The 60948-nt window shown below is 40.5% G+C and overlaps 1 protein-coding gene and 1 pseudogene across 2 annotated transcripts; both read left to right on the top strand.

The window, feature by feature from the left end:
* The first annotated feature begins 445 nt into the window (after nt 1-445).
* Nucleotides 446-30020, top strand: LOC120099144 (fibronectin type III domain containing protein 3C1-like). 2 transcript variants are annotated; one of them, XM_087601224.1, is made up of 20 exons: nt 446-534; nt 5497-6199; nt 7391-7446; nt 7742-7881; nt 9445-9504; nt 9932-10070; nt 10265-10318; nt 11043-11164; nt 11251-11425; nt 12420-12506; nt 12664-12802; nt 19977-20048; nt 20705-20823; nt 20947-21049; nt 21447-21553; nt 24640-24914; nt 25221-25433; nt 25781-25947; nt 28408-28529; nt 29231-30020. In XM_087601224.1, exons 2-20 carry the CDS (start codon nt 5794-5796, stop codon nt 29525-29527), a joined length of 2853 nt encoding a protein of 950 aa, XP_087457350.1. In that variant the 5' UTR covers nt 446-534; nt 5497-5793; the 3' UTR covers nt 29528-30020. The 2 variants fall into 2 exon arrangements, with proteins under 2 accessions (XP_087457350.1, XP_087457351.1); XM_087601225.1 differs by having other exon boundaries at nt 507-769.
* A 22427-nt stretch (nt 30021-52447) lies between these two features.
* Nucleotides 52448-53165, top strand: LOC134484191 (igE-binding protein-like; annotated as a pseudogene).
* Nucleotides 53166-60948: the final 7783 nt, after the last annotated feature.

Here is a 60948-nt window from a genome sequence, read left to right as displayed (position 1 = left end):
GTATTTGTATAGACTGCAGAGTGGTTAGGGTTGAATGGATTACAGGGCTCAAGAGAAACTGCACATTGGAGAAGGGAAGTGTTACAAGACTGGGAACAAAAGGAGGAAGTGGAGGAGAAGCAGAGTGGCTGATCATATTGCACAGTGGTGGAGGACAAATCAGGGGTTGAAGGAACTAACCATAAGAGGTGTGAGGATGAGGAGAAATGCAGCTTCTAGAACTTGAAGGTATAAGGGGCCAGCTCTGAAATATAGATTTGTTTGAGAGAAATGGGCAACAGGTCAGAGTGAATCTCCTACTGGTTGGACTAGATGGACTAAGGCCTAGTTACGAGCAACAGAGAGGTACAGGTCAGGAAGGTTCAGGAAGAGCTGGAAAGCCCGAGGGCAGGAGGTCCTGAGGGCCTGTTTCAGGGTTATAAAACCTTGCTGTTTGTCTGGACTGGAAACCAGATGACAATGAGATCATCTTTGGATGCAGCATAAGAAGGTTAGGAGACACTAGCGACTCTAGCGACGCTGGAACCTCCAACTGTAAGTAGCCTCTGTGGCATAAAACTGAAAGGGGGTCCTCTCTGACTTAGGAAAAGGAAATGAGTCTAATACAGGAATAGTATATCTGGAGAAGCAGGTTGTGGGAGGAGGGGGATTTTTGGAAGGAAGCAGAGACAGAGGAAAGGAGAGAAGAGAAGAAATGACCCTGAATACCACTGAAGAACCTTCTAGGAACAATAAGAGCTGCTCTGAATCTCTGCTGACAACCTTCCAGGTAAGTTGCTGGAAGAAGTTATAATCGGGGTCAGGTCAAATGAAGGCAGAAAGAATTCATGATTTGGCTGGAGGAAAATGGTGGACAAGGCAACTTTGAGGTCCAATACAGAAAATGGAGATGAAGTCTGTCTCAGATGGGGGATCTGGGAGAAAATGGTAGACAGTTGAGGGATACATGAGTGCATGGGAAGTAGGAGTGTATCTTACTTTAAAAGATCTAGGAAAAGGTGGTAGGAACATGGGGTTTCCAAATAGTAAGGATTGGCATGTGGTTTCAAACTTGGTGGGCCTGGGAATATTAAGAAAGAGGTGAGAATAACAGGATTGACACATGAAAAGCCAACAAGGAGGGCAGAAGAAATACAAAATGTGGCCTTCCTACCTCTTCCTGATTCTGATACTAAAATGATCAAGGCCCTGAAAATTTGCCAGGTCTCACCTGCCATTCAGACCACAGAGAGATGTTGAATTTATCTTGACACTGGGTCATTAGTAGATTAGATTTCCCTCCTAAGACCCAATTTAGAGACAAAAAACACAGGGTAACTCAAAAGTGATGTTGAAATTATTGGGGGGAAATTTGGAATCGCATTGTGGTTAGGAGAGCCCAGGATGTTCTGAAGATCCGTGATCTGTGTCCCTGTTAGGATGTCAGTTGACTTTGGGACATTACCTGGAGAAGTCAGAAAAGGAAACGGTAGGCATCCCAGTAACAAGTCCTTGGTTTATCAATAAATCAAGTCCCCAAGAGACAGACTTCCTAGACTGCTTGGTATTGAAACGCAGAGAAGAGAATCACTGAATGCTTCCAAGGACAGAACAAGAAGACGTCACAATGCCAGACATACCACAGTGGGGAATATGGGAGGAAGTGATGGAGAGAGGTGAAGGAGAGGAGAAGGAACAGAGGAAATGAGAGGAGAAACACAGAAGAGAGAGACAAAACAAGAGGGAGAGGAAAGGGAGGAGAGAGACGAGAGAGAAAAAGAGAAAGAGGGATCCATCCCAAGGAGTCAACCAGTGCTTAGAGTGTTTGGAGAGGGACTTCATTGTGCAGAGGGTTTGGGGTGTCCTGACCAGGATTCCATACTTCGACAAAGTGTTCAGTCATCTTCATGCAAACACAGAGCAAGGCTGAAAGAAAGAAGGACTGAAAGAAAACAGGGAGAGAGAGCCAATGACTTCTCAGAAAGAGCACAGGATAACCTACCACAGTCAGCAGCTTCCTGGTTGCAAGAAGACCCTGACACTCAGGAAGCAGATCCACAGAGGTGGGGACAGGTTAATTTTGAAGTAAACCTAAGGGGGCCTCTCATCACAGAAGGTGAGAGAACAAATGTCTCTCACAGGCTATGGTTTTATCAAAGATGGGGAAGAGGCTGAGGTCATGTTGGACAAGTAAACATCGTGGTCACACAGAGATGCACAGGAATAATGTTAGTGTTCTAAACTTTGGGAAGTTGACTATGGGAAATTGAAACTGTACTCCACAGGAAGGGGGGACTATTCAAACTGGAGTTTATTGACAGGAGGAGACGGGGTTTAATGAAGGCTGCCACTGAGTCATGTTCTAGTTCTCTCCCAAATCATGGGCAGTTGTCCTAATGCAGGTTTGCTCTGAAGAAGAGTTTGTGTGGAGGTTGCTGTTCCCTCACATGACAGACAGCTACTTTCTTGCATGCAATTGCTCTGTACTTTGTTGATGGACATGTCCCAAGGGACGTGTATAGCTTAGTAACTTTTAGAACTCAGGGTTTAAAAATCCTAGCTAACAACACCAATAACAGGAAAGACTGTTTTGGCCCTTAAATAAGCTGGTTCTTGTGAATAAGCAGAGTGACCACTAGATAGAGCTCTAGGGCTTCCTGAGATGACCAGGAATAGACAATTTGTCATGCATGTACTGACCTTGCTCTGTCTCTCTTTAATCTTCTAATATTCAACCTTAGCTTTAAACATCTCCTTGTGGCTTTAAAGACCCTGAGGGCCTTGTCTAATAAACTGAAGGAAGGCTGTACAATTCCTTTAAGCTTATCTACTATCTTGAAACATTTGACTTGTAAAATGTGCAGCCAAGCTTTCTGATGTGCAGTCACATAGGTGTACTTCTACATGGTTTCAACTGGCCTAGTTTGAAAGTAAGCAGGGTTCTTGAGAGCATGCCTGTATTATCTCACACAAAGGGTTATAGTTATTAACTTTGATAATGACCCTTTTCAAAATTCATAGACAACATAACATAGATAACATAGATAACATAGTCTTGGCATATCCTTCCCCATCAATTTCTACTTCAGTGTCCTGCTGGGGCCAGAGGAGATGCATCACAGAGCAGGCACTACAGTCTAGCCTGGCCTAACTAACCATAGACGAGCAGAGCCTTGGGAACCCACAAATGAAGACTTCTCAAGGGTACCACCTACAACTAAAATTTAGAGGTCATGGAATAGTATAGAAGAATCTATTAAGGCACAAAAGACATCTCTCTCACAACTGAACATCATGTGACCGAGTCATGGAGACTTGGATATAACAGACCTCAAAGCCTTTTCATAAATTACAACTAGATAGATCTAACAGTAAGTAGCAGTTATACCTTAACATGGCATGAAGGGGCAGACATCCACGATCTGAGTGTGTATAAACCCCAAACTTTGTTACAACTGAAAATAAGGATTGTTTTTCTATTACTAGTGACGGTCAAATTTAGACCAGACCCATTTCATGGGTGTGACATGAGCTGCAATGTTCACCCAGAAGGTATTTCTCAAGGCCAGTAGACTTCCGCAGTGCAGTCATAGGTGAGGTTCAGTTTCAGCACGCTGTCCAGTCTGAGGCATGTCTCAGTTAGGGCATCCTCTGAGAACAGAAACACTGCCAGCATTCAGAGGTGAAACGATTTTATGACAGAACCATATGCATCTCTTTAGTCAGGCTAGACAAACCTTGAAAGGAAATAGCACATAGTTGTGAGGCACTATATGGGAGCCAAGAATCGAACCCAGGTCCTCTGGAAGATCAGCCAGTGCTCTCAAACACTGACCCATCTTTCTAGGCACCCGCTTCCCTTTTTAAATTATTTCTCTTATTTTGAGATTACAATAGAATTGTATAATTTCCCCCTTCCCTTTACTCTCTCCAGACTATCCCATATACCGTATCCTAGCTCTCTTGCAAATTCGTGTATGTTTCATGAATAGTTGTTACATACATATACATGTATGTGTTAAACTTTAATAGTATGGGAAGAAGACATAATATGAAATTTCATTTCATTTTATCAGGCAATATAGCTGCAAGAAATGATTTTATGACACAAAGCAAAACTTTAGGCAACATAAGCATGCTAATGAGAGAATACCACCAGAAAGCTGCAGTGAACTTGCCAGTAGCTTTTATAATATACATTTTGCCCAGTACTCATTGGATCCCCTGATTATATTCCATTGCTTGAAATGAATTTTTGGTGATTACATCTACACTTGGGCAATAGGCTTTGTGTATATGCAACAATATTCATTCAAAATGGCTATTTTAAAGCTCAATGATAGGAAACTGGAATTCTGTATTGGACCTTGCTTAAAATTCATTAATTCTCTTAGGACCTGTGCATGTACCTCTGATAGCACCATCTGGTAATCTGCCACCAATATACCTTCCCCCTGGTTACATATCTCAAGTGGACTAATGTCAATTTTCTTTGGTGGTTAGCTCTTTACTATCTTTTAATATTTTTTTACTATGTCACTGTATGATAATAGACTTTCTGAAATATGTATTTACTTACTTTACTGTTATCATTTCTTTAAATTTGGCCTTTAACTAAACCTTTAACTGAAATTATTTCAAATGAATAATTTCAACCAAACGTCCCTTAGATTGCCCCATACATGATTTCTAATTGTTTAGCAAACTTATCTTCCATTGTCTATAGACTCTGTTAATCCACCTTAAGAAATAACATAACACAGACAGCAATGGCTTCTGGTAATGTATAGTCTTGAGTCCTTAAAGTAATTACAATTTTCAACCAAGTAGTATTTTATTATTAAAAGTCTGAGTAAACTTATTTTAAAAATCCTCAAATATTTGTTGTGCTCGTAAAATGGGAAGGCAGATAACCCCCCATTATGATTTAGAAAATATTCAATGGCTGTGGAACTACAATACTTGGGAAGACGTCTTGTTATTCTTCCTCCTAGCCTTTGTGTTCATGGCTTGGGAGTTTTGCATATTGCATAATGCTGCAGTTGCATATCAACATTTAATTCAAAACAGAATGGCTTGCAAGAAAATATCTAGTGCAAGTGAGTGCACACATGCCTGCAATCAGCAATTTCACTTCAAAAATTGGTCAGTCAGATATGTTTACAAATTTTTAATGACATAATAGGATATGCATAATATTCTCTGCAAGGTTGTTTATAAGCACAAAAATATTTGAAATCATATATGATACTACATGTGAGTGACTATATGATATATGGAGATGGTGGAGCATTAGAAAAACACTGCATTTGTTCATTTCTTTTCTGTACTTATCAGTATATTCTAAACACATATACACAAAACATATACATAAATGCCAAATACTGGCACTGAAGCAAAGTAAGAAAAACTTTTAAAGTCAACTGTGATTTATCAGTGTTCTTTGGATGGTTAGGTGAAAGAACGTGAGAGAATGAGGTGACTACTAAACTTTATTGCATTTATTACTTCTCTTAGAGACCTATCCTCACAGAAGACTGAATCATAGCCTGTTTGGTGAAAGGACTGTAACGATTGGAGAATATTCAAGGAAGAAACAAGAGATCACCAATTTGGTGAACACAAGACTAGCTCCACGTTTAGTGACACCCCTTTGATTCTGAACAAAGTCATTGACATATCTGCTCCTTCTGGTACACTCTGTCCTTACACTGTGGATACTGCTCCAAGCACTAACACTGATACCAGTCCTCTGGACACTTACTCTCTGAATACTGTCTTAAAGGCTTGCACTACTGACAGCACTCCAAGAACATGGCTGACAATATTCCAGACACTAACACTACTGACAGAAACACGAGTTCTTCTGGTCGTGCCACAAGTATTCCTACTTTAAATGCTGGTTTTTACACTGACATCAATAACAATATCATAGGCCCTTCCATAAGTACTTACAATGTAGTCACCACTGATGAAACTCACGAACCACCAGATACTAAGAGTATTCCGAGCTATACTTCTGAGAGTGCTTGCAATGCTCTCATCACTGAAAATGCTCAGACCTGCTCCTCAATTAAAGATGGTCTCAGACCATCTGGTGCAGCAACCACTTCTGAAGAAAATCGTGGAAAGACAGAGACTAACATGGGAGCTGGAGTCAATAAGCAGATATCAGGTGAAAAGCAAAAGAAGAGACAGTCATCAAATGCATCACTGAGAGGTAAATCAGGAAGCCCAGTCTGTTGCCAATGAGGATACAAGCCAAAGTATTTGGACTTTCGGCTCATTTTTAAATACATTTCTATTACACATAATTGGTTACTTAGTCAGTGTGTGTAAGTGAATGAGGGAAATCAGAGGGCAACTTCTGGGAGTTTGTTTTCTCCTTTGAAAGATGCAGGCCCCGGGTTCAAACTCAGGTTACAGTGCTTGGTGGGAAGCACATTTACACCCCATGTCACCTTGCCAGCCAACTCAAAATATTAGAGTGACATTCTTTGCTTCTGTTTCCTTTTTAACTCGTTAATGTGTACCTCCATTTTTCTAATTTATTTTTAATTTATTATTAATTGACAAATAATAAGCCTAAACTCATGAAGTGATATGAGACATTTTGACACATACTTATATATGGAATATATAAATATGATGTGGAATTAGTAAATGAAGCTAAAACAATCATCTCAATTATCAATTTGGACTGCTTTTTACGTTGAAACATATGAAATGTCTGTCTCCTGTATTGAAATATACCTTATAATGACTACCTCACCCTGCTGCTCAAGAGCTCCCAGAACCTCTTCCTCCTATATGAAGTTTACTCCCTAGGACCAGCAATTCCTCCCTGCTCCTATGCCCTGATTGTTATGTGTCTTTCAACTTCATTAAATTCTTCATACAAGTGAGATCATGACATATTTGTTTTTCTGAGCTTGGCTCATTTCATTTAGTATAATGTCCTTCAGGTTTTATATGTAGCAAATGACAGGACACTTAGTGCACTCTTGAAGTCCAAATAACATAGGTAAAGTCATACCGAGGCTGCCTTTTAAAACCATGAGGAATGTTAGGATCAATGTCAGTGCTAGAGTGCTTGTATAGTATGCCAAAGGTCATGAACTACATTCCTACCAACACACACACACAACTATACATATTAAATAAAGAAATATGTCCTTGAATCCTTTCTAGTTGTCTTCTAATGAATAATTATAGATTTCAATCCTACACATTTTGCTGATTTTATTTAAATTCAGAAGTTTTGTAAATATCCTATTAGAGTTTATGTTAATATAAATCTTAGTTGGGTCTTACTACTTTTCATAGTAATGATATATTTATAATGTGAACTAACTCTATTCTCTGTTGTCAATGTATTATTTTGTTTGAGGTGTTTTTTTCTTACCTTTAGGACACAATACAAAATATGGAACAAAGCCATGTTTTTTCAACATTGAAAAACCTGTGGTACGTAACAAAAGTGAAAATTTAATGCTCTCCAAACTCTCCTACCTAAACCCTCCAAAATCACTGCTATTGTTCTCTAGAGTATTTACTGCGTTGATATTTTCAAAATCTTCTGGAGTGATACATTAACATCCAATGTGGGATCATTAAAGATAGGAATGGTGGCTAACTATTAATGAGTATTTAAGCACATAATATGGGAATTGAACCTAGTCTCAAACAACTAAAGAAAAGTTTGCATTCAAGAGTACATATTATGATTTTTAAGTATACTTCTTGTATTTCTACATTTTAGGTTTCTAATATTCAAACACGATCAGCTACAGTGTCATGGACTCTGAACAATACTGAAAAATATGATATTAATCTTCCTATGACATTTGAATTGGCACTGTCCAGCAGTGGTAAAAACAGAATCTATAAACACATTTATACGTAAGTCTTTTTAATTGTATCATATTAATTAATTCAAATGTACAATAGAAACATATAGTCATTGTGCCCCAAGTTATACATAGGATGACTTCTTCATATTCTCCTAAATTCTTTTTGAGTGGGGCAAGTTCTTAGTAGTAGGTTACCAAACCAATCCACAAATCACGATAAGGTCAAACTATGTTTTAACAATATCTGCTCACCAGCCAGCCAGTGCTGGTGCTCACCTTTAATGTTAGCACTAAGGAGGTAGAGGCAGGCTGATCCCGGATTTCAAGGCCAGAATGGTCTATAGAGTGAGGACCAGGACAGCCAGGGCTATACTCAAGAGAAACCATAACTTGAAAACCTAGATGGATGGATGGATGGATGAATGGATGGATGGATGGATGGATGGATGGATGGATGGATAAATACAAATTTATTTTGACACTTTTTCTTCTTTAGTCAGAGACTTGATAAGAAAATGTGATTTTATTTGAAAAAGAGAAAAAAAGAAAAATGTGACATTATGTAAAGTTTTATTTCTTTGATAATTAGCACTTAAAGTTGTGCGATTTAATAATCCCAAATTACAATCCGCTGTACTGCATAGCAGAGATGCGGATATGCAAACTTGGCTTGCGTGGAAATCTCTTTCTGGTATGACATGTACTTGACAAGCACCACTATCTTTAAAAGATATAACGTAGCTCTCAGTACTGAGAGAGGAAGGACGGTGAAGAGGAGGAGCTACAGCAGAAGGAGGAGATTGCCTGTTTGCTTCCTCCTTGATTACCGTTAGCTTTTGAGTAGCCTTTGCTTAAAACTATCAATACCTTCCATTTTAGAGGGGGCTTTATGGGATCTGGAGGTAGAACAAATTCCTTGGTGTCTGCTCAGGAAGACAAAGGGAATATAATCCCTCTGTTCATGTGACAGACAGGATCTCACCCAGAAAGTGCCTCATAAAATGAATGAATGAACTGTGCGAGAAGTGTGTTCTTCAAAGCATTTGCTATCTGCACTCTAAATTAACTACTAAAAGCAGATCTGTACTAGTATCGTTAAATATATTCAGTAGTACAATACAAATTGACTGCTTTGAATGAGTAACATCATTGCTGGTTTGTAGTATAAAAATTTAATGAAGGGACAAGACAAACTGAGAACTTGTGGTAGCTGCCTTCCTGATGACTACTTTGTTCAGCTCCTTCAGCTTCCTCTGGGTGCAGGTGTGCACATGGGCAGATGACTGGATTTGCAGATGTGTATCCGCACCAACCGAACTTAAGTAGCTGCCTTAGAGACCCAGAGCAGCTCTGTTGTGTGTCCACTAGATGGTGGAAAAAACCACATACCTCCCAGATCATACCATCCCCCAAAAACTTGATATGCTCCTAAATGGAGGCTACAGCCTACAAACAATACTATATTGCTCAAATATAAAGGGGTTTAAAGTGATAAAAACTTCAGGAATTCTTGTGGTTCTTTATCAGTTATTCAGTTACTATGAGACTAGGACTGGTTACTTTGCTGTTAAACATATGTGAGATCCCATATAAACAAACGTTGTCTTCACAGTGGTGATGGCGTTACTGTGGTCCTACATGATCTACAGCCTTGCACGGTCTACTTCTTAAGGTAGGAACTGTGTCCCACACAACCTACCAGCAGCCTGTAGCCAGCCAAGACTCCTTAATCTATATGAATTAGTACTTAGAATTCCTGAAGGCAGCCTAGCTACTTATTTGCTGGCAAAGTGCCCATAAGTACTCAGATAAGCTACCATAGTTTAAACTCATAAGGCTAGCAAAAAAGGTAAAGAAGAAAAACCAAGAAAGTAGAAAGCAAGTGAGCCGTTAGAAAGAAAAAGGAGATCAGTGAGCATGGGAAGGGACCAAAGAGCTTAAGGGGAGGGAGGAGGATGGTCATATATGAGAATGCCATAATGAAAGCCATTACTATGTATACTCAATAAGTGTCAACAAAAGAACAAAGAATAAGTCTAGAAAAACAAACATACAACTCAGGACCTTACCTCTTACAACAATTTCTGTTCCCCTTTCAGAGTTGCAATCATAAGAGATGGAGAACACAGAAATGTGTCTGAAGTGGTTAGCTTCACAACACCAGGCTGTGAACCAGACCCTCCTCTTGCACCCACACTGATTAGCAGAACCAAGAACAGCCTGAACTTACAATGGAAAGTAAGGATTTTACTGTGAAAAGAATCTCAATGCGTATCTTAAACTTAAATCTAAATTGTTATTAAAACAAATATCCTTATACAAAATTTTGCAGTACAAATTCACTGCATAAACATATACTCAATATATGTGCAGGATATATGAGTGCTGTATAACAATAAATGATCACAAATTAATCGTTCTGACCTTTTCAGGGTTGCAATGATAATGGATCCAAAATAAGCCACTTTCTATTGGAATGGGATGAGGTATGGTCATTTATTATTAAAAAGACATTGTTTTTCATACAATATACTCTGATTACTGTTTCCTTTCTACCAACTCCAGACACCTGCACTCCAACCCACTCGTAGGCAAATCCACACCTTTGATTTCTCTTTAGAAAATAGGCCTCTCACAAGACATGGGAATAAAATAATAGAATAAGATACAGTTAAAAATGAAACCACAACAGAACAAAATAACCAGGTGACCACAAGAAATTAGAGCCAAGAAAAAAACCAAAGGATCACATATAGACCCAAAGACACACACTTGGGCACACACAGAAGTCTCATAAAGACACAAACTCAGAAACCATAATATATACTTAAAAGACCTGTAGGTAATGCTAGGCAATGAATTATATGCCCCCCCTAAAATCTTCCAAATTACCATCGAGTTCATTTTGTGTTGGCCAACTACTGCTGGTCAGAGGACCTGCCCTTATCTCTGGTTTGGACATCCTGTGAGGTTCAATGGGAAGAAACTAACAGTTAACACTGTGGGTTAGGGATGGGGACTTGTGTCCAGTTCCCTCAGTCAAGGGACTTGTGTCCAGTTCCCTCAGTCAATGTTAAGAACCCATGTAGCTTAGACCTGGTACACAGGTATCTTTAAAAAATCACCTGAATTTGAATGGTTAATGCTGTGGTGAACATGTGTTAAGTGTGGTATTTTTAAATTTGGTAATATTTTGTGTGCATTGTCTAGGGCATAGGTGAAGACTTCAAAAGCTGTTACACTGGGCCCAGGAAACAGCACAAGCTCTTTAAACTGAGCCCATCGACAAAATATTCCTTCAGATTGGCTGCCAAAAATCACTTCGGCTGCAGGTACACTGAATTATTTGCACCACTGGAAAGGCTATCCTACCATGAGGTCCTAAGAATAATGCTTTCATTTCAACTTGTTGTTCCAGTAATTTCAGTGAAACAGCAGTCTTCTATACGTCGGAAAACACGCCTTCAGCACCTCTGCCACCTAAGTTGAAAGAGGCAGGAGTCTACAGTTTGTCTCTAGAATGGTGTGCCCCAACAAACCCAAACCCTAATGATACCCTTACTTATGTGCTAGAGATGAAGGAAGCAAAGTCTGTAAGTCTCCTTTTCCTTCTTTTTTACTCTATGATCTTCACCTCACCTTTCAATAACTTTTTAGACTTCTCACTTGGAAAACAAACAAACCTTGAGTCCCTGTGTTCAGAGTGGAATCAATGCAGAGACAGTGTTGTGTAGGTCTGCATAGGCCTCCTTGATCCCACAACGAGCTGAATGCAAGAGGTCCATGCTCTATTCAGTCTCTATACAAAGAAGCCTGTTAGCATCTTCAACTCCAGGCCTGTTCTAGGTGACTCTCTGTGGCCACACTTATCTTTAAGCACCTTCAAATTAATTCTCAAGTCCTGGCCTTTCTTATCTAGTTTCCTCATGTGTGAGTAACTACTTCCGTTAGAAATTCCAAATCTGTGTCAAAGAGCTAGTCAATTAGTACGAGTTACTGTGCACATGTTACCAAAGTTTGAATTAAGCTCATAACATTGAGATGAGTTCCGGATTGTAACTAATAGGCTACCTGCTTTCACATGTTCTACCTCATTACTTCCTGAAAAAGTGACCTTTGGAAAACAAAAATTACCTCCATTTTCTATTGAAAAATAGATCTTTCTCTCACAGAATACAGTACACCCAAAACACAGTTTCTCCTCCTCCATTTGTCCCAGCTTTTCCAACCTGTGTCTTCCCCAGATACACACAATCCCATTCCATCAGAAAATGGTAGCCCTCCAAGGATGTCAACTGAACATGGCATATCAAGTTACCAGAAGACTAGGGGCAAAACCTCATACTAAGGTGGGATGAGGCAACCCAACAAGAGGAGAAAGGGTCCCAGAAGCAGGCAAAAAGTCAGAGACATCCCCTCACTCCCTCTGTTAGGAGTCTCTCAGAACACCAAGCTAACATCATAACATAGAAGCAGAGGACCTGATGCAGACCACGTTGGGGTTCAAAACCTTTCAGGTGGACAGTAAATTCAAGCTAAGCCTTGAATTTAGTCTTTTTTGATAAATTTACTCTCCTGCATTTTTAGGGATTAGGTTTTAAACCTAAATACAATGGAGAGGACCTCTCTTGCACCGTGAAAAATCTTCAGAGAAATACTACATACAAGTTTCGGGTATGTAGCATGACTTATAAGTTGGTTTTTTCTCTTGAAATGAAACTTTATTTGGCAATTAATTCTTGGAGATTCTCATACACCAGGTACTCTATACATTATTAAACCACACAGTAATTTCCATTGATCAATAAAATGATCTCTTTCACTCAAACAGATTTTTGCCTACAATCTGGAAGGAAGGAGCAACCCCAGTGGAGAAGTAAAATATACTACCCGTCCAGCTAGGCCTGGATGCCCTAATAAACCACACGTAGTGGGAACGATCCATGCCCGCCAAGTGACAATTGGATGGGGTAAATAATGCTTCTCTGTGGAAACTTTGTTCTCTCTATACTAGTATTTACTATTGAGAAGATGTCTTCCTTCACTTTCACTAAGCAAATATTCTCATTTGCATGGGAACTACTCTGCCCTACAAGTGAGTTTACTTGTAACCCCTATAATGTCTTTATAATTTAATATAGAATTTCCTATTGATGGCTTAACAATTCACAAGTGAGCAAATGGTTGAAGTTTATATCAGTCTGTGGAAAACCATCATCCAAGTAAGATGTATTTATATCCAAAATAAGGACCATAGATAGAAGTATGTGTAACAGGTGAATGTCAACTTAACCAGAATTTATATTTATACAAATTTATTACCTATAAACTAGGTAAATGTTAATTATTCACTATATGCTTTTTATTTTAGTCCCTTCATCAAAATTTGGAAATGGTTTCTAAATGCTTGATGGTTGATAATGCATGTATATAGATTCTATTATGTTTAGGCATTATTATTATTATAGAGATATTAATATAACAATTTTTGAAAAGTTATAATTTATGAGATGAAATTTTTTAGAGTAACAAGAAGTATTTTAATAAAAGTTCCAAAGTTAAATATAATGCTTTGATATGTTTAAACAAGTTTAATTCCAACTTGTTGCACTTCAGAAATAAAAGACCTAGAAAATTTGAAACGTTTAGACAATATCTTTTTTTTTTTATTAACTTGAGTATTTCTTATATACATTTCAAGTGTTATTCCCTTTCCAGGTTTCCGGGCAAACATCCCCCTCCCCCCTCCCCTTCCTTATGGGTGTTCCCCTCCCAACCCTCCCCCCATTGCCACCCTCCCCCCATAGACTAGTTCACTGGGGGTTCAGTCTTAGCAGGACCCAGGGCTTCCCCTTCCACTGGTGCTCTTACTAGGATATTCATTGCTACCTATGGGGTCAGAGTCCAGGGTCAGTCCATGTATAGTCTTTAGGTAGTGGCTTAGTCCCTGGAAGCTCTGGTTGCTTGACATTGTTGTACTTTTGGGGTCTCGAGCCCCTTCAAGCTCTTCCAGTTCTTTCTCTGATTCCTTCAACGGGGGACCTATTCTCAGTTCAGTGGTTTGCTGCTGGCATTCGCCTCTGTATTTGCTGTATTCTGGCTGTGTCTCTCAGGAGCGATCTACATCCGGCTCCTGTCGGTCTGCACTTCTTTGCTTCATCCATCTTGTCTAATTGGGTGGCTGTATATGTATGGGCCACATGTGGGGCAGGCTCTGAATGGGTGTTCCTTCAGTCTCTGTTTTCATCTTTGCCTCTCCCTTCCCTGCCACGGTATTCTTTTTCCTCATTTAAAGAAGGAGTGAAGCATTCACATTTTGATCATCCGTCTTGAGTTTCGTTTGTTCTAGGGATCTAGGGTAATTCAAGCATTTGGGCTAATAGCCACTTATCAATGAGTGCATGCCATGTATGTCTTTCTGTGATTGGGTTAGCTCACTCAGGATGATATTTTCCAGTTCCAACCATTTGCCTACGAATTTCATAAAGTCGTTGTTTTTGATAGCTGAGTAATATTCCATTGTGTAGATGTACCACATTTTCTGTATCCATTCCTCTGTTGAAGGGCATCTGGGTTCTTTCCACTTTCTGGCTATTATAAATAAGGCTGCGATGAACATAGTAGAGCATGTGTCTCTTTTATATGTTGAGGCATCTTTTGGGTATATGCCCAAGAGAGGTATAGCTGGATCCTCAGGCAGTTCAATGTCCAATTTTCTGAGGAACCTCCAGACTGATTTCCAGAATGGTTTTACCAGTATGCAATCCCACCAACAATGGAGGAGTGTTCCTCTTTCTCCACATCCTCGCCAGCATCTGCTGTCACCTGAGTTTTTGATCTTAGCCAATCGCACTGGTGTGAGGTGAAATCCCAGGGTTGTTTTGATTTGCATTTCCCTTATGACTAAAGATGTTGAACATTTCTTTAGGTGTTTCTCAGCCATTCGGCATTCCTCAGCTGTGAATTCTTTGTTTAGCTCTGAACCCCATTTTTTAATAGGGTTATTTGTTTCCCTGCGGTCTAACTTCTTGAGTTCTTTGTATATTTTGGATATAAGGCCTCTATCTGTTGTAGGATTGGTAAAGATCTTTTCCCAATCTGTTGGTTGCCGTTTTGTCCTAACCACAGTGTCCTTTGCCTTACAGAAGCTTTGCAGTTTTATGAGATCCCATTTGTCGATTCTTGATCTTAGAGCATAAGCCATTGGTGTTTTGTTCAGGAAAATTTTTCCAGTGCCCATGTGTTCCAGATGCTTCCCTAGTTTTTCTTCTATTAGTTTGAGTGTGTCTGGTTTGATGTGGAGGTCCTTGATCCACTTGGACTTAAGCTTTGTACAGGGTGATAAGCATGGATCGATCTGCATTCTTCTACATGTTGCCCTCCAGTTGAACCAGCACCATTTGCTGAAAATGCTATCTTTTTTCCATTGGATGGTTTTGGCTCCTTTGTCAAAAATCAAGTGACCATAGGTGTGTGGGTTCATTTCTGGGTCTTCAATTCTATTCCATTGGTCTATCTGTCTGTCTCTGTACCAATACCATGCAGTTTTTATCACTATTGCTCTGTAATACTGCTTGAGTTCAGGGATAGTGATTCCCCCTGAAGTCCTTTTATTGTTGAGGATAGCTTTAGCTCTCCTGGGTTTTTTGTTATTCCAGATGAATTTGCAAATTGTTCTGTCTAACTCTTTGAAGAATTGGATTGGTATTTTGATGGGGATTGCATTGAATCTGTAGATTGCTTTTGTTAAAATGGCCATTTTTACTATATTAATCCTGCCAATCCATGAGCATGGGAGATCTTTCCATCTTCTGAGGTCTTCTTCAATTTCTTTCCTCAGTGTCTTGAAGTTCTTATTGTACAGATCTTTTACTTGCTTGGTTAAAGTCACACCGAGGTACTTTATATTATTTGGGTCTATTATGAAGGGTGTCGTTTCCCTAATTTCTTTCTCGGCTTGTTTCTCTTTTGTATAGAGGAAGGCAACTGATTTATTTGAGTTAATTTTATACCCAGCCACTTTGCTGAAGTTGTTTATCAGCTTTAGTAGTTCTCTGGTGGAACTTTTGGGATCACTTAAATATACTATCATGTCATCTGCAAATAGTGATATTTGGACCTCTTCTTTTCCGATCTTTATCCCCTTGATCTCCTTTTGTTGTCTGATTGCTCTGGCTAGAACTTCAAGAACTATATTGAATAAGTAGGGAGAGAGTGGGCAGCCTTGTCTAGTCCCTGATTTTAGTGGGATTGCTTCAAGTTTCTCTCCATTTAGTTTAATGTTAGCAACTGGTTTGCTGTATATGGCTTTTACTATGTTTAGGTATGGGCCTTGAATTCCAATTCTTTCCAGGACTTTTATCATGAAGGGGTGTTGAATTTTGTCAAATGCTTTCTCAGCATCTAATGAAATAATCATGTGGTTCTGTTCTTTCAGTTTGTTTATATAATGGATCACGTTGATGGTTTTCCGTATATTAAACCATCCCTGCATGCCTGGGATGAAGCCTACTTGATCATGGTGGATGATTGTTTTGATGTGCTCTTGAATTCGGTTTGCCAGAATTTTATTGAGTATTTTTGCGTCGATATTCATAAGGGAAATTGGTCTGAAGTTCTCTTTCTTTGTTGGGTCTTTGTGTGGTTTAGGTATAAGAGTAATTGTGGCTTCGTAGAAGGAATTCGGTAGGGCTCCATCTGTTTCAATTTTGTGGAGTAGTTTGGATAATATTGGTATGAGGTCTTCTATGAAGGTTTGATAGAATTCTGCACTAAACCCGTCTGGACCTGGGCTCTTTTTGGTTGGGAGACCTTTAATGACTGCTTCTATTTCCTTAGGAGTTATGGGGTTGTTTAACTGGTTTATCTGTTCCTGATTTAACTTCGATACCTGGTATCTGTCTAGGAAATTGTCCATTTCCTGAAGATTTTCAAATTTTGTTGAATATAGGTTTTTATAGTAAGATCTGATGATTTTTTGAATTTCCTCTGAATCTGTAGTTATGTCTCCCTTTTCATTTCTGATTTTGTTAATTTGGACGCACTCTCTGTGTCCTCTCGTTAGTCTGGCTAAGGGTTTATCTATCTTGTTGATTTTCTCAAAGAACCAACTTTTGGTTCTGTTGATTCTTTCTATAGTCCTTTTTGTTTCTACTTGGTTGATTTCAGCTCTGAGTTTGATTATTTCCTGCCTTCTACTCCTCCTGGGTGTATTTGCTTCTTTTTGTTCTAGAGCTTTTAGGTGTGCTGTCAAGCTGCTGACATATGCTCTTTCCTGTTTCTTTCTGCACGCACTCAGTGCTATGAGTTTTCCTCTTAGCACAGCTTTCATTGTGTCCCATAAGTTTGAGTATGTTGTATCTTCATTTTCATTAAATTCTAAAAAGTTTTTAATTTCTTTCTTTATTTCTTCCTTGACCAGGTTATCATTGAGTAGAGCATTGTTCAATTTCCACGTATATGTGGGCATTCTTCCGTTATTGTTATTGAAGACCAGTTTTAGGCCGTGGTGGTCCGATAGCACGCATGGGATTATTTCTATCTTTCTGTACCTGTTGAGGCCCATTTTTTGACCAATTATATGGTCAATTTTGGAGAAAGTACCATGAGGAGCTGAGAAGAAGGTATATCCTTTTGCTTTAGGATAGAATGTTCTATAAATATCCGTTAAGTCCATTTGGCTCATGACTTCTCTTAGTCTGTCGACATCACTGTTTAATTTCTGTTTCCATGATCTGTCCATTGATGAGAGTGGTGTGTTGAAATCTCCCACTATTATTGTGTGAGGTGCAATGTGTGTTTTGAGCTTTAGTAAGGTTTCTTTTACGTATGTAGGTGCCCTTGTATTTGGGGCATAGATATTTAGGTTTGAGAGTTCATCTTGGTTGATTTTTCCTTTGATGAATATGAAGTGTCCTTCCTTATCTTTTTTGAAGACTTTTAGTTGGAAATTGATTTTATTTGATATTAGAATGGCTACTCCAGCTTGCTTCTTCTGACCATTTGCTTGGAAAGTTGTTTTCCAGCCTTTCACTCTGAGGTAGTGTCTGTCTTTGTCTCTGAGGTGTGTTTCCTGTAGGCAGCAGAATGCAGGGTCCTCGTTGCGTATCCAGTTTGTTAATCTATGTCTTTTTATTGGGGAGTGCAGGCCATTGATATTGAGAGATATTAAGGAATAGTGATTATTGCTTCCCGTTATATTCATATTTGGATGTGAGGTTATGTTTGTGTGCTTTCATTCTCTTTGTTTTGTTGCCAAGACGATTATTTTCTTGCTTCTTCTAGGGTATAGCTTGCCTCCTTATGTTGGGCTTTACCATTTATTATCCTTTGTAGTGCTGGATTTGTAGAAAGATATTGTGTAAATTTGGTTTTGTCATGGGATATCTTGGTTTCTCCATCAATGTTAATTGAGAGTTTTGCTGGATACAGTAACCTAGGCTGGCATTTGTGTTCTCTTAGGGTCTGTATGACATCAGTCCAGGATCTTCTGGCCTTCATAGTTTCTGGCGAGAAGTCTGGTGTGATTCTGATAGGTCTGCCTTTATATGTTACTTGACCTTTTTCCCTTACTGCTTTTAATATTCTTTCTTTATTTTGTGCGTTTGGTGTTTTGACAATTATGTGACAGGAGGTGTTTCTTTTCTGGTCCAATCTATTTGGAGTTCTGTAGGCTTCTTGTATGTCTATGGGTATCTCTTTTTTTAGGTTAGGGAAGTTTTCTTCTATGATTTTGTTGAAGATATTTACTGGTCCTTTGAGCTGGGAGTCTTCACTCTCTTCTATACCTATTATCCTTAGGTTTGATCTTCTCATTGAGTCCTGGATTTCCTGTATGTTTTGGACCAGTAGCTTTTTCTGCTTTACATTATCTTTGACAGTTGAGTCAATGATTTCTATGGAATCTTCTGCTCCTGAGATTCTCTCTTCCATCTCTTGTATTCTGTTGGTGAAGCTTGTATCTACAGCTCCTTGTCTCTTCTTTTGGTTTTCTATATCCAGGGTTGTTTCCATGTGTTCTTTCTTGATTGCTTCTATTTCCATTTTTAATTCCTTCAACTGTTTGTGTTTTCCTGGAGTTCTTTCAGGGATTTTTGTGTCTCCTCTCTATGGGCTTCTACTTGTTTATTTATGTTTTCCTGGAATTCTTTCAGGCATTTTTGCAATTCCTCTCTGTAGGCTTCTACTTGTTCTCTAAGGGAGTTCTTCACGTCTTTCTTGAAGTCCTCCAGCATCATGATCAAAAATGATTTTGAAACTAGATCTTGCTTTTCTGGTGTGTTTGGATATTCCATGTTTGTTTTGATGGGAGAATTGGGCTCCGATGGTGCCATGTAGTCTTGGTTTCTGTTGCTTGGGTTCCTGCGCTTGCCTCTCGCCATCAGATTATCTCTAGTGTTACTTTGTTCTGCTATTTCTGACAGTGGCTAGAGTGTCCTATAAGCCTGTGTGTCAGGAGTGCTGTAGACCTGTTTTCCTCTCTTTCAGTCAGTTATGGGGACAGAGTGTTCTGCTTTCGGGCGTGTAGTTTTTCCTCTCTACAGGTCTTCAGCTGTTCCTGTGGGCCTGTGTCTTGAGTTCACCAGGCAGCTCTCTTGCAGCAGAAAATTTGGTCTTACCTGTGGTCCCAAGGCTCAAGTTCGCTCGTGGGGTGCTGCCCACGGGCTCTCTGCAGCGGCAGCAACCAGGAAGACCTGTGCCGCCCCTTCCAGGAGCTTCAGTGCACCAGGGTTCCAGATTGTCTTTGGCTTTTTCCTCTGGCGTCCGAGATGTGTGTGCAGAGAGCAGTCTCTTCTGGTTTCCCAGGCTTGTCTGCCTCTCTGAAGGCTTAGCTCTCCCTCCCATGGGATTTGGGTGCAGAGAACTGTTTATCCGGTCTGTTTCCTTCAGGTTCCGGCGGTGTCTCAGGCAGGGGTCCTGCCGCTCCTGGGCCCTCCCCCACGGGAGCACAGAGGCCTTATACAGTTTCCTCTTGGGCCAGGGATGTGGGCAGGGGTGAGCAGTGTTGGTGGTCTCTTCCCCTCTGCAGCCTCAGGAGTGCCCACCTGACCTGGCGGTTGGGTCTCTCTCTCATGGAGTCTCGAGATAAAATTTTTATGAACATTTATGATTGAAAGTATCACTTAAATTTATTTCTTCTGTTAGATTTACCAAAAGATAATGGTGAAATGAAAATTTCAAGTTACAGTTTAGAAGTTTGTGAAAATTCAGATGCTGGTAAGTCAACACAAATTTTAAAAGATTTTATTTTGAAATAATCTTATAATCATGTAGAATTTTTTCAAAATATAGTTCACAGGTCCAGTACAAATATTTCACTTGGATTCACCAAATAGAGGTGTCTCGTGTGAACATGGGACAATTACCAGTACAAGAAAATCTAGTTTAATCCACACTTATAAACCAAAACCCAGAACATATTTGGATTCCTTTGGATTTTAATAAGAAATTACTATTTACTGGTCACTTACAATTTTTCTTTAACTATTCTGGAATGAAATTATTTAACAATTATAAAAATATTATTGGGTTGGGTCTGGAGAGATGCTCAGTGATTAAGAGTACTGACTGCTAATGCAGAGGTCATGTGTTCAATCCCCAAGTCTCACAACCATCTGTAATGAGGTCTCGTGTGTCTGAAGACAGTGAGTATACTCAGATACATAAAACAAATAAATCTTTAAAAATACTATTGGATCCACTTATTTCCCAAACTGGTTGTTTCTTAGCATACATATGATATACAGATTGCGCATATATATATATGTATATATAAAAAATTTATACCATGCATACATTAACTATTATGGTGACCTACAACATTTATACATGATTGATGAAGGAATTGAACCAAATTTCTCTTCTTCCTTCAGGGAATCTCTGGAAAATAATCTACAGTGGCACACTGCAGGAATTCCTGTACGATGACCTCCAACCAGGCACCACTTATAAACTTAGGGTCTTTTGCACTTCACCTGCAGGCCAAAGCCGTGTAAGAAACCACAAAGCAAAGTTCTCCAATGGAGAATTGAACTAAAGTGTCCTATCAGTAAATGTTTTCTGACGCTGATCTTGAATTTAGTACAGTAGTAACAACACCTTGTGTTTCTCTCAGCCTTCAGATGTATTGACAATTCAGACACCTGCTCTTCCTCCTGAGTCTTGCAGTTCGCAGCCCTTACATAGTAAAACCAAGGGAAGGGATGTCAACCTTCTTGGTGAGTAAGGCTTCCTTATATGACTGACAACTGTCCCTAAACTTCCTATCCTGTGACTTTTGATTGGTGCGCACATGTTAATGTTAGCAAGTGGGGTTTCCTGTTAGAACAGAATTGAATAATTCTGAGCACACCAATCATTGGTAATTGACAACCCATCATTTTAATGTCAAAGTCAAGTTATGAAGTTACTTGACACAGTTTTAAAGAGTTGTCTTAACTCACTGTACAATATGTTTTATTGTTTTAAAGAAACACTGCTAAATCCTAGGGACTCCGTATGTAACCAAATGATGGTATTTGTGTTTAGTATTCACAAAACACTGGGTTACATCACTAGTACCAACCTAGATTTGAGGAGAAAAGGGAAACTGAGTAGATTTTACATATTTTGTAGACAATCGTTCTGTTAATGGGAAGTCTGAAGCACCTGTGCGAGGCAAAAAAGCAAAAGGTACTCATCATGACAAAAAGGAGTGCCCCAGCTCTGAAAAGACATGTGCAGTAAGTAAATTGATTTGTGAATACCAATAGTTTCTGGTTAAAAATATAAAACAGAAGTAGAAAAATATACTATGCAGGGATCAGGAAACGTTGATATATACAGAGAAAGGAGTCAGTGGGGCACATCCAGGCCCTGAACATCTAGGCCAACCCACAGATAGACCATTCTATTCCTCAGGGTGACAAAGTTTTTGTCTCAGAGATACCCTTGGCACTGGATGGTAGCATCCCCTTTGGACAATATGAATGCTTCAAGGAGGAGAGGGGAAAGCCTCTCACTGGTTATGGTGGTGACCATTGGTGTAAGGAAACTGCCGTTATCTAGGAGACAGAGTGAATGATGCTATATGTAAGTAGGTATAGAGACTCAGGGTAAATGAACACTGCAGTAGGACCCTGGCAAGTGCCATCTGCCTGCTTAAGGAGAAGGAAGTTTGCCTCTTCCTCTCAGAGAAGGGAAGCAGTTGAGATTCTCATGACATCCCTCATCAATGGGATTCAAACAGTGGGGTGTCTTTGAGGGAGCTACCCTCAATGAACCAATCCAGGGTCCCAGGAATTGGGGTGGAATTGAGCTGGTGGGAAACCTCAAGGGAGTCATCTACTGTCTCTGAGTAATGGTCAGATGTGTGTTTGTCACAAGAAGGGAGTTGTCTGTAGCTAGGAGCAGAGCGTCAGGGATATGGGAGGGAAGGGCTGTCTAGAGCCTGCAGGGTAGAAAACATATCAGACAAGACTGGAGGCAACAGACGAAATAGAGGAGAGGACAGGAAAAAACAACGTAGTAGGGATAGATTGAAGGCTGTGACGCACGACAGGAACAGGCTTTGCCTGAAGTTAGAAACATAAGGTGCCAGCTCTGATAGTTGCCATGAGTTCCTTTAGACAAAGACTACAGGCAGGAGGTAATCAGAGCAGTTGGGCTAGAATGCCTAAGGCCTGCTTGCAAGCACTGAAGAGGTAAAGGTGAAAGGCACTTAGAAAAGAAAGCACCCTTGAGATCGAACAGAGTGAAGTCAGTTTTTGAGGGGTCTGTGAGGTATGAAGGCAGTCAGAGTAAGAGGCCTGGGTTCATCTCCACTAAGAAGAATGTATAGAAATCACTAATTTCCGGATGAAAACAGCATTATTTTTACAAACAGAGAATAATTTTACATATATAAATGTGTACAAATGAAACTAGTCCTCAAAAGTTAAAAGTTCTAAACCTGAGCCTAGGTGATATAAATAACCCTGAAGTGATAAAGGAAATTAATTCTATATATTAAAAACACTCAGGGAGTTGGGGATTTAGCTCAGCGGTAGAGCGCTTGCCTAGCAAGCGCAAAGCCCTGGGTTCGGTCCCCAGCTCCGGAAAATAGAAAAGGAAAAAAAAAAACACTCAGAAATTCCAGGCCCCAAAAGGATTCACTAGAGAATTCTACAAATCATTTAATGATAAATTAACAGTGAGTTTAACAGTCTTCCTTTCCAGAGAATAGACACTAAAATAAAACCAGAAACCAAGGCAAGCAAAATGGCATGTACACGGAGTCTCGACTACTACTCAAGGTTGAAATTCTAGGATCCCTAACACTCAGAGGATTTGCTCCAACCTGAGGAACAGAGCAAGAAGCTCTGTCTTTAAACTTTTACTTCTCTACCGTCAAAACAGGATGAAAGTGAACTTAAAGGCTGGAGGATTATACTTGTGAAGTACGTGTGTGTGTGTGTGTGTGTGTGTGTGTGTGTGTGTGTGTGTGTCACAAAGGAATAGCACCTAAAAGTATAAACACCTCTCCAAATTCAACAGTGAATTGAAACATCGTTAGGAAATGGGTAAAGATTAGTGAGCAAAGAGAATATACAGATGGCAAATGAGTGCAAGAAAAGAGGGTCAGCAACATTGACTATTAGGGAAATGCACCAGGAAACACCTTTCCATCTCTTTCAGACCGCCTAAGCTAAGGAGTAATTAATGGTCCAACGAGTGCTGCCTGAGACATGAGGAAATCGATGTTACCAATGTGTTACCAATGAAAAGTATAGCCCTTCCCAAAGAGAGCACAGTAGCATCTAACGTTTACTTGTAGGACATAAAACTAAATGTAGCTCATACATCCTTCAACAAATGTGTGGTTAAATAAACTATGATACACCTACACTATGACACACTGTTCAGTAATAAAAGTGAATAAATTATTAGTATACACAATTGCTGAAAGCTCTCCACACCATTGGCATAACTGGAAACTGAGCCTGCATCGAAGTTTATCTGTAGCACTTTTTAATTTATATACTATTCTGAAAATGTCAAAATTGTAGTAATGATGGCTAACAATTAGTGGTTTCCAGAGGTGAGGAGATGGACAGTATAGGAATATTCTGTGGCTATAAGAGAAAGACACAGGAACCTGTAAGGAAAACTTCTTAAAATTGAGGATTGGGGATTTAGTACAGTGGTAGAGCGCTTGCCTAGCAAGCGCAAGGCCCTGGGTTCGGTCCCCAGCTCTGAAAAAAAGAAAAAAAATTGAAGTAGTCCTAGTCACTGGATAAAACTTAAATACTCACACAAGGGAGTGCACACAATTCTGACTAACACGAGTGGGTTTTATCAATGGCGATTTCCTGGTTGTGGTGTTGGTCTATACATATAGAAAACATTGTCTCCAGAAGAAAATAGGTACAGAATATATATATATATATATATATATATATATATATATATATATAAAACTATAATGTCAAACAACATGATAATGAATGCTTTCCCAAGGAAACTGAAATTGATTAACTGGATGGTATCGAAACAGAGATAGAAACTCAAGCATGAAGACTAATAGTGAACAGCTTAGTGTAGTGGTAGGTGACATTTTAGAGGTATAGTTTTCCAAAAATATCCACATCAACACCCTCAACTTTCTTTCCCTGGTGTGCTCACTTCTCATTCCTAAAAATGCAGCTTGCGAGTCTCACCTTTTATTCCTGCAGCATAGAAACAAAAGGTTAGAATATGAGTCTAAGACTCATGGTTTCCCTATGCCACAAAATGGTCCATGCACAGAAAATGGTTGAAGTGAATTGCTAACAAAGCATGTGTTTTTCAGGCTGTAAATATAGTTGGGGTTGGAATGTTTGGAGGAACTGCAAAAGTGACAACACCTGGAACGGTACCAGCAATGGTTCCAATGTTACAAGAAGTTGAAAACAAAGTGCCTGCCAAGCAGTCATCAACTTGCATAGCTATCCGGTGGGAGGAGCCAGACTGCCATGGCTCTCAGATCACTGGATATAACATTGAATATGGAGATAAAAAAATCGTGACTGTCAAAAGGGTAACCGAGTATGTTCTGAAAAATCTACAACCTAATACTACATACCGGTAAGTCACTATATCTTATTTTGGGTACATGAAGAGAGTGTTGAGAATTTTGAACACATACACATTTGTGTATTTCATACACTTCAGATGCCTTTTGAAAAGAGTTCTACTTAATTGGTGAGAGTTGATAGCAACAAGAGCCCATGTCTGCTTGCCATCAATATTCTCAATAGTAATTACTTCTTGGAAATCTGTCTTGTACTCAGTACCATCATCATTCTAATATAAATAGAGTGGGTTGGCGTATATGAAGAAAATAATTTTATTTACTAAATATCAACTCATACGTTTTACTTTTACCACTAGAATCAGAATTCAAGCTATCAATCATTATGGACTAAGCCCTTTTAGCCCATCAATAAGATGCAAAACCAAACCACTGCCACCAGAGCCTCCACAGCTTAATTGTGTGGTCTATGGACACCAGAGTCTCAGACTCAAATGGGGCACAGTCTCCAGCAAAAAGTCACGTGCGATCTTTATCAGCTACAACTTACTAATGGAAGACCGATCTGGCAGGTAAATACACTTCCCAATTAAAATCTACTGCAGTAGAAAGAAGATTAAACTGATTTATCCTGTCGGGCATGCTAGGTCTCTCTTTCCCTGTCTCTGTCTCTGTCTCTGTCTCTCTCTCTCTGTCTCTGTCTCTCTCTCTCTCTCTCTCTGTCTCTCTCTCTCTCTCTCTCTCTCTCTCTCTCTCACACACACACACACACACACACATACACACACACATATGCAACCATATTGATTTCTATTGGCCTTTTTGTTGTTGTTGTACCTTATTGGCTTAATTAGACTTCTCTGGGCTTCAGTGATGACTATAACACTGCCCCCCCCGATCTTTATCTTCTTTCTCTCAGGTTTTCTGTCATTTACCGTGGGACAGATGTGACTCACAAAGTGCAAAAACTGACTGAATATACACAATACAAGTTTAAAATCCAGGCGTGTAATGAAGCTGGGGAAGGACCAGAGTCTGACATCTACACTTTCACTACAACCAAGTCCCCACCAACTGCACTTAAAGGTAAATGGAATACACACAGTAGCCATTTTACTGGTGCTTCTACAGAACATATATTGAATTGAGACGTAATTAGAAAATACGAGATTAAGTCAGAAGACCCGGTTCAGAAAGACACAGGCTACATGTACTGTCTCATGAAAACTCTTCCTTTTGAGTTTTTATATCAATGTGTTTAGGTTACAGTAATTCTTGGTAGAGGCCAGGGCACTGGAAATCAAAAGGTGGAAGATAGGCTCTCAGGAAGGGGTACTGAGGGCATCAAACACATACTATGGAAGGGGGAAGGTTGGAGGTGGAGACGTCCCAGTAGCATGAGAGAGCAGGAAGCTGGATGAACAGCAAATGAGGAAATTAATCAATTCTAAAAGGGCATGAGAAGGCCATGAAGAAACCTGTTGTTTTGTTTGCTGACTAAAAATTAAATCTCATGGCTGGAGGGTTGGATCAGTGGTTAAGAACACTGGGTGCTCTTCCAGAAGACCAGGGTTTGATTCCCAGTGTCTGCCTACTTGGAAGATCACCAGTGTCTTAATTCCAGTTCCAGGGGACCTATTTACCCTTCTGGCCTCCATAGATTCATGGCACAAAGGTGGTGCAGACATTATCTTTCATGTATACAAAACACCCACACATGTGAAATAAACAGTTTAAAATTTTAAAAATTAAATCTTACTATAAAACTAGAAGTAATTTTTAAAAATTCACTACTAGGAAAATTCCACAAAAATATGCTTAACTGGGGATTTAAAGGGCAATGTAAGATTCTTGAAGATTTCAGGCCTGATAGTGGTGGGGCAAGCCGTTAATCCCATCACTCTGGGAGCCAGTCTCATCTACAGAGTGAGTTCAGGACTGCCAGGGCTTCACAGAGAATCCATGCCTTGGAAACCATAAAAATGGTTTAATAAAACTCCCACAATCAGTATTTTTAAATATCTTAGAGATCATCTACTTTCACCACTACACTTTTAAAAGTAAGACATGGAGCTGAAGCAATGTCTCAGACTTTAAAAGCACTTGTTCCTCTTTCAGAGGACCTGGGTTCGATTCCCATACCCACTTGCTGGTTCAAAAATATGCATTCATTATTCCAGTTCCAGGTCATCTCCTGCCCTCTCTGACCTCTAGGAACACCAGCATACACACTGCTACCCATAGATATCTGCAGGCAAACACACATAAAATAGAATTAATGATTCCAATAAAGCTTTAGAAAAAGAGTGAGACATTGAGTCCCACAGATGGGAGACACTCTGAGGAGTAAAGTGCTATATGTATCACACTAACAATGAGTACGAGTCTGCAGTTCTCAGAACCTTGGACTTGAGGATTGCTTTTCCATTTCCCAGTTGGGATGTCTGCTTGATCCTGTCTTTCCTCGTGAGTCGACTCATTGTTTATATTTACTCCTTGTGTATTAATGTTTCCCTTCATGTACAACTGTGACAAATCCCCTGTAACTGGAATTACAGACAGTTCTAAGCTGACATATGGTTCCTGTGAATTAAACCTCAGTTCTCAGAAAGAGGAGCCAGTGCCTTAACTTTGGACTCATCTCTCTAGGCCCCAAGTTCAACGTTGATATGAAATCATTCTTCTTTATTGCCCTGCTAACTGAAATGAATTCAATTTAAATAATCGTGCTTAGATGACAATAATGCCTTCTTCTGTTCTGACTACCGTACCTATATGTTTAGCTTCCATTTTCTTTTTTCTTTTTTCTTTTTAGATTCAATTGATAAGATATAATTGCCCACCTAAACATACAAAACCAAGTACTATCCATCCATTAAGAACATTGATAACAACCTGTAAATACACAGAGTGAGATTTTTATGTCACCCTCCATTGTCCTGCCATGGCTACTCTCCATTTTCTTAAAATATAGAGAATAATATCATGAAATAAATTATCCTCTCCTTTCTGTCTCACATAATTTCTGAACTCCTACAATAATGCTTTTATTAATACAAAAACACTTCTAAATGTACAATGTACTATGTAAATACAATGCAGATTATTCTAGAATTAAAGAGACACTATTAAAGTTTATATAACTTAAACAGAAAAGCACTATTAAGTTATAACTTTGTTAAGGATTTGCTACAATTATGGTACCTCATGGTATAACAAAATTATTTCCAATAATAATTATACTTTGTTGGATGTGGTAGCACATGCCTTTAAAGTCAGCACAAGATGGCCAAAGGCAGGTGAATATCTGTGACTTCAAAGCTGGTCTGGTCGTCACAGCGAGTTCCAAACCATCTACATCTACATAGCGAGACCGTCACTCAAAATACATAAATATCTTTCTAAAGTATGGCTATGTACTTCATATATTAGGTTGATTGTGTGATTGCATGAGTCTTTTTGCAATGCATTTGAAATCATTTTTTAAAAAGTAGAATTCATTTAGGAAAAAAAATAGAGCCTTCTAAAATGCAATTTTTTTCCCAGCACCCAAAGTACATCCACTGAATAACAACTGTTGCGAGATCAAATGGGAGACTTTAGAACCAATTAAAGGTGACCCCATTGTGTACTGTCTTCAAGTCAACACCGGAAAAAAGGCTCATCAGGTATATTGTCTCAAATTTAGTCTTTAACATTTTGCCAGGCATGGCAGTACATTTCTTTATCCTCAGCACTTGTTGGGTATAGGCAGTAGGATACAGACAGCTTTTCTTGACTACCTAGCAAGTTTGAGGTAGAGACCTTGCCTTAATAAAATGCCAGGTTGTGGAGGGACCTGCCTTTGATCCGAAGATTTGGGAAGCAGAGGCAGGTGGACCTTGGATTTGAGGCCAGCCTGGTCTAAGGAGTGAGGAGTTATAGGATAATCAGGATTAAGAAACTGATTTATAGTTCTATGTCCAGTGGAGGGTTGCCCTTTTGGCAGGGAGTAAGTCATTTCTAAAGGTGTTCAACTAAATCTTATCCCAAATTCCATCTCATCCATAAAATGTATGTCTTTATTTGGAGACAACTAACTTACTTATTTCATTGAATTATGCAGTATCTCTTGATTCCTACTAGCCTTAACCCATGGTTCACATACATAATGTATTTAAGCTTTAAAAGTTGTAGGGTTTGCTCTGCTTTATTGAATAAAATTATCTAAGCAATACTGAATCCTCTCAGGACATTAGAAATATTGAGTAAACTTCTTCTTTTGTTACAAACATGTTCATGAAATAATTTTCATTTTGCTTGTTATAAAATTCTATCTACTTTGAATTGAAAAGGAAACCATAATTTTCCTTTGATCCTTTTTCCCTAGATTTACAAAGGACCAAACACTTCCTTTTCCTTTTCGAACTATGATGCAAATTCACGCTACCGCTTCAAGGTCTGTGCAGGACGCCAATATGAAACCTTCAATGGTCTCCAAGAGCTGTGGGGGCCATATAGCCCCAGTGCTCTGTTCTCGACCTATAAGCATCACTCAGGGCATGACAAAGGCAGTGGGGGTAAAGGAAAAGGCAACCACAGTGAGAAAGGGGAAAAGTGCAAGGTAGGGTTTGCACTTATTGCTGTTTTGTGTGCTGTTGCAATTCAGTTCTTCTCGTTCATCTAGTCTATGATTAGGAAAAAAGAAAACAAACTATATCACATTTAGAAATCTTAGAGACATCTTAATGCTCATGTGTATACTTAATGCTTTTAGTTAGAAAGTAGATATATCTCAATGATTAATCATATACTTAATGCTTATTGATGCAAAGTAGTAGCAGAAAACAAACAAAACAGAAACCAAAATATTAAAAAAAAAAAACAAAAATCGCTATCTTCACTTTACAAGCTTTTATGACAGTAGAGAGATTTCTAAGGAAACATGTACCTTCAATTTTACCATTTCCATTGTTCTCTCAACAAACATTGTCTTGTTATATAAAACTCAGTTATTTGTGGAAAACACGTTTTGACTTCATTTTCAAGTTAACATTTTCAAAGAAAATTAGGACTATGAAATGACAACACTATTTTGAAATTATTTTAGAACAAAATAAGAAAGATCACTTCAATCTGTCCTGTTAACACCCACATGAATTAATAAAAATATATCTACCAAACTTCTTGTGTGTGCTTATTTGTACAAAATAATACATTCAGCTATTGCTTTCCACCCTGATCTGATGGTGAGTTTTTTTAGGATTTGCTAAAGAACAGAGCTAAATATATATATATATATATATATATATATATATATATATATATATATATTCACATGCACACACACACATACACACAGAATGCCTAGGAGCATATGTGGTCTGGATAGTCCAACACTGACTATCTCTTGACAAAAAAGTCAAGAATTAGTAGTTCATCCGCAGGGCAGATGTCTCAGCACTCTCAGTCTGGTGCGTGTGTCCCTGAGGATTCCAAGAGAGCTGCTGGATTTCTGATTGCATTGGAATCATGAAGAAGTTGAATTTAATATCAGATAGCAACAGGATAGATAAACTTGCCAGAAAGAGTAAGAGAAGGCAGGCAAAAGAAAACAACACTTCCTTGTCCTGTGTCCTTTGGTGTAATCATCCACCAGAAGGTTTGGGCAAAAGCTAGGATGGGTCTACCTGCTTGAAATAATCTAATTAAGAAAATGTTTCCCGGGAGTACCCAGAACCTTGGGTTTTACTTGACTCAAGATGCAGTCATTGTGACAACTAAGATTAGCCTTCATCCACTGTAGTGGGAAATAGTACTTATAGCACTTTGCTGTAATAGGAAGCAGGCAAAATGGAAAGGACAATGTAGAGAATAATTCTTTACCATTGTAAGCTCTTTAAAACAGCCTGTCCTTCCCATTGCTTGTGTCAAATATTGTAAACTTGCACAATTATATGCATTCATATTGACACGGAGTGTTATCTTTGTTTTCTCTCACCATAGATGGATTCACATCCATTTGTAGTCAGACACAAAGCATCTCACTACTGTTCCACAATTCCCACTGTTCACCCTCCAGGAACTTTGCTCGAAATAGTTCAAGAAACTTACAGCCCTCACTGAAAATGTTTAAGAAGCTGTTTCCTATTTCAGTAGTTTTTAACACTGAATATCTTATATTCAGGATAAAGATATCCACTTCTAAAGGCCAGTGACAATTCTGTTGTATTTTAAGACTAAGTCTTTTATTGGACACTGATAAGTGATATTATACAAGTATCACCACAGTTTGATACATATTGGTTCACTCTTCATTCTCTTATATTTTTGGTTGGAAGCCTTGTCGTTAATGGCTGAGCCATCTCTCCACTCCTCAGTCTTGCTACTCTATAAGCACTGTGTTGTTATCATGTGACAGAGACAATTTGATTCACAGTAAGCCAATACCAGATAGTCCAAAGTGACAATTGCAATAAATCCAGTTCCACATGTATTCCACCTGATCTCTGATATTAGATTGGAACACTTGCAATAAATTAGACATTTTAGGAAGAAACACTACTAAACAGCATTGCAACCCTATCCACAATAAATGCCCATTGATTAAAAAAATGTGACTGAACTGGGCAGCAGACAAGATTGGGACTATTGTCTTTATTTCCTTCACTCAGGACGCAGACTCAGGTGGATCGCTGAGTTTGATACTAGCCTGTTTCAGGAGAGACAGGGCTACACAGAAAAGCTATGTCTAGATTCTGACTCTCCAAAGGAAAAGAAGAGAAAGAAGGAAAGGAAGGAAGGAAGGAAGGAAGGAAGGAAGGAAGGAAGAAAGAAAGAAAGAAAGAAAGAAAGAAAGAAAGAAAGAAAGAAAGAAAGAGTGGTTGGTTTAGGTACACAATTGAGTATTACTCTGCCATAGACACAAAATCCTGTCATTTGTAGCAAAACTGTCAGAATTGAAGGACAGTCTCTTAAGTGACATAAGCCAAACACAGAAAAAGAAATATCACATGACTTTAGCTCATAGACAGAGACCTAAAGTAGTTGGATTGTACAACACAAGGAAGAAAGTGGACAAGAAGGAAAGATAAGATTGGTTAAGGGGTATTAAGAGACAGACAAATGTAATAGCTCATAGTGTTCTACAACATAGTGGGCTAAACGATAGTCAGAACATTTTGAGGAATTACAAAAGAGACCCTCAAATGCTCTAAGCATTCCTCTAAAACTCCAAAAGGAGGCTCAAAATATAAGTGTCAAAGAGATTAGGACAAGGCTTGATCAGTGTGTGCTGCATATATGTGTTAAAATGTCACTGTGTACAATTATTAAATGTTAACATGAAATAGCAGTTGAAAATATTCAAATGTGCAGTGCAGGAAATATAGGGTTGGCAGAAAGATGGCAGCTGAGGAAGATGATCCAGAGACAATGTCCCCCACCGATACACCAATTTAAACAGCTTTCCATGCACCAATGTGTGTGCACAATCTCCCAGGAAGCCAGGGGAAAGCCTCAACATTCCTGGTCTATAGACCAGGAATTCTTCTATAGAAGAATCCCTGAAGGAAGCCAACAGGAAAGAGTTGCCTGTGGTGCTCCATGATCAGCTCCATGCTGTCCACAAGAATCCTTCCACTTGGGAAACAGAATTAAATCCAGACTTGAGGCTTAAAACCCAATGCCAAGCAAGGCCCCACACCCCCTGACCCCAGGATTTATCCTCACACTGTCCATCTGGCCCCTCCCAAGCCTGATGGCTATGGGACCACCTCCATCATCAACCACCCCCTCAACCTCACGTGGCAGAGCAGTGAGAGCATCCAACCCGGTGAGATGCAAAGAAGTAAAGTCACACTAATATTTTTTCCTGGAGCTCAGTGCCAGGGCCACTACATGGAGACTTGATACCTGACAAGGCCCAAAGGTCCCTGTCTCCCAGACCAACATTTTTAGATGGACCCTCAAGACATGCCCAGCACCAAACAGGGACCTACAATTTGATGAGACTGACTTTCAAGCTGTATGACCACAAGCTGGGCACAGAGGAGAAAAAGGACCTGATACTGCTCCCAATCTTCCCCCCTTCCCTCTCCCCCTCAGGTCCCTCTCTCCCTTTGCCTCCCATGACTATTTTGTTCTACCTTCTAAGTGTGATTCTAGCATCCTCTCTTGGGCCTTCCTTCCTGTTTAATTTCTTTTTGTGAGTACATACCATGCATATCCTTTTGGGTCTGTGTTACCTCTCTGAAGCTTGGACAGAGGTCAGAGAGCCTTATAGAAGCCATGAGGGAAGGAGGGAAGGCCTAGAAGGGGAAAGGAACCCAAAAGGAAGACCAACAGTGTCAACTAACTTGGACCCCAGAGAGCTCTCAGAGACTAGCCACAAACCAAAGAGCATACACTGGTTAGAACGAGGCCCCTGCACATATGTAAGAGGGCTGCCTTGTTCTAATTAAGTTGGTCAAGATATTTCTACTCCTGAAGATAACTGACGCACTCTGGGGAAGATACCCAGAGAGAAGAATCCTCTGAGAGGGGAAGGGGACAGGGTGAGGGGTGGGATTCTGTGACAGAAGACCAGTAGTTCACAGTGATGGGATGATAATTAATTACCTACTTAAGTAATAAATATCTGGATGAGCTTCAGTAGAACAGAGATATAATCTAGTAGTAAACAGAATGATCTTAGAAAGCTATTTTCTATTAAAACTTTTTTATTTTTGGATACTTGTGCCCAGGCTAGCAAAATGCTCAAGATCAACTAGTCTCTGTGTCCTGAGAGCTGGGCATATAGATGTGATATGTGCCGCTACACCCAGCCTACAAAAGTTCTTGACCTGAAATATATACTAAGAAAAATTTAAAGCATGATAGAAAGTTTATGTGGGCGATCACATCAAAAATGAAACAAAATGAGGAAGCTTTAAGACAGATTACTTGGAAATACATAATCAGATGACAAAAAATGTTGGAGAAATAAAAAAGCATATGGCACAAGATAGCATTAGAAGACTAATATGTTTCGCAAAATGTTTGCCTTTAAGGAAAGCAAATGAGACAAGAAACCCAAAGTGGTAGAAACCTTATTCATACAGATGATGAGGGCGTGGTAGGGAGATGGATCAATACATGTTGCTGTTCATACAGAGGACCAGAGATGCTTTCAACTGTTCACAACAGTCTGTTAACTCCAGTTCCAAAAATAAGCCAGGGCCCTCTTCTGACCTAGTCAGCATGGCACATAAAGTGGTGGCACAGATACACATGCAGTCAAAACAGGCATACGGATGATATAAAAATAAATCTTTTTTTAAAGACATCCAGATTGGTGGCCTATATCTTTAATCCTGGCACTAAGGAGTCAAAGAGAAGCAGACCTCTGTGAGACCCAAGCTAGACAGAACAGGACAAAGCAAGAAGAGGACGAGGAGAAGGAGACGGGTGAGGGGAGGGGAGGAGAAGGTGAAAGGAGAGGGGGAAGTAGAAGAGGAGGAAGGGTTTCAAGATAAAGATACAACTAACTATACAAAATGATCAAGGCTCACCAGTTAGGTTCAACTTAAATAAATCTATCACAAGACATTTTATAATCTAGGTCCAATGGTGAATGGTTATAAATGAGCTATAAATGAATAAAGAAAAATAACATTTGAAAGTATTTTATTCACAATTGACCTAAAAGTCAAGTTCTTGACAGAAATCAAAGACAAGGAAAAAGTAAATAAAGATTTTCACTGTACCAAAGAAACAAAACAAAATTGCCAATTCCGAATAGTAATATCCAGTGAAGTTCTCTACAAATGAAAGAAAAATAAAAGTTCTCAGATAGTAAGGACCAAGCAAATTTAGGGCTCTCAGACCTATCCCATAAAAAATGCTAGAGGAAAAATATAAAAAAAAAACAAGAAAAAAGAAATGCTAGAGGACAGTATCCTTCCAGTTTCCATCTGTGCCTGGGGGCTAACCTTGTGCCACAGCTCTCCACAGTCCAATCCTCCCAGAGAGATTTGGTCTCCCAGGACTGCTGAAACACCTAAGATCACAGATTACACCACCACTACTACTCCAATACCTGGCCCAAATGGGACCTGCCAAGAGCCCACAGGACACAAGAACCAGGGAACAACCAGGGACAGGAACCTTGCAATTTCCATCTGTGCCCTGGAGCTAACCCTGTGCCACAGCTCTCTGCACAACAATCATCATGGAGAGAGTTTATCTCCCACAAATGACTGACACATGTAAAATAATAGGCTCACAGGCCAACTGGAGGGACAAGCTCCTGTCACAGACTGCAAGATCAGCTAACACAGAGATAACCAGATGGTGAAAAGCAAATACAAGAATGTAAGCAATAGAAACTAAGAATACATGACATCTTTAGAACACAGTTCTTCTACCAAAGCAAGCCCTGGATACCCCCAACACACCAGAAAAACTAGATTCTGATTTAAAATCACATCTCATGATGATTATAGAAAACTTTAAGAAGGACATAAATAACTCCCTTAAATAAATACAGGAGAATACAGATAAACAGGTAAAATACCTTAAAGAGGAAACACAAAATTCCCTTAAAGAATTTCAGGAAAATACAACCAAATTGAACAAAATCATCCAGGATCTAAAAATGGAAATTGAAACAATAAAGAAATCAAAAAGGGAGAAAATCATGGAGACAAAAAAACCTAGGAAAGAGTTCAGGAGTCATAGATGCAATCATCACCAACAGAATACAAGAGATGGAAGAGAGAATCTCGGGGGCAGGAGATACAACAGAAACCATTGACACAACAGTCAATGAAAATGCAAAATAGAAAGCTAGAAACACCCAGGGAATCCAAGACAAAATGAGGAGATCAAACCTGAGGATAATAGGTATAGAATAGAGTGAATACTCCCAACTTAAAAGGCCAGTAAACATCTTCAACAAAATTATAGAATAAAGCTTCAATAACCTGAGGAAGTGAAGAACGAGATGCCCATAACCATACAAGAAGCCTAAAGAAGTCCAAATACATTGGACCAGGAAAGAAATTCATCCTGTCATATAATACTCAAAACAACAAATACATAAAACAAGGAAAGAATATTAAAAGCAGTAAGGGGGAAAGGTCAAGTAACATAAAAAGGCAGACCTATCAGTATTACACCAGCCTTCTCAAAAGAGACTATGAAAGCTAGAAGATCTTAGACAGATGTCATATAGATACTAAGAAAACACAAAGGTCAGCTCGGGCTACTATATCCAGCAAAACTCTCAATAACCAGAGATTGAGAAACCAAGATATTCCATGACAAAAACAAATTTACACAATGTCTTTACACAAATCCAGGTCTTCAAAGGATAATAGATGGAAGACTACAACACAAGGAGGGAAACTACACCCTACAAAAAGCAAGAAAGTAATCTTTCAACTAACCTAAAAGAAGATAGTCACACAAACATAATTACACCTCTAACAACAAAAATAATAAGAAACAACAATAATTGTTCCCTAATATCTCTTAACATCAATGGACTCAATTCACAACCAAAAAATATAGAATAAGAGATTAGATTCATAAATAGGACCCGGCATTTTGCTACACACAGGAAACACAACTCAGTGACAAAGACAGACACTTCTTCAGAGTAAAAGGCTGGGGAAAATATTTCCAAGCAAATGGTTCCAAGAAACAAAGTGGAGTAGCAATTCTAATATTGAATAAAATCGACTTTCAACCAAAGATTATCAAAAAAGAGAACAGACACTTCATACTCAAAGAAAAAATCCACCAAGACAAACTCTTGGTTCTGAATATATATGGTCCAAATGCAAGGGCACCTTCATTCACAAAAGAAACTTTACTAAAGCTTAAAGCACACAGCGCACCTGGAATAATAATAATGGAAGACTTCAACACTATACTCTCAGCAATAGCCAGATCATGGAAACAGAAGTGAAACAGAGGCACACTGAAACTTACAGAAGTTATGAACCAAATGGATTTAATAGATATCTATAGAATATTTCATCCTAAAACCAAAGAATATACCTTCTTCTCAGCACCTCATGGTACCTTCTTCAAAATGACCATATAATCAGTGACAAAACAGACCACAACAGATACAAGAAAATTGAAATAATCCTATGCATCCTATCAGATCACCACAGACTAAGGCTGGTCTTCAATAATGAAAAAACAAAACAAAACAAAAAGCCCACATATACATGGAAGTTGAACAACACTGTACTCAACAATGAATTGATCAAAGAAGAAATAAAAAAGAAATAAAAGACTTTTTAAAGTTTAATGAAAATGAAGGCAAAACATACCCAAACTTATGGAACACAATGAAAGCAGTGCTGAAAGGAATACTCATAGCTCTGAGTGCCTCGAAAAAAGAAAGTGGACAGAACATATACTAGTAGCTTAACAGCACATCTGAAAAGAAAGAAAACAAATGAAAAAATGCACCCAAGAGGATTAGACACCAGGAAATAAACAAACTCAGAGCTGAAATCAACCAAATAGAAACAAAGGGAACTATACAAAGAATCGACAAAACCAGCAGCTGGTTCTTTGAGAAAATCAACTAGAGAGATAAACCTTTAGCCAGACTAACCCTTAGCACAGAGAAAGTATCCAAAATTACAAATTCAGAAATGAAAAGGGAGAGATTACAACAGAAACTGAGGAGATTTTTAAAAAATTATCAGATCCCACTATAAAAGCCTATACTCAAAAAAAAAAAAAAGCCCTGAAAATCTGGATGGAATGGATAATTTTCTACATAGATACCAAAGTTAAACCAGGATCAGAGAAACCATCTAAACAGTCCCATAACTCCAAAAGAAATATAAACAAGTCACTAAAATCTACCAACTAAAAAGAGCCCAGGAGGAGACAGGTTTAGTGCGGAATTCTACTGTAACTTCAAAGAAGACCTAACACCAATACTCTTCAAAATATTCCATGTAAATACAAAGAGAAAGAACACTATATAAAGCGTTCCACGAAGCAACATTTATGCTGATACCTAAGGAAGAACCCAAAAAGAGAACTTCAGACCAATTTCCCTTATGCATATCAATGCAAATATACTCAATAAAATTCTTGCAACCTGAACGCAAGAAAACATCACAATGATAGTTCGCCATGATCATGATGATAGGCTTCATCCCGGAGATACGGGGATGGTTCCATATAAGGAAGATCATGAACATAATCCACTATATGAACAAACTAAAAAAAACACATGATTATCTCATTAGATGTTGAAAATGAATGTGATAAATTTCAACACCCCTACAAGATAAAAGTCTTGAAAAGATCAGGAATTCAAGGTCTGTATCTAAACATGGTGTAAGCAATATACAGCAAACCAGTAGCCATCATCAAACTAAATGGAGAGAAACTTGAGCCAATCCCACTAAAATCAGGGGCTAGACAATGCTGCCCACTTTCTCACTACCTATTCAATATAGTATGTGAAGTTCTAGCTGAGTAATTAGACAAAAAAAAGGTGATCAAAGGGATATGAATTGGAAAGGAAGAAATCAAAATATCATTATTTGTAGATGATATGATAGTGTACTTAAGGGACCCCAAAAATTCCACTGGAGACATCCTAAACCTGATAAACAATTTCAGCAAAGTGACTGAATATAAATTTAACTCAAATGAAACAGTAGCCCTCTTCTACTCAAGGATAAACAGGCTGAAAAAGAAGTTAGAGAAATGACACACTTCATAATACTCAAAATTATAAAAAATACTTGGTGTGACTCTAACCAAGCAAGTGAAATATCTCTATGACAAGAACTTCAAGCCTCTGAAGAAATTGAAGATCTCAGAAGATGATAAGATCTCCCATACTCATGGGTTGGCAAGATTAATATTGTAGAAATGGCCATCTTGACAAAAGCAACTGACAGCTTCAATGCAATCCCCATCAAGATTCCAACTCAATTCGTCATAGAGTTAGAAAATTCTCAAATTCATTTGGAATAACAAAAAAAAACCAGAATAGTGAAAATTATTCCTTCTGGAGAAATCATCACCCTTGATCTCAAGCTGTATTACAAAGGAATAGTAATTTTAAAAACCTCCATAGTATTGGTACAGAGAAAAATGGATCAATGGAATACAATTGAGGACCCAGAAATGAACCCACACATCTATAGCCACTTGATCTTTGGAAAAGACGATAAAGCTACAAGTGCAAAAAAAGACAGCATTTTCTTTTTTAAATAACTGCATTATATTTTAATGCACAGTATGAGAAATGAACTTGTAAGTCAACTGAATTTTATGGAAAATGAAATAGCAAATAAATTAGTCCCATATTGAAAAGAGAAAGTCAGCTAAATGTACAAACTTAAGGCTGTCATGGACACGTCAATTCCACAGTCTTCTTAAAAGTGTGAGGTCTTTCAAATACAACTTTGCTAAGAACTGGTCCAGATTGAACACAATAAAGTACAGTAGTAACTGATCTCCCCCTCTTCCTGGATGAGTGAGGAGATGATTAAATGTTGATGTCAGCATCCTTGAGCATATTCAGATGAGCTTCTGCTTCTGTTGAAAAGGATGCTGTGTTTGATTGTGGTCCGAAGCTTTGAAGCACTACTTGGCATCTCCTTCCTTGGAGGTCTCACTGTTTAAACATAACAGATTTGATAGCTTGTTGGTAAGGTGAGGTCCAGCTTGTCTCCACTAGGTCATCTTCATGTGAATCCGGTGGTTATACGGTTTTGTTCTAGGGATATTTCATTTTTTTAATAACGGTTTTAGCTGACATTCATGGAGAGAATGAATCCTTAGAACGTGCCACTAGTGAAAGGAAATCCTGTCTAGAGTATGTTTCTTTACAAAGCTGTGTCACACCATCCTTTGGGCCCTCTGCTGGAAAAGTAGAATCAAGTCTCAAATAATGCCTTTTAAATTGTATCCTCTAGTATTATAGATGTAGGACAGTACTGTATCATACCTCTGTGGATGTAAAATAGCTTGTACCTGCTTTATGATACGTAGTAGTGACCGTGCTTTATCAGAGCTGTTTTTAATGATGTTGCTCAGAATGTTTTCTTTCCAGATGATGATTGAGAAGCTAATTTTAAAAAAAAATGGTGCCAGGTACCACAAGAGTAACAGAACTGTGCTGTTTTCTCGGGTTTTGTTTTTTTACTTTTTTTTTTTAATGGAGTGTGCTGGATGTCTCTACAGTTTTGTTCAGATGACTGCAGAACCTGGAAAAGCTGTTGCTGCTGTTGATGCATAACACACTGCTATTATTGGTCTTTTTATATAAATATAAATATATATATACAGATATATAATTTGAATTTTTTGAAACTTTACCTGTGCTGTCAACTTTCGAAAAAAGTATCCCCGTTTACTGTGTTGAGTTGGCACTGTACAGAAATTAACAGCCATATTGGTCTAGAAATGTTGAACTTAAGTTTTTTCCATTTGTACAGGGGTAACACACTGTATTAAATATGTAAGGTCTTATCTACGTGGGTTTGATTACAAAAACTAATAAAGTATTCTCTAAATAAGAAAAAAAAAAGAACTGGTCCAGAGTTCAACAGCAAATGGGAATGCTTAACAAGGGTAGGGATCCGGCACACTTCTTCAGTGTTACAACTTCTTTTCCTGGGGTTCCACTGGCAAGCTTTGTCACAACATGAGCCATCAGCAACTCCAAACAACCTCCTCCATAAACTGTTCTAGGATCTTTTACAATCTGAGCAAGAACACAAAGGGCATCATACAAAGTTCTTTCAGCTTCATCCAAAATGTCTTGAGTGGCACCATGAAGCACAATGGTACAAACGTCACCAACAGCAAGCCCAGGAAACTGCATTAGTTTACCTTCTCAGATCAAAACTTCCTAAATGAGTTTGCAAATTCCAAGCTTCACGAGTTCTGCGTGATCAATGTTAGAGGCAATTTCATCACCTGTGACAAGAGCTAGGAACTCCACACCCCCAAAATCTGCATGCTCAATGGCGATGACACCAGCAGTACTGAAGATTTCTTCAGGATAATTATAAATTAACTGTCTGCTAACAAAGCAATTTATTCCATGCTTAAGAATACATTCATGAACACTTTAAACCAGAAACTTTCTCTTCCTTAAATGTTTTTATACAACCCAGCCAGTTTTTTTGCTTTTTGCTGCCACTCTCGTAGTTCTCTCGTTATCCCACCCCTCCCTAGGGAATCAGGTCCTCACAACACAGTCTCAGGCATGCTGCCCTAGACCTGCTCTGCAGGGCTCCACCAACCAAGCTTGCTGCCAGCTAGGCCAGAACAGAATCTGTTTTTTATATGGTGGATTATTTTGATCGGTTTTTGGATATTGAACCATTCCTGCAGCCCTGGGGAAAAGCATACTTGATATTCATGGATGATATGTTTGATGTGTTCCTGGATTTGCTTTAAAATTGTCCAGGCACTCCAGACACCACCTGGACCTGAAGGGACGCAGTCAACACTTCTCTGCACCCAAATCCCATGGGAGGGAGAGCTAAACCTTCAGAGGGGCAGACACGCCTGGGAAGCAAGAAAAGACTACATTCTGCCCACATTTCTGACTTCAGAGGAAAACACCTAACACCATCTGGGACCCCAGTGCACGGGGCCTCCCAGAAAAGGCTGTGCAGGCCCTCCTGGTTGCCACCCTCACAGAGAGCTCAAAAGCAGCCCCCATCGAGCAAACTTGAGCTGCAAGACCACAGGTAAGACGAACTTTCTGCCCCAAGCGACCTGCTTGATGGTCTCAGGACACACAGAGGCAAAATTCCTCTGGGATTGGACACTTCCAGTTTTTACCTGGAGCCCCAACCTCGCTGATTCTGGCCCACAGCTCACTGCTCCCAAACCCCTTGGGAGAGAGAGCTCACCGCCCAGACAGGTGGGCACTCCTGAGACTGCAAAGAAGAAGAGACCACCAACACTGCCCACCCCTGCTCACATCCCTGGCCCGAGAGGAAACTGTATACAGCCTCTGGAAACTAAAAGATAGGGGCACTCGAACAGCAGGTCCCCCACGCTCCAGACACCACGTGGACCTGAAGGGACGCAAACAACAGTTCTCTACACCCAAATCCCATGGGAGGGAGAACTAAACCTTCAGAGGGGCAGACATGCCTGGGAAGCCAGAAGAGACTACACTCTGCCCACATTTCTGACTCCAGAGGAAAACACTTAACGCCATCTGGGACCCCAGTTCATGGGGGCTCCCAGAAAAGGTGGTGCAGGCCCTCAGGGTTGCTGTTCTCACTGAAAGCTCAAAAGCAGCCCCACACGAGCAACTTGAGGAGGTAAGGCCGACTTTTCTACTCCAAGCCACCTGCCTGGTGGACTCAAGACACAGGCCCACAGGAACAGCTGAAGACCTGTAGACAAGAAAGACTACACACCTGAAAGCAGAACACTCTGTTCCCATAACTGGCTGAAAGAAAACAGGAAAACAGGTCTACAGCACTCCTGACACACAGGCCTATAGGACAGTATAGCCACTGTCAGAAATAGCAGAACAAGATTAACACCAGAGACAACCTGATGGCGACAGGCAAGCACAGGAACCCAAGCAACAGAAACCAAGACTACATGGCATCATCGGAGCTCAATTCTCCCACCAAAGCAAACACTGAATATCCAAACACACAGAAAAGCAAGATCTAGATTTAAAATCATATTCGATCATGATGCTGGAGGACTTCAAAAAAGACATGAAGAACTCAGAGAAATGCAGGAAAACACAAATAAACAAGTAGAAGACTACAGAGAGGAATCACAAAAATCCCTGAAAGAATTCCAGGAAAACACAATCAAACAGTTGAAGGAATTAAAAATGGAAATAGAAGCAATAAAGAAAGGACACAGGAAAACAACCCTGCATAAAGAAAACCAAAGGAAGAGACAAGAAGTCATAGATACAACCATCACGAACAGAATACAAGAGATAGAAGAGAGAATCGAAGGAGCAGAAGATTCCATAGAAATCATCGATACAACTAGACTATGGGGGGAGGGTGGCAATGGGGGGAGGGTTGGGAGGGGAACACCCATAAGGAAGGGGAGGGGGGAGGGGGATGTTTGCCCGGAAACCGGGAAAGGGAATAACACTTGAAATGTATATAAGAAATACTCAAGTTAATAAAAAAAAATAAAATAAAAAAAAAGAAATCATCGACACAACTATCAAAGATAATGTAAAACGGAAAAAGCTACTGGTCCAAAACATACAGGAAATCCAGGACTCAATGAGAAGATCAAACCTAAGGATAATGGGTATAGAAGAGAGTGAAAACTCCCAGCTCAAAGGACCAGTAAATATCTTCAACAAAATCATAGAAGAAAACTTTACTAACCTAAAGAAAGAAATGCCCATAAACATACAAGAAGCCCGCAGATCTCCAAATAGATTGAACCAGAAAAGAGACTCCTCCCGTCACATCATACTCAAAACAGCAAAGGCACAAAATAAAGAAAGAATATTAAAAGGAGGAAGGGGAAAAGGTCAAGTAACATATAAAGGCAGACCTATCAGATTCATACCAGACTTCTCACCAGAGACTATGAAAGACAGAAGATCCTGGACAGATGTCATACAGACCCTAAGAGAACTCAAATGCCATCCGACCTTACTATATCCTGCAAAACTCTCAATTAACATAGGTGGAGAAACAAAGATATTCCATGACAAAACCAAATTTACACAATATCTTTCTACAAATCCAGCCCTACAAAGGAGAATAAATGGTAAAGCCCAACATAAGGAGGCAAGCTACACCCTAGAAAAAGCAAGAAACTAATAGTCTTGGCAACAAAACAAAGAGAAGAAAAGCACACAAACATAACCTCACATCCAAATATGAATACAACCAGAAGCAATAATCACTATTCCTTAATATCTCTCAACATCAATGGTCTCAACTCTCCAATAAAAAGACATAGATTAACAAACTGGATACGAAATGAGGACCCTGCATTCTCCTGCCTACAGGAAACACACCTCAGAGACAAAGACAGACACTACCTCAGAGTAAAAGGCTGGAAAACAACTATCCAAGCAAATGGTCTGAACAAGCAAGCCGGAGTAGACATTTTAATATGGAATAAAATTGACTTTCAACTAAAAGTCATCAGAAAAGATAAGGAAGGACACTTCATATTCATCAAAAGAAAAATCCACCAAGATGAACTCTCAATCCTAAATATCTATGCTCCAAATACAAGGACACCTACATACATAAAAGAAACCTTTGTAAAGCTCAAAGCACACATTATACCTGACAAAATAATAGTAGGAGAATTCAACACTCCACTCTCATCAATGGACAGATCATGGAAACAGAAATTAAACAGAGACATAGACAGACTATGAGAAGTCATGAAACAAATGGACGTAACAGATATTTATAGAACATTCTATCCAAAAGCAAAAGGATATACATTCTTCTCACGACCTCACGGTACTTTCTCCAAAATTGACCATATACTTGGTGATAAAACAGGCCTCAACAGATACAGAAAGACAGAAATAAGCCCATGTGTCTTATCAGACCACCACAGGCTAAAGCTGGTCTTCAATAACAGTAAGGGAAGAACGCCACATAGACATGGAAGTTGAACAATGCTCTACTCAATGATAACCTGGTCAAGGAAGAAATAAAGAAAGAAATTTAAGACTTCTCAGAATTTAATGAAAACGAAGGTACAATATACCCAAACTCATGGGACACAATGAAAGCCACGTTAAGAGGAAAACTCATACCTCTGAGTGCCTGCATGAAGAAACAGGAGAGAGCATATGTCAGCAGCTTGACAGCACACCTAAAAGCTCTAGAACAAAAAGAAGCAAATATACCCAGGAGGAGTAGAAGGCAGGAAATAATCAAACTCAGAGCTGAAATCAACCAAGTAGAAACAAAAAGGACCATAAAAAGCATCAACGGAACCAAAAGTTGGTACTTTGAGAAAGTCAATCAGATAGATAAACACTTAACCAGACTAACAAGAAGACACAGAGAATGTGTACAAATTAACAAAATCAGAAATGAAAAGGGAGACTTAACTACAAAATCAGAGGAAATTCAAAAAATCATCAGATCCTACTACAAGGCCCTATATTTAACAAAACTTGAAAATCTGCAGGAAATGGACAATTTTCTAGACAGATACCAGGTACCGAAGTTAAATCAGGAACAGATAAACCAGTTAAACAACCCCATAACTCCTAAGGAAATAGAAGCAGTCATTAAAGGTCTCCCAACCAAAAAGAACCCAGGTCCAGACGGGTTCAGTGCAGAATTCTATCAGACCTTCATAGAAGACCTCATACCAATACTATCCAAACTATTCCACAAAATTGAAACAGATGGAGCCCTACCGAATTCCTTCTATGAGGCCACAATTACTCTTATACCTAAACCACACAAAGATGCAACAAAGAAAGAGAACTTCAGACCAATTTCCCTTATGAATATCGACACAAAAATACTCAATAAAATTCTGGCAAACCAAGAGCACATCAAAACAATCATCCACCATGATCAAGTAGGCTTCATCCCAGGCATGCAGGGATGGTTTAATAAGTGGAAAACCATCAACGTGATCCATTATATAAACAAACTGAAAGAACAAAACCACATGATCATTTCATTAGATGCTGAGAAAGCATTTGACAAAATTCGATACCCCTTCATGATAAAAGTCCTGGAAAGAATAGGAATTCAAGGCCCATACCCAAGCATACTAGACGCCGTATACAGCAAACCAGTAGCCAACATCAAACTAAATGGAGAGAAACTTGAAGCAATCCCATTAAAATCAGGGACTAGACAAGGCTGCCCACTCTCTCCCTACTTATTCAATATAGTTCTTGAAGTTCTAGCCAGAGCAATCAGACAACAAATGTAGATCGAAGGGATACAGATTACAAAGGAAGAAGTCAAAATATTACTATTTGCAGATGATATATTAATATATTTAAGTGATCCCAAAAGTTTAATCAGAGAACTACTAAACCTGATAAACACCTTCAGCAAAGTGGCGGGTATAAAATTAACTCAAAAAAATCAGTACCCTTCCTCTACACAAAAGAGAAACAAACCGAAAAAGAAATTAGGGAAATGACACCCTTCATAATAGTCCCAAATAATATAAAATACCTTGGTGTGATTATAACCAAGCAAGTGAAAGATCTGTATGATAAGAACTTCAAGCCTCTGAAGAAAGAAATTGAAGAAGACCTCAGAAGATGGAAAGATCTCCCATGCTCTTGGATTGGCAGGATTAATACAGTAAAAATGGCCATTTTACCAAACGCGATCTATAGATTCAATGCAATCCTCATCAAAATATCAATCCAATTCTTCATAGAGTTAGACAGAACAATTTGCAAATTCATCTGGAATAACAAAAAACCCAGGATAGCTAAAACTATCCTCAACAATAAAAGGACTTCAGGGGGAATCACTATCCCTGAACTCAAGCACTATTACAGAGCAATAGTGATAAAAACTGCATGGTATTGGTACAGAGACAGACAGATAGACAAGTGGAATAGAATTGAAGATCCAGAAATGAATCCACACACCTATGATCACTTGATTTTTGACAAAGGAGCCAAAACCATCCAATGGAAAAAAAATAGCATTTTCAGCAAATGGTGCTGGTTCAACTAGAGGTCAGCATGTAGAAGAATGCAGATCAATCCATGCTTATCACCCTGTACAAACCTTAAGTCCAAGTGAATCAAGGACCTCCACATCAAACCAGATACACTCAAACTAATAGAAAAAAAGTGGGGAAGCATCTCGAACACATGGGCACTGGAGAAAGTTTCCTGAACAAAACACCAATGGCTTATGCTTTAAGATCAAGAATCGACAGATGGGATCTCATAAAACTGCAAAGCTTATGTAAGGCAAAGAACACTGCTGTTAGGACAAAATGACAACCAACAGATTTGGAAAAGTTCTTTACCAATTCTACAACTGATAGAGGGCTTATATCCAAAATATACAAAGAACTCAAGAAGTTAGACCACAGGGAGACAAATAACCCTATTAAAAAATGGGATTCAAAAAAAAATGGGATTCAGAGCTAAACAAAGAATTCACAGCTGAGAAATCCCAAATGGCTGAGAAACACCTAAAGAAATGTTCAACATCTTTAGTCAGAAGGGAAATGCAAACAAAAACAACCCTGAGATTTCACCTCACACCAGTGAGAATGGCTAAGATCAAAAACTCAGGTGACAGCAAATGCTGGTGAGGATGTGGATAAAGAGGAACACTCCTCCATTGTTGGTGGGATTGCAGACTGGTACAATCATTCTGGAAATCAGTCTGGAGGTTCCTCAGAAAATTGGACATTGAACTACTGAGTATCCAGCTATACCTCTCATGGGTATATACCCAAAAGATGCCCCAACATATAACAAAGATACATGCTCCACTATGTTAATAGCAGCCTTATTTTTAATAGCCAGAAGCTGGAAAGAACCCTTCAACAGAGGAATGGATACAGAAAATGTGGTACATTTACACAATGGAATATTACTTAGCTATCAAAAACGATGACTTTATGAAATTCATAGTCAAATGGAGGGAACTGGAAAATATCATCCTGAGTGAGATAACCCAATCACAGAAAAACACACATGGTATGCTCTCCTTGATAAGTGGATATTAGCCCAAATGCTTGAACTGCCCTAGATGCACAGAACACATGAAACTCAAGAAGAATGACCCAAATCTAAATGCTTCAGTCCTTCTTTAAAAGGAGACAAGAATACTCTTCGCTGAGAATAGGGAGGCAAAATTTAGAACAGAGGCAGAAGGAACACCCATTCAGAGCCTGCCCCACATGTGGCCCATACATATACAGCCACCAAACTAGGTAAGATGGATGAAGCAAAGAAGTGCAGGCTGAAAGGAACCAGATGTAGATTTCTCCTGAGAGACACAGCCAGAATACAGCAAGTGCATAGGAGAATGCCATCTTTAAACTGCTGAACTGCCATCAGCAGATCACTGAACTGAGAACGGGACCCTTGTTGAGGATTTTTAGAAAGGACTGAAAGACCTTGAAGGGGCTTGAGACCCCATATGAACAACAATGTCAAGCAACCAGAGCTTCCAGGGACTAAGCCACTACCCAAAGACTATACATGGACTGACCCTGGGCTCCAGCCTCATAGGTAGCAATGAATGGCCTAGTAAGAGCACCAGTGGAGGAGGAAGCCCTTGGTCCTGCCAAGACTGAACCCCCAGAAAATGTGATTGTTGGGGGGAGGACAGTAATGCAGGTAGGATGGGTAGGGGAACACCCAGAGAGAAGGGGAGGGGGAGGGGTAAGTGTATGTTGGCCCCAAAACCGGGAAGGGGAATAACAATGGAAATGTAAATAAGAAATACTCAAGTTAATAAAGATGAAAAAATACAACAACAACAACAACAAAATATTTAAGTTGACCCTCAACCAATGTATTTGGTAAAACCCTTCCATCAATACCTCTTTTCAGTTCCTCATAGGAGTACTATCCACATCTCTAATAATATCATTCCTCTTTTGTTACTAATAAGTTCTTGAGTCCAATGTGTGCTTCAACTATGCATGGATGTGGGGCCAGCTGCTGGCAGATGGGCCACCTACCAGCAGCCATATAACCCAAAAGAGAGTGATTCTCTTTTATTCAACAGCCAACAACTATCAATTTTTCCACCACAAAGAGGAAATCCAGTATGGAAATTTTAACTAGTTAGGTGTTGTACAGGTAGGTACAGATGATGTGAGATATTGTATTTGTGTGCAGTAGCCGTGACAAACCCAGGGGTCACCTTTTCATGACTCTACTATTTACTAGTCCTTACATTCTTTCCATTGATTCTTCTAAGATGCTCCTTGAGTCCTGCATCAGGAAAGGTTTATAGAGATGGTTCATCCACAGCAGATTACTGGACATTCACCCTCAGTTGTCTGTCCATGGCACTGTGTCCCTTAGGATCCTCTGTTGCAAAAACAATTATCTCTGACCAAATTTGAGAATAATACAAATTGAGAGTATAGACCTAAGGATATAAAAAGCAGTTTGATAGCAGAGCCTAGGAGGACAGAGTAGCTACAGGGAGATCAGCATGAAAGGGGCAGTCAAAGACAGCATTAGGGCCACAAGGATGTGGACAACTGACATAATACAGTAGCCCTGATCATCCATAAGTGCACATATTCCCCTATGGGTGGCCTCCAGGTAACCAGATCCTGCATGACCAACAGCAGCTAGGGAACACATTTGGACATGGACTGCCAGGAGGTGATGTGCAACATCACATCCTGGTGAACAAGTATTGAGACTTTCTAATACTTGTTTGAAAGTCCTGTGCCCACATTTCTCAGACCCCCAAGATTGGTCGGAGGAAGACCACCTTGACAGCCCAGTACCCCCTAACACAATGCAGAATCTGGATTGGGATTTGTGTGTCATAAGGGAAGAGTTGGATTGTGGGTTAGAGGAAGGTAAGAGAACACTCTTATCTGATAAAAGGAAGAGATATGTATGCCTGGGTGCTGCAAATCCAGAAGGTTCCAGTGCTGTATGACAAACAGCCAGGTAGAAAGGTTAAAGCAGGATATCTGAAACAGCTTCCTGTGTGTCTTAATTTGGTACAAAGAATGAGTATGCCAAAGGAAGGTGGAGTGGCAAAAAGCTGGTGTTGTGACAAGCTACATAGGTTGGCATGAAAATCTGAAGGGGATACCTCTAAGATTTTCTTGAAAATACTTGTTTACTGAAACAGGATTTCAGAGAAATCATGAGTATGCATTTAATAGCAAGGGGTGGTGCATTTGTGGGGAGGGAGTAACACAAGGAAAGGATCAGAAAGCCAATTAATTCTGGGACATTTGATGGACCTGGGTTTTAGTTTCTGACTGACTAGTGGTGGGTGGTTCAGTTGGTCTAAGGAGTTCTTCAGATTAAGCAAGGAGAGACATGTTAATATAGTGAGTTGCGGCAAAAGTGTTTAAATTAAGGTAGCAAAGATCAGATTGCAAGCTGCCAGAAGTTGCATAGGGGCCTCGGTAGGCCAGGCAAAGGCCTTTTTATTATAGCGAGTGATGAGACGCTAAGGAGGTTATAGGTAGGTATGCGATCTCTGGAAATAATTGTAATGGCCGACTAGAAGAAACCTTTGCCTCCATTTCAGCGACCCAGTGGTGTCCTTGTCAGATGGGGTGGAGTCCCACTGCTGAGGCAGGCCAGGCAGCAGTGGACAGCAGGAAAGCATAGTCAGTTTTGTGAGACAAGTGAAGTCAGACCCAACAGGAAGAGTGGATGGAGTCATTAAAGCTCTTCAGGAGATTGGGAATGAGTGAGGCAGTCTGGTTTACCTATCAGGTAAGGACCTGGAACCCATATGAGAAAGAGGAATGAAGAAAGAGTGGAGACAGTGGTAGGTGGTAAACTGGAGAAGTGCATTTGTCCATATTCTCTATGAGGCAAATAAGGCACACCTATGCTGATGGGAGAGTATTTAATAACTAGTATGTTCAGGTTCCCAGGGTCAGAAGGAGCCTCCTTATGGAGGAGTAATAATGCCAGTGGGGAAAATAGTAGAGATTGGATGTGGGAGGATCATTCTGTTAGAATCATTGTGTGTGATCAATCCCTTGTGGGCTTAAGAGGGTTTATTGAAGTGAGAATCAAAACAAGATCTCAAGGTAGGAAGAACAAGGAGTAGTCTTTTAAGTCAGGGATAGAGGAAGGATCACAGAAATTAGAAAAGGTCTATAAAGGATCTGAAATAACTATAATAGAGATGTATTCAATGAAGCAGAACAGTCCTTGATGGCTTCCAATTGAAAGGATGTATGGACAAAAATGGGTGCTAATACATTATCTCAGGAAGGCAGAAAATGAGAGGGTTATAAAGACCCTCAGGAAGTTTCAGTTAGTGCCAAGAAAAAAATCAAGTCCATGTGTAGCTGGAGGGAGAAGCAGGCTAGATGGTTTTGAAGATTCCATTCACTCTCTTCCTCCTTTGCTAGAGGCCTGGGTATGACAAAAAATATAGAAACTTCTGGAAATATTTAGCATACTTCCAATCCACTGTGGTATTTGATAAACAAATTCAGAGCCATTGTCAAACTGAACGAGATGCATGAGAAATGATTTCTCTTAGTTAGCCTTGAGGCCACAATGGAGAGACATTGGTTAGAAGTGGGGAAAGCCAACCGACATCCTTTGAAACTGTCAACTACAACTACTACAAGGAAGTATTTGGTACATCTTATGGGAGGAAGCCATAAGATGCACAGTAAGTAGATGAGTCAGGAAACACGGGTGCCTAATATTAGTTGGTGCTGAGACCGTTTGACAGGTGTTGCACATTGTTGCCAGAGAGCCTGTAAGCATTCTTCCATAAGAGGGCTAAGATGAGCATGTGTACTAAGAATATTTCAGAAGGGAAAGTAGTTGGCCTGGAAAGTATGAATGGCTCTCATGAAGGAAGGAAAAGCTTTGCAGGTGAGGAAGAAACTACTATGTGTAGAGGGCCGCAATAACATTCGCCACCACTAGATGGCGCTGGCTTCCACTGAGCCCCACGTGGAAGGCCGAACTAGACAAGGTGGCGCTGGCCTCCGCCGCGCCAGCCGACTTCCTTTCAGGAAGTTAACTGTGTGCACATGTGCAAGAGTGCCTTCATGCCAGGTCTTTGCCCACTCTGGGGCGTGCCTAATGAGATCATGAGTAAGCAACCAATCAGGTGTGGATGCGCCGCGCTAGGATGTATATAAGCCGCACCATGCCGGCGCGCGGGGCTCTCCTTAAGATTCAATAAACGTTTATCTGTAGCAAGGATTCGTATGTCCCCGCGTGTTTTCTTGCTGGCGAGGTCGCGCGGGACATTTGGTGCCGAGAACCCGGGACAAACACCTCACCATCACCGGCGCTGAGGAGAGCCTCCGTTCACAGAAAGGGTCCAGAAGCTACAGGACGCGGGTGAGACCCCGAGAGACAATGTTTAGCCTTGATCTGTTCCACCTCACTCCCTTGCTAAATGCGGCGGAAGCCTTTATTATTGTTTTGGCAGCCCTCGGGTTTTTTCTATTGGCCTTCGAGTTTCTAGCTACTGCCAGGCAGCGTCAGAGGTCGCATGGGAGCTGCCCAGCTGTAACAGCAAATCAAAGAGCGCAGGAGGAGGGGCAAGGCGGCATGTCAGAAACAGTGTTGGATAAAAAATTAAAGAGCTCAAGGAAAAATAACAAGCAGACAGTCCCCTCCAATGCGGAGGCGAGAGAGTGGGGAAAAAACGCCCCGGAAGAGATAAAACAGAGAAGGGAGAAAAAGGTCTTGAAAAGGAGAAGTCTTTATCCGGTAAAGGATTCAAAGACTTCAGAGCTTGATAGCTCAGAGACAAACGAGCTTAGCTCCTCTGAGGAAGAGGATTTAGAAGATGAGGCAGCTCGCTATGAAAAAGAAGGATACTACCCAGATGAACAATGAGCTAACAGCTTGGGTAAATAAAAGGAAGTGGGAGGTGGAAACCATGCGGTTTCCCAGCCTATAAGCCCCAGCGCCCCTCCATCTTATATGGAGAGATTTCACTCAGATTCCTTCCTCACTAAAGAGGAACAGAAAAAGATACAGCAGGCATTCCCGGTGTTTGAGGCCGCCGATGGAGGCTGTGTTCACACACCAGTAGAATATGTTCAAATTAAGGAACTTGCCGAGTCGGTCCGTAACTATGGAGTTAGTGCCAATTTTACTATTGCTCAAGTCGAAAGGCTTGCTACTCTGGCCATGACTCCAAGAGACTGGCAGACAACAGTGAAGTCTGCGCTCCCTAATATGGGACAATATATGGAATGGAAAGCCTTGTGGTATGACGCCTCTCAGGCACAGGCCAAAGTCAATGCCATTGCTGAAGGCAATCAGAGAGACTGGACGCTTGATCTGCTAACAGGACAAGGGCAGTATGCCAATAATCAAACTATGACTGGGGAGCATACGCTCAAATCTCCGCTGCCGCCGTTAAGGTGTGGAGGGCACTTTCCAAGAAGGGAGAGTCCGGGGGACACTTAACGAGAATTATACAAGGCCCCCAGGAGCCATTCTCAGACTTCGTGGCTAGGATGACAGAGGCAGCAGGCAGGATCTTTGGAGACCCTGAACAGGCAATGCCTTTAGTGGAACAGTTGGTCTATGAGCAAGCCACACAGGAATGCAGAGAAGCTATTACACATAGGAAGAGCAAAGGATTACAGGACTGGCTGCGAGTTTGCCGAGAACTTGGAGGCCCGCTTACTAATGCCAGCCTCGCGGCTGCTATCCTACAGGGCCAAAAGTGCTCAGGTACAGGTGATCGCAGGGTCTGCTATAACTGTGGCAAACCAGGACATTTGAAAAAGGAGTGTCAAGCCCTCACAAGGAAGAGAGCACCAGGACTGTGTACTAAGTGTGGGAAAGGCTATCATTGGGCTAGTGAGTGTCACTCAGTTAAAGATATCAGAGGCAGGCTTATTCAGCCCGGGCCTCCCCAGGCAGAAGGGGGTGAAAACACTCCAAAAAATGGGTATCTGGGCCCCAAGTCTCAGGGCCCCAAAACATATGGGACTCCAGCTTACAACAGAGGTACACCACGGTTCGCAGAGCCACAAAAGGCTCAGTAGGAGTGGACCTCTGTTCCACCACCCAATTCATATTAATGCCACTGATGGGTGTGCAACCTTTCCCCACTGACTACAAAGGCCCCCTACCCGTGGGAAGTGTTGGCCTTATTATGGGTCGGTCCTCCTTAACCTTAAAGGGACTTATTGTTCACCCTGGAATAATAGATCAAGATTACACGGGAGAACTTCAAGTTCTCTGCTCTTGCCCTCAAGGCGTTTTTTCCATTTCCTCAGGTGACAGGATTGCTCAGTTGATTATTCTTCCAAGCTTACATGATCATTTTCCTTCTTCCGGGGTCCCTAGAGGCACCACGAAGTTTGGCTCTTCCGGGACTGATTCTGCTTATTTAATGATGGACCTTAATTCCAGACCCTCTTTAGAGTTGAATATAGAAGGGAAAACTTTTACGGGAATTTTAGATACAGGGGCTGATAAGAGCATTATCTCCTCTAGTTGGTGGCCTAAGGCATGGCCTGTCACTCAATCATCCCATTCCTTACAAGGACTAGGGTATGAAGCCAGCCCCACTATCAGCTCACGCTCCTTGATCTGGCATGCTTCAGAAGGCCAATCAGGAAGGTTTATTCCTTATGTCCTCCCTCTTCCTGTTAACCTTTGGGGGAGGGATGTCTTACAGGGTCTAGGTCTGACATTGACCAACGAGTACTCTCAACAAGCTGTCGAGATTATGAAGAGAATGGGCTACGAGGAAGGGAAGGGATTAGGAAAAAAGGAGCAAGGAAAATTAGAACCGGTCCCACAAGAAGGTAATATAGGAAGGCAGGACCTGGATTTTTCCTAGGTGCCATTGAGGGTTCTATGCCCATACCCTGGCTCACAGAGGAGGCAAAATGGGTTCCTCAATGGCATCTATCCTCTGAAAAATTAGAAGCTGCCACTAAATTGGTTGATGAACAATTACAGCTTGGTCATTTAGAACCGTCCATTTCACCATGGAATACTCCTATTTTTGTGATAAAAAAAAATCAGGAAAATGGAGACTTCTCCATGATTTGAGAGCCATTAATGCACAGATGCGTTTATTTGGCTCGATCCAACGAGGCCTACCCTTACTCTCCACCTTACCTAAGCAATGGAAGATAATAATAATAGACATTAAGGATTGTTTCTTTTCCATCCCCTTGTGTCCACAAGACAGACAGAGGTTTGCATTTACTATACCAGCTATTAATCATCTTGAACCTGATAAGAGATTTCAGTGGAAGGTCCTGCCTCAAAGCATGGCCAATAGCCCCACTATTTGCCAACTATATGTGCAATGAGCCCTTGAACCTATAAGGAAGCAATTTCCATCTTTGCTTCTGGCTCATTACATGGATGATATTTTAATGTGTGATAAAGATTTAACAACCTTACAGACCTCATATCCCATCTTAATCAAAACATTGGGACAATGGGGACTGCAAGTCACTACAGAAAAGGTTCAAATTGCAGAAATTGGCTCATTTCTGGGATCGGTCATTTATCCTGAAAAAATAGTTCCCCAGAAATTAGAGATTCGCAGAGATCATTTACATACCTTAAATGATTTCCAAAAATTATTGGGAGATATAAATTGGCTGAGACCATTTTTAAAGATTTCCTCTGCTGAGTTGAAACCTTTATTTGATATTTTGGAAGGGGACTCTCATATCTCCTCTCCGAGAGCATTGACGCCAGCCGCAAACCAGGCCTTACAAGTTGTAGAAAAAGCCTTACAGGATGCTCAATTGCAGCGCATTGATGAAACCAAGCCTTTTGATTTGTGTGTTTTCAAAACTATGCAATTACCAACAGCTGTCTTGTGGCAGGATGGGCCTTTATTATGGGTCCATCCCAATGCATCTCCCACTAAGATTATTGACTGGTATCCCGATGCGGTTGCTCAGCTTGCACTCCACGGATAGAAGGCAGCTATTACTCATTTTGGGAAAGAACCCAAAACTTTGATAGTACCATATACAGCCATTCAGGTTCAAACATTAGCTGCTACCTCAAATGCTTGGGCAGTGTTAGTTACTTCCTTTGCTGGACAGATTGATAATCATTATCCAAAACACCCGATCCTACAATTTGCTTTAAGCCAAGCCATTGTGTTCCCACACATAATGTCTCAGAAACCACTCGTTGATGGGGTTGTAGTGTATACAGATGGGTCAAAAACTGGTATAGGTGCTTATGTGGTCAATAATAAGGTAGTATCTAAGCAGTATAATGAAACCTCACCTCAAGTTGTGGAATGTTTAGTGGTGCTAGAGGTCCTCGAGACCTTCCCAGGCCCGCTTAACATTGTGTCAGATTCCTCCTATGTGGTTAATGCAGTTAAGGTTCTTGAGGTGGCTGGATTAATCAGGCCTTCCAACAAACTTGCTCAAATTTTTCAACAAATTCAATCTACCCTTCTCGGCAGGAGATCCCCTGTATTCATAACACATATTAGAGCTCACTCGGGCCTTCCTGGGCCAATGTCCCGTGGAAATGACCTAGCGGACAAAGCTACAAGAGTGATTGCAGTTGCCTTGTCCCCTCAATTAGATGTAGCAAAAGAATTTCACAGACAATTTCATGTGACGGCTGAAACTTTACGCCGCCGATTTGCTTTGACTAGAAAAGAAGCTAGGGAGATAGTTACCCAATGTCAAAATTGTTGTCAATTCCTGCCTATACCCCATGTGGGTGTTAACCCATGAGGAATCCGACCGCTACAGGTCTGGCAAATGGATGTTACTCATATCCCTTCTTTTGGAAGACTTCAGTATCTGCATGTTTCTATTGAAACATGCTCTGGCATTATGTTTGCTACACCTCTAACAGGAGAAAAGGCCTCGCATGCAATTCAACATTGCCTCAAGGCGTGGAGCGCTTGGGGTAAACCCAAACTCCTTAAGACAGACAATGGACCAGCTTATACTTCTCAAAAATTTCAACAATTCTGCCACCAAATGGATGTGACTCATCTGACTGGTCTCCCGTATAATCCTCAGGGACAGGGCATTGTAGAACATGCCCATCGCACTCTCAAATCCTATTTAATTAAACAAAAAGGGGGAGTCGAGGAGGCTCTACCCTCAGTACCAAGAGTAGCTGTTTCCATGGCACTCTTCACCCTTAATTTTTTAAATCTTGATGCCCAAGGCCATACTGCGGCCAAACGTCACTATTCAGAGCCTGATAGACCAAAAGAGATGGTAAAATGGAAAGATGTTTTGACTGGTCTATGGAAAGGCCCAGATCCTATTTTAATAAGATCCAGGGGAGCGGTTTGTGTTTTCCCGCAGGAAGAAGACAACCCATTCTGGCTACCGAAACGACTGACACGGAAAATTCTGATGCCTAGAAATGACTCCCGGATGGATCCCTCGGAAACTACCTCTAGCCCTCACACTGCCTCTTTGGATTTGGATTCCTAGTACTTCAAAAAATGGGTGGGGGTGGCTCTGTTTGATGCAGCCCTATGCTGTGGATTAGTGTTCATGCTATGGTTGATTTGCAAACTCAGATCTCAACAGAAACGTGACAAGGCCGTTATCACTCAAGCACTTGTGGCCATTTGAACAAGGGGCCTCCCCTAAAATTTGGTTATCTATCTTCAAAAATTAGTCGGTATCTGAGTTCTCTGCTCTTGCACCCTATGGATCTGTGGATCCATTGCACTGGGATGAGAGAGACTCAATGATTCTTTGATCAGCCCTTCTACATCACTGAGGTTTCCTCATTGCACGCGATAGGGTGATCATGATCTCCCCACTAACTCACCTTCTGGCTGGCCTCTCTTTAGAGTTTGACCTAGGTCATTAACAGTTACTGTCACACAGCACTGTGGTATCCAGAGACGGACAACTTTCCTCATGCACAGACCAATCTAAGACACAGGGCCCGGTGGCGATAGGGTTACCCTTCGACGGATAAGGCTGTGACATAGAGGAATGACTTAAGACAGGAGCCACAGCAGATGGACGTAACTGCAGGGACCTAGACCAGCCTCGACAATAATTTACTGTTATTAATTAATAAAATAATAAGGGGGAGATGTAGAGGGCCGCAATAACATTCACCACCACTAGATGCCGCTGGCTTCCACTGCGCCCCACGTGGAAGGCCAAGCTAGACAAGATGGCGCCGGCCTTCGCCACGCCAGCTGACTTCCTTTCAGGAAGTTAACTGTGTGTGCATGTGCAAGAGTGCCTTCGTGCCAGGTCTTTGCCCACTCCAGGGCGTGCCTGATGAGATCATGAGTAAGCGACCAATCAGGTGTGGATGCGCCGCGCTAGGGTGTATATAAGCGCGCCATGCCGGCGCGCGGGGCTTCCTCCTTAAGATATCACTAAAGTTTGGTCACACCTAGGATTCCTATGTCCACGCGTGTTTTCTTCCTGGCGAGGTCGCGCGGGACAACTATGTTGTTAAGATACATATTGGGATTTCAAAGGTTAGCTTTGCTGGATCTGAAGGGTTCTAGTGGTATGAAAAGATAAATTTGTAAAGAGAAGAAGCTAAATAAAACAGTCAGAGGGGCAACACATGTCCCTTGACCAGCTAGTAAGGAACCTACTGAATATGGGGCTGCCTGAATGAGACATGGGAGACATTTCCATTTAATAACAGGTACCCTTTGATGTGAGAAAACAGTACTCACTTCAAGTTTGGATGATTGAATGAATGATCCCATAGAAATGTTGAAAGTGATCATAGATGTAACTGTGGTATTTTTAGCTAGGTGTAGTACACCATTGAGGAATGAGCTCTGCCTGCTACAGTCAAAGTCATCTGAAAAGAGAGGGGCCTTGCCTCTGTCACCCACTGGGGGAAGCAGTCAAAATCATCATGGCAGTACTCTAAGATGGTCATCATAGCCAGCTGGATGTGGAGCTTCCTGGAGAAAACTACCATCACTGAACCTATACAGAGGTCCAGGAATTGGAAGTGATACAAATCCATAAGGGCCTATCCATTATCTTGTAATAATTGTGAAGTATTTGGGCCACAAGGAAGATGTTTCTTGTATTTGTATAGACAGCAGAGTGGTTAGAGTTGAGTAGATTCCAGGGATGAAGAGAAACTGCACATTGGAGAAGGGAAGTATTACAAGACTGGGAAAAAAAGGAGGAAGTGGAGGAGAGTGCAGAGGGGATGATCATGTTGCACAGTGGTGGAGGACAAAGCAGAGGTTGAAGGAATTAACCATAAGAGGTGTGGGGATGAGCAAAATGGCAAGTTTCTAGAACTTGAAACATAAGGGGCCAGCTCTGGTACAGAGTTCAATTTGTTTAGTGTAAGTGGCAATAGTTCAGAGTTAGTCTTCTACAGGTTGGACTAGAAGAACTGCAGACGTAAAGAAGGAGAATGGTCAGAAAGAATTGGAGGAGTCCATGGGCATGAGTTTCTGAGGGTCTGCCTCAGGGATATAAAACCTTACTGTTTGTCTGGACTGCAAACCAGATGACTATGACATCATCTTTAAATGTGTGATAATAAAGTTGGGAGACAGTAGCAAAACTGAGACCTACACTAGTAATAAAAGTAAATAAATGGGGTCTCTGTCATTGGAGTTAAGTCTACCACACGAATAGTATATCTGGAGAAGCATGTTGTGGGGAGAGGGGGATGTTTGGAAGGAGGAAGAGTCAGAGGGAAAGAGAGGAAAGAATAAACAAAAGACCCTGACTGCCACTAAAGAACATCCCAGAAATGATAGCAGCTGGTTCTGAATCCCTGCTGAGAACCTGCACGGTAAGTTGCTGGGAGAAGTTATACTCAGGGTCAGTCCCAGTGAAACCAAAAGAGTTCAAGATTTGGCTAGAGGAAAATGGTGGACAAGGCAACTTTGAGCTCCAAGATGGGAAATGAAGATGATGTCTGTCTCAGATGGGGGATCTGGGAGGTGGGTCTGGATGCTCGAGAGTTGGGGGCTGCATGGGTGCACGGAAAATCTTCCTGCCTAAGGTCTAGAAAAGGGTAGGAGGGGCAGTGGGCTTTCAAATAGTAAGGGTAGCCATGTTGTCAGTAGTCGCAGAGTTTGTGGACATTGGGATATTCATAAGGAGGTGAGAGGTGATGTGCCTGAGTTCCTCCAGTCCAGCAAAGGAAAATAGGTGCTGCAGAACTGAGATATATCAAGGATATCCATGGGAAAATGAGCACCAATTAATGATGTTGGGCATTTGTTGGGAAGCTTGTGTCCTATAAAATGGGGATGACTTTAGACAGGAACAATATTGAGGAATGAGTGCAGGAGTCACCTACATGTACAACTACAACAGGAGGATTAGTTAAAAACAATTTCACTGCTAACAGATCCTATCTAAGTGTATGGAGCAAGTTTCTTCCTAGTAAAGGAAATGGACACTGGGGTATGATGAGGAATGAGTGCAAGAGACATGTGTCCTAGAAGACACAAGCAAATGGGGGAATGATATGTGGAATCCTTGGTTAGTTGTTAATGCCAGTAACAGGAGTGGGCTCTTAAGAAGCAGTACAGAAGACGTGGGCAACAAGAGTACTCTGTACTTCCTTACCTTGTGGTCAGGCTCACTGAGCAACTCACCAGGCTCAACAGCTGCAGGACAGGCATCAGGTTGGAGATGGGGAGGGTGGGGAGTCAATACCAGCTCCAAAATTGGAATCCCCAAAGGATAAAGTAGTGGTCTCTCTAAAGGACACAATATATGGGTAGGAGAACAGGGCTGACTCAGGAAAAACCAACACGGGGCAGAAGTCTTGTAAAGGGGGAGCTTCCTACCACTTTCTAGTTCTGATTCTAAAGTGATCAAGGCCCTGATAATTTTCCAAGTCTTGTGTGCCATTCAGACCACAGAGAGATGTTCAATTTATATCGGTACTGGGTCATTTACTAGCTCAGATTTCACTCCTAAGAACCAATTTAGAGACATGAGAAAAAAGGGTACCTCAAAGAGATGTTGAAGGTATTGGAGGGAAATTTGGAAACCCATGGTGCTTAGGAGAGCCCAAGATGCTCTGAAAACCCTTGACCATGTGTCTCTGTCAGAATGCCAGTCAACTGTCAGACATTTCCTGGAAAGGTAAGAATAGGAAATGGGAGGCATCCCAGTAAAAAGACCTTGTCCTCTCAAAAAAAGAAAGTCCCCAAGAGACAGACTTCCTAGGGATTGAAACGCAGAGAAGAGAATCACTGAATGCTTCCAATGACAGAACAAGAAGACGTCACAATGCCAGACATACCACAGTGGGGAATATGGGAAGAAGTGATGGAGAGAGGTGAGGGGGAGGAGAAGGAACAGAGGAAATGAGAGGAGAAACATAGGAGAGAGAGACAAAACAAAAGGGAAAGGAAAGGGAGGAGAGAGACGAGAGAGAAAAAGAAAAAGAGGGATCCAGCACAGGGAGTCAACTAGTGCTTAGAGTGTTTGGAGAGGGGCTACATGGTGCAGAGGGTTTGGGGT

The sequence above is a fragment of the Rattus norvegicus genome, chromosome X (assembly GCF_021556685.1).
Source record: "Rattus norvegicus strain SHRSP/BbbUtx chromosome X, alternate assembly SHRSP_T2T, whole genome shotgun sequence".
NCBI classification, from domain to species: domain Eukaryota; kingdom Metazoa; phylum Chordata; class Mammalia; order Rodentia; family Muridae; genus Rattus; species Rattus norvegicus.
This window is presented reverse-complemented; position numbering and strand designations above follow the sequence as displayed.

Coding starts and splice junctions, on each gene's coding strand:
- LOC120099144 (XM_087601224.1), top strand. CDS start 5,794: ATGGCTGACAATATTCCAGACACTAACACTACTGACAGAAACACGAGT. Junction 10,319..11,042: donor TTCTATTGGAATGGGATGAG/GTATGGTCATTT, acceptor TGCATTGTCTAG/GGCATAGGTGAAGACTTCAA. Junction 24,915..25,220: donor CAACCTAATACTACATACCG/GTAAGTCACTAT, acceptor TTTTACCACTAG/AATCAGAATTCAAGCTATCA.